General features: G+C 38.3%; 1 protein-coding gene, 1 long non-coding RNA gene and 1 pseudogene across 7 annotated transcripts; 1 reads left to right on the top strand and 2 right to left on the bottom strand.

Annotated features, from left to right (window-relative positions):
* The first annotated feature begins 3,484 nt into the window (after window positions 1-3,484).
* Window positions 3,485-7,295, top strand: LOC143880383 (uncharacterized). Of its 5 annotated transcripts, none has more exons than XR_013251675.1 (6): window positions 3,485-3,617; window positions 4,871-5,246; window positions 5,391-5,668; window positions 5,839-6,047; window positions 6,533-6,652; window positions 6,732-7,295. It is a non-coding gene; the product is annotated as an uncharacterized LOC143880383 (long non-coding RNA). The 5 variants fall into 5 exon arrangements; XR_013251676.1 differs by having other exon boundaries at window positions 3,491-4,245; XR_013251677.1 differs by having other exon boundaries at window positions 3,588-3,617; window positions 5,171-5,246.
* A 612-nt stretch (window positions 7,296-7,907) lies between these two features.
* LOC143880382 (NAC domain-containing protein 100-like) lies at window positions 7,908-10,546 on the bottom strand (annotated as a pseudogene). Its single transcript, XR_013251673.1, has 5 exons — window positions 10,340-10,546; window positions 9,917-10,195; window positions 9,400-9,443; window positions 8,402-8,603; window positions 7,908-8,174 (listed from the first exon to the last, which is right to left on the bottom strand). The product of XR_013251673.1 is annotated as an NAC domain-containing protein 100-like (transcript).
* Window positions 10,547-10,761: 215 nt separating this feature from the next.
* Window positions 10,762-12,425, bottom strand: LOC143879096 (protein FAR1-RELATED SEQUENCE 5-like). The gene is made up of 2 exons (XM_077381286.1): window positions 10,935-12,425; window positions 10,762-10,839 (listed from the first exon to the last, which is right to left on the bottom strand). Exons 1-2 carry the CDS (start codon window positions 12,423-12,425, stop codon window positions 10,762-10,764), a joined length of 1,569 nt encoding a protein of 522 aa, XP_077237401.1.
* Window positions 12,426-60,948: the final 48,523 nt, after the last annotated feature.

The raw sequence follows: 60,948 nt of genomic DNA, 5'->3' as shown, positions 1-60,948 counted from the left end.
AAATACAAAAAGACATGGGATTTTTAGTTCTTCCTTACCCTTCTCCTAGTGCCAAAAAGGCGTCCAACTTCTCGTCTCGAGTAGACTCATGGATCTCCAGCCCCTTAAACACTATTATTCTATCGGACCGATCAATAGCGTTCACATCCCTTTGTAGAATACTCACACGGTTAACTTGGGCTTGCCCCTCTTTAACCACATTTACTTCTCTGGCAAGCTCACTTAGCTTTCGATCGTATTCATGATATTGTGACTTGATTGTCTGTAGCTCTCCTTTCATCGCCAAAGTCTCTGCTTCAACATCTTTCCTTAGCAACCTCTCATGTAACAGCTCTTGACGAAGGTGATACACAATGTCGCCCGCTAGTTCCTGTTGGACGAGAATATCATCAGCTTCATCTGTAATATCGCAGCCTTCATGCGCAATGGAAGCAAGGGTCACAAGATTGTGAAGGACCGGTATAGGCTTCGAATGATCCGCTTGGCCTTGGTTATCTTTAGGAACTCGTACAACAGTTGTCTGTCACAATAACGAATCTTTGTTGAAAATCTCGATGTACCGAAGGATGAAATGTATACAATATCGGTGACGATGATACATTACCGGGTCCATGGAATGCATAAACCTAACCTCATCTCGATTCGATGATAGAACCCTAATGACCTAGACATTGATTGCAAGCAACTGCTGAGAGCAAGTAAACATGCAGATTAAATTTAGTAAGTATTGTAACCCCTCACCTGGGACTCATCCAACTGCATCTCCTTCACCAATTTAAACATTCGTTTACGCTCAGTCCTCTTGCTATGTACAATACCTTTCCATTTAAATTTTGGTGGCATTGCTTGAGCGTAATTTCAACGCCATAGATTAGTGTGCTCAAACAACCATACCTGAGGTAATGCGCATATATGTTTTAAGGTTTTCATGTAAGATCTTACAATTATACTGCTGGATTCGCCAGAATGTAATGGCTTACCTGAAGGACAATCGAGCATCTGGCGAGATGACTTTTGCCAGTTGCACTTTTATTTATAGATTGAAGAAGGTAGTCGTAAACAACATATGCCCATGCAAAATTTGATATGTTTTGAAGATTATTTATAAAAGGGAAAAACGACGCATCTACCTTGTGGTCTGTCTGATTAAAGAGAAATTACTGAACATGAGCAACAATAGAAGTTTAACAACCAAATCAATACAGTCCTCCTTATCGCTGCCTACTAAACGTTTAATTTTATCACATATTTCGTCCGCTTTTACAAATGGTTTGCTAAACATCCACCCAGACACATTTGTACTACGGCTCCGTCTCATAAGTATTCTTTCGCCACTGATATTTAGGCTTAATACTAATGCAATGTCTGATACATCAAACAGAACTAACTGACCACCTAATTTAATCGAATTACTCTCACAATCCCACAAACCTAGTAGCATTGTCAGTATAGATTTATATAATACAAGGCCTTCGAGATTAAATAGATGTCGGAATGGAGTTCTATACAGCACATCATAGTGAACACCCCTAAGCTCTAATCGTAGAGACTTAAGATGCGAGAGAAAATTCCTTGGAGAGCATCTAGTCATCACGTACTTAACTTTTCCTTTTCCCTGCAATATCAAAGTGGTACATGAAAGTGTGGATCAGTATGGTTTTCATAGGATATATATTCCATATACAAAGAGGCAGCAAACCACCTGTACTCTTTCCCTGGTGGTTGCATTGTCTGTCCGATTCTGTTTCACAGCTTCGCTCGATTTTACCAGCAAGATGATCCTCAACTCACCCCACTAGCAAAAAAAGAACAGGGAATGGTATCTCATAGCTTGAAGAATGCAATATTGGCTTTACGAATCCCATGCTTGATAAGGTTTGGAAGATAGAACCCACAAACCTTTAAAACCCTAACGTGGATTTGTGTCTTAAAGGATGACAATTTACATTAGGTACGCCACCGTTTTCACTTAAAACCCTAATGTCAACAATTTGAAATTTACAAAAGGCGGCGCCACCATTACAATAGGTATGACACCGTTACAATAGGTACACTGCCTAAAGTAGACCAGGTGAAAATTTGCCACCGTAATGAATAAGTACGCCACAGGAAATAAATTAACGCTGCCAGAAGTTGACATTTTTTATTTTTAGATTGTGTACGCCACCGAAAGCCGGCGTATCTTAATTAACGCCGCCGGATGTCGGGAAGTTTGAAATTTTAACCTCATACGCCACCAGAATATGTATTTACGCCGCCGGATACAATAGGTACGTCACCAGAACTGTTACTTCTTTAGTTCGTAATTCAATTAACCATCACTGTTATCAAATAGTCGAACCGTCGAGATAGGATTTAGAACCCGACTTCTAAATATTCAAACCCTAATACTCCGCCGAGCCACGAGAAGCCAGAAACCCCAATACTCTACCGACCCTGTTGGAGATCTCTTTGTAGAGACAGAGAAAACTCCCTCTTGAGGTGCTCCTTCATTGTTCAGAAATTTGTAAGACCTGCCTTCCTTTCCTGCTTTCTGTTTTTTGTTTGGTCTGCGGAGCTCCATTCCAGCTGACTGGGCCTCTTTTTCATTGCATTTAGAAGAACTCTGTAAGCGGAGGTTAATGTGAACTTGGATATTTGGTTTCAAGTGTTCCGAAGAAAGAAAAGAAGAATATCATATGCTCAGGGAAGGTGGAAAAGGTCAGCTGAGGTCGATGCATCGGTAGGTCTTCTGTCCGTAAAGTGTAACGACCCAATTTCCACAACGGGTCGCTACGGGGAAAAGACAACAAAAACCACATGATTTTTTTTTAAAAACAGTATATCAATATACGAGACAAAGAATTTAAAAGTAAATAAATGAGTGAGCAATCTTATTCCATTTTAATAAAGTCTATTACATCAATCAATAAATCCCATCACTAAGCATGTCCATAAACTAAGTAAGACAGAAAGTAAAACTCAAATACTATTGGATAAGACAATAATGTCAATCCAAAAACACTACGATTGCTCTCCCATCCTAGAGTGGCTTCAAATTTGTTCGTCAGCAAAGGCACCATTCTCTTCTTTCTCTACATCACCTAGTAGAGGCAACTCAGTCAGAAACTCAACAAGATCCTATAGCTAACTCATATAATAAAAATGAATTAATGAGAATGAATTAAAAAATAACCCTTCAATCATCAAATAAGTAGGCCAAAACAAGTAGATACAAGAAACTCTCAGAAAAATGGCAGGGATAGTGATCTCTGAAAATGACAAGAAAAAGATCTAAGTGTACAAGCGTGGCCAAAGAAGAATAATGTCGAGGGATCCAATGTCCTCAAAATTTCTTCGTATTTCTAGAATACGGTTCAATCAAATTATCCTATGCATATACCTGGGTGAAACATCACCAGTCGTCACTAGCAGTTCAATCAGATATATATATATATATATATATATATATATATATATAGAGAGAGAGAGAGAGAGAGAGAGAGAGAAAACTGTTTGTGCGCTTAAGCGCATGAAAAAACTCGTGCGCTGAAGGGGTTTCAAGTGGGTTTTATTATGTAACGAAACAAGAAATAGAGCCTTCTTCCAAATCGAGGGGTTTTTCTGAGAAAACTTCTGTAAGTCTCTCTCTCTCTAACTCTCTCTCTAACTCTCTCTCTCTCTCTAAGTAACGAAATCTCTGCTGCAAGTGGGTGGGTTTGAAAACCAGAAAACCCCCCCTTCTTCCAAATCGAGGGTTTTTGTTCTCTGCGTTCTGTAAGTCTCTCTCTCTCTCTAACTCTCTCTCTCTAAATCTCTCTCTCTCTCTCTAACGAAATCTCTGCTGCAAGTGGGTGGGTTTGAAAACCAGAAAAACCCTCTTCTTCCAAATCGATTTCGATCTGTAAAAAAAACCCAAATCGATTTCACTTCTAAAAACCCAAATCGCAGAATCGTCTTCTAAAAACCCACATCGCAGAATCCTATCTAACCCACACCATTGTTTTCTAAAAACCCCAAATCAAAAACCCAAATCGCACTCTCCTCTTCATGCGCACCATTCTTTAAAAAAAAACCCAAATCGCAGAGAACAAAAACCCTCTTCTTCGCAGAGAAGAAAAACCCAAATCGAGGTGAGTTTGCCTTTTCAAAATTTATTCTGTAGCAATCACAGCAAGCAGAAATCGGAGATTTTCGTTTTCAAAGATAACCCAAAACGCAGACTCTCTCTCTCCTCCCCCACGGCTACGGAGCATCTCCTTCGAGGTGAGTTTTTTTTTTTTTTTTTATTCTCTAGCAATCACAGCTAGAAGAAATCTGAGATTTTCGTTTTGAGAAAAACCCAAAACGCAGACTCTCTCTCTCTCTCTAACAGTATCTCCTCTCTCTTTTCTGTACCCTTCTTGGTTGGATTTTTTTTTTTTAATTTTCTTTTTTTCTGAAGCTTATAAAACTAGGGGTATGCTGATTTCGTTGTAGGGGAAAAAAATAGGGGTTTTGTGTGTTTGAAAAATAGGAGGTTGCTGTTTTCTGTGGGAAAATAAGAGGTTTACTGATTTAGGGTTCGTTACCCACAGAAAACCCCTAGATAAGGGCTTCTAAATATAGTTTCTGGTTTATTATGTGGGCAGTTTAATTGTTTATGGTCTTTTCCTGTGTGAAAAAAATTGTTTGATGAAATGCCCACAATCTGTTTGATGAAATGCCTAGAAGAAGAGGGAAAAAATCACGGTTTTCTGTCTTGTTTCATTTTCTTCCTTGATTGTGATGCTGATGGTGTTTTTCTGTGTGAAAAAAATAGGGGTTTACTGATTTCTGTGTAGGGGAAAATCCGATTGGTTCTAATACGTTAGTTTATTTTGTGTTTTTTTGTGCTTTTTTCTTGTTTCAGGAAATTTTTGTGTGGAATGCCCACAATCTGTTTGATGAAATGCCTAGAAGAAGAGGGAAAATATAGGGGTTTACTGATTTCTATGTAGGGAAAAGTATGGGTTTTGTGTGTAAAAAATAATAGGAGGTTACTGTTTTTTTCTGGAAAAATCAGAGGTTTACTGATTCTGTGTATGAGAGAAAATAGTTTTACTTAGTTAGGATGATCTTATCTACTCAAGAGCTTATGAACCGAGTAGTTTTACTTAGTTAGGATGATTCTGTGTATGAAGAGCTTATCACTCACTATCTTTCAAAAAAGGTTATTGATATCAGCTTCAATGCAAGAGCAATAGGAGAAGTGGATTTGAATAAGTGTGAGCCTTGGGATTTGCCATGTAAGCCTTCCATAGCTTATTTTTCTCTCTATTAAAATTTATTTGCCCATGTATTGCTTAATGTTTAATTGAATTGTAGTCCTAATTAGTGTTTTTTTTCTTTTCATATCATTTTCTTATGTTCTGTTTTCTATGGTTATGAAGGGAGAGCAAAAATGGGAGAAAAATAGTGGTATTTTTTCTGTGTAAGAGATAGGAAATACCGAACTGCTTTCAGAACAAATAGGGCTACTGAGGCTAGCTATTGGAAAGCAACAGGAAAAGATAAGGAGATCTACAGAGGAAAGACATTGGTTGGGATGAAGAAAACACTTGTTTTTTACAAAGGGAGGGCTCCTAAAGGAGAAAAAACCAATTGGGTTATGCATGAGTATAGATTAGAGGGGAAATTTTCTTCATACAATCTCCCCAAGATGTCAAAGGTAAAATAACCCTATTTTTCTTTTTCCCATTTCTGCTCTCTATAGCTTTTATTTTTAATTTTCATTAATGGCAGATGAATTGGGTTCTACTATTTTGCCTCCATTGACAGATCCTTCAACATCTAACCCTCCTGATATCTCACCCAATGTCATGTTTTTGTTCATAACAGCTCGGAGGACCATCTTATTCAGTCCCAGTGGGGAGGAGAGACGCAAGAAATGCGAACAGGAATGCAGCTAACACTGACCTTGTTGCCCCATCGTAACTCTACTGATTCCATCGTAACCATGTATGGCGACAACCCCAGTGCTTTCTCGACCGATTTCGCTAATGCCATGCTAAAAATGTCCAATTTCAGCCCCCTCACTGGAACCCAAGGTGAGGTTCGAGTTAATTGTAAAAGGATTAATTAGAGTTGATCTCTTATTTTTGTAAGGTTGGGGACTTGGGGTTACTAAATGTTGGTGGTCTCATGTTATGTACTAATGTTGTCCTTTCCTAAGTTTGATATATGGGTCACCAACCCTAGCCTAACCCAAGATAGCACTCGCTCAACCCTCATCTGTATAGAGGTTTCCATAATATGCAGTTTCTTAGTGGGATTGATGGAGAAAGAGAAGCTCTTGCTCTTTTATCTCATCTTTGTTTTGTTGATAGGTAGAGATATGACCTTCTCTTTTTCTTCTAATGCTACTTTTGATTTGTAGGTTGGTTCTCAGTTTAGAAAATTTATGGGTTTTATTTTTGTTCTTTTTTTCTTGCATATCTGTAAACTTATCTGTTTTCCATGCCGTTCTTGCTTCAATTTCTACCTGTGTTTTTTCATATCCATTTGCTGTTTTTTTTTTATAACTTTTACATAGGATTACATGCCTCATGGACCACAAGGTCTGCTTACTCAAGTTGGATTCAGTGACCCGTCCCAAGATGACTCTTCACAGAGCCACTTTGGTGTGGCTGGACCCGGTCCCCTTCAATCACAGGTATGATGTATTAACATCTGCTTTTATTTAGCTTTCTACTTTGGAAACATTTGAGCCTAAGTTTCTTATACTTCTACAGGGCTTGATGAATCCCCTTTACTCCCAGCCCTTCACACAGTATAACACTCAGCCACTGAATATGCATGCTCCTCAGCAACAGGGACAAAGCTCCCAAAACCAGAGACCACACTACAGCAGCTGAGCCAATATGGGCCGTGACCGTGATGGTTTATACTCCTATGCATCCACCAACTTGGTTGTAGTCACACGTGTGCCATTCTGCAATGTCGTGCAGATGAGATCGCCGTTTTGAATTCATGTGCTTCTCGCTATAATGTTAAAGGGTGGCTATTAGATGATTGGAGACGGCATATATCAATGAGTGTTTTCACGGATGGCAACAAGCAGGGTGGAGAAAGGATAATCCCAACTCCGGTTATCTGCATCATGAGGTTTTCTGTTGTTGCTGAGAGAAGCCATTTGGAAAAGGGAGCATTCTGTACATAAATTGAAGGGTCTGGCTCTGTTAGTGGCACACGTAAAAAGACGATTGTTTTGTACATAAACAGATAAGCAAGAACGGGATTGTTTTGTACTCTTCCTCTGTCTCAAAAAATAAAAAAAGTGGTTCATTTTTATTTTATTTTTTTGGCATTTTATGATCTTTCTCTTTTTTTTTCTAAGACTCAAACTAGTGGGTATTTGTTACCTTGGCATGACAAGCGACAATCCATTTGTAAACCTGAACGAGGGGTTACTAAATTGCATATTTGCGACAATCCATTTGTAAACCTGAACAAGGGGTTACTAAATTGCATAGGCCACTATCATTTTTAAATCGACACTTATAAGCCAGATAAATCTCACTACAGAGGGGCTACTAAATTGCTTTTGCGAACTTATCTACGAATTCCCACATTCAGAGAATCTCGAAATGCAGAGTAAGATACTATTATTGATTCATAGATCCAAAATTGCATCAGGGTCACGAGACTACATTTCCTTGCACAAGAATAAGGAGAAACAAAATAATGCATGTGTCAAGGTCCCACGTCTATTTACATTTTCTTAGAATATCCTTTGTAATTGACAGCCATCACAAGTAAAAGAAAAAGCTCTCTCTCTCTCTCTCTCTCTCTCTCTCTCTCTCTCTGGTAAAGTGAATGTAATGAGTTTTTTTTCCTATTAGAAAAGGTTGTTCTAACCACTAGCAAAACCTTAGAAAGAAACTAACATTCTCTAGTAAGAACAGATCTCGAAAAGTAGAAGCAAATTTATTTCCTTGGTTTTCATAGCACAAAGCCTTTTGACAAAACCTAACAGAAGAAAGCCACACCTCTCCCACTACATCATACGACCCAACACACATATGCAATAATTGCATAAAATAAATGTACATGAAGCAAAAAGCAAAACACAAAAAAACGTAGGAAAAAAACACATCAGAGAGACTAGACATCCTTTCATGTCCAAGTCATCCATCCATCAATGCACCTTTCCATGAGAGATAAATCTAAGCAACCTGCATACACAACCACATGTAGTCTCTAATTAGAAAATTCCAAGTATTCACATGTAGAAGGTTTTAAGAAGGGAGCTGATATTTATACCCCCTTATTTTTGTACATTGCACCCTATCTCGTCATTTAAGAAGGGGTGTATGGTACCGATAGAAAGGGGTAAATTCTCTCTTAAAGATAAGAAGATTCAATTATAAGGAACTAAAACAAAGCATAGAGATAAATATACCCACTCAGTGAGCACTGATATGCAGATAGAGAGACCCAGACAAGGCAACTGTCTCCCTAGGACTGAATCCTTTGTTTCTAAATTCTTGGAGGATTGAATCAAGATTCTCAGTTGGGGCAACAAGGTCAGTGTTAGCTGCATTCCTGTTCGCACTTCTTGCGTGTCTCCTCCCCAGTGGGACTGAATAAGATGGTCCTCCGAGCTGTTATGAACAAAAACATGACATTGGGTGAGATATCAGGAGGGTTAGATGTTGAAGGTAAATGGGGGTAAGATTATTTCAAAACTTCTTTAACTAACAAGCAAAAAAAAAAGAGGATGAAAGAACGAGTACCTGAGAAGTGCTCAATTGAGGTTTTCCTCTATTCTAAGTTGAAACCAGTGAATTTTTTTACATATTATAAAAAAAAAACAGATTTTCATGAATAAAGATGTTTAGTTATACACACTGTAAACAAATTGAGGCTGCTCTGCCTAAGCCTAACAATAAAGAAGGTTCAAAATAACAAAAAGGATCAAAACAAGTCCTACAAACGTAGTCAATTCAATAGACTATTATCTAAGACCAGCAATGTATTGTTCTTTTTCAAAATAAATTAAGTACAATGAAATATACCATAAGTTTTTGTTCCCAAAAAAGAACCAAAAAATTAAACAGAAAATCTCTCTCTTCCATATGGGTTTGTTACTATGTAGAATGGCACTTCTGCCTGGAATCTAAAAAGGCCCAAATTGCAATCTGGGTTTGAATCTCAATGCAACTTAGTAAAGATTTTAGGTCCTGTTTGGATTGCAACATATACATTTCTGAAACTTTCCTCAATTTATAGGGAATGACATGATTATGGTTAATTTAAAGCGATATTATCATAAATTGAAGGTCCCTCTAAGTAAAAATTGAATAGGGTCTGTTGAAGTTATCTTTTCTTGTTTGTAACTTTTCCAGAAAATTCCTGCAATCCAAAGTGGGTCTAAAAGGAAATTATCAGAAAACTTACTGAAGGGATTTTGTGAGACAGAACGTGCTGATCTTGCTGAGAATCTGCAGAGAAAAAAGGGCAATAATAAGAATTTTTTTTTTTAAAAGCAATATACATAGGAGAAACAAAATGATAACAAGTAAAATGGGAAATACCGAGTAGCAGATAATGAAAGGGAATCAGAGCTGTGAGAAAGAGAAGAAAAGGCAAAAGCTAATAGTGGAGATTTAAAGGATTAATAATTGCTTTTTGGCTTTTTTGGCCCTCAATCATATTGGATTCATCCGTTTTGATCTTGTTTATATAAGAAGAATCTGTCAATGGAGGCAAAATAGTAGAACCCAATTCATCTCCTAAAGAGCTCATTCTAAGCAGCCCTGAAAAATAAGTTTTCTTCCAGCTTGAACTCTTTTGAAACTCCCTACATATCACCCATTCATTCTAACAGAAAGAAAAATTAAAACCCATTAATGAAAATGAAAAATAAAAGCTATAGAGAGCAGAAATGGGAAAAAGAAAAATAGGGTTATTTTACCTTTGACGTCTTGGGGAGATTGTATGAAGAAAATTTCCGCTCTAATCTATACTCATGCATAACCCAATTGGTTTTTTCTCCTTTAGGAGCCCTCCCTTTGTAAAAAACAAGTGTTTTCTTCATCCCAACCAATGTCTTTCCTCTGTAGATCTCCTTATCTTTTCCTGTTGCTTTCCAATAGCCAGCCTCAGTAGCCCTATTTGTTCTCAAACCAGTTGGGTATTTCCTATCTCTTACACAGAAAAAATACCACTTCTTTTTCTCCCATTTTTGCTCTCCCTTCATAACCATAGAAAACAGAACATAAGAAAATGATATGAAAAGAAAAAAAACACTAATTAGGACTAGAATTCAATTAAACAGTAACCAATACATGGGCAAATAAATTTTAATAGAGAGAAAAATAAGCTATGGAAGGCTTACATGGCAAATCCCAAGGCTCACACTTATTCAAATCCACCTCTCCTATTGCTCTTGCATTGAAGCTGATATCAATAACCTTTTTTGAAAGATAGTGAGTGATAACCTCTTCATCAGTTGGATGAAATCGAAAGCCCGGAGGCAATTCGATACGATCTTCTCTTTCGGTAGGAACATAACCATAATCCATAGCTTGAAATACCATCTTGATCTTTCTGAAACCAAAAGTGAAAACTGTCTAAAATTCAAATTGGCTTTGATCAATAAGAGGCCTAATTTTCACTATTCCACAAAAAAAAAAACCAAAAGAACTACTATTATGACAAATTAGCTGTATTTTTTATTGGAAGTTTATGAACAGAGTAATTACTTATGCTCAGAAAGTAAGAAACTAAAAGTGGTTCAAATATATAAACGTACTCCTCCTATGCCTCTTCCTCTTCCTCTTCCTCTTCCTCTACGTCTACGTCACCTTCCTCTTGCCGCTTTCTTTTAGGCAACTTCTATTAGCATTAACCATAACAGAATCAATATATAAACATTAACAAATATCATTCCATATACACATACAAATGAATAAATAGGGAAGAAAACAAACCTCGCCTTTATTTTTACATGTGGACTTATAATGTCCTTTTTCGCCACATAATTTGCACGTCCGTTTCTTTGGTTGGGTCTCTATGCCAGATTTCAAGCGTGTTGGATTCTTTGGACGGCCCTTGGTCTTCGCAACGGGTGGGTCCCGAATTGTGATTTCGGGTATTTGACTCACGGCAATGTTTGAATATACTTCGCTACCAACGATTGGTAACTCACTACCCTCCAATGTAACTTGCTTTTCTTTCTGCTTTTGTTCTTCTTCAGCGAAAAGAAGATCACAAAATTCAGTCATCCTGTTGAAAATTTTGTCATCTCTTCCTGGTCCATCAACCAGTCGTTGCCATCTTGAGATTAGGCACCACATCTGAAACGGATTCACGCTACTACCTACTTGTGGCCTTGTAGATGTCGTACCCTCTACTTGATACATTGCCTGAATAGACCATCTCCTCAACATGTAATGGTCGGGGACCTTCTTCAATTGTTTCGTATCCATAATACGAAGGATATGTTTGCATAAGATCCCCTCCCTTTCAAACTTAGCACAATCGCATTTTACAGTCACACCATCGGAATCATCATAAAATACCCTAAACCATCTACTCTTGACATCATTTCTAAGACCTACCAAATATTTTTCCACGGCCCCATCCTTGCTCAAGTGGTCGTACCAACAACCAGTACTGTCCCTCAACTCATCCTGAAAAATGTTAAACATATTCCTTGTATAGAATATCCCCGCCTCTTCTTCCAATGGGCTATTCGTTTTCATACTTGCTTTCGAATATTTCGACTTGAAATCTTCTTCGGCTTCCGTTTTACGACGTTGAACCAGTGCCCTATCACATGCATCTAAGAACTCATGCAAGCTAGTTTTGCTATTCACATATCCATCAAAGAATGCATTCATGCTTTCGCTACGTTGACTTGAAGTCATTCCTGCAGTAAATGTGTTTCGCCAATATGCCGGAACCCAATGCTCTCGCTGCTCCCACATCCTAGATAACCAATCACTTTCTCCGATTTCATATTTACAAACCAAATCTTCCCACAACTGCACACAATCCTCCATGTTTTTTGAAAAAAACCACCGATTATAATCGAGGCAGAAATTACTAGTCGAATCCCTCATCTCTGCAACATGCTCAAGCAAATGCCTGTGTATGTTCCATGAACAAAATCTATGATGGGTGTCTGGAAAAACTCTTCCAATTGCATTTTTCATGGCCGGATCCATATAAGTTATTATTGCATCAGGTGCTTTGTCATGCATGCACGTCAACCACTGTTGAAATAAGCAACTGAAGGTTTCCTCTTTCTCATCAGCTAACAGTGCACATCCGAATATGGTCGACTGTCTATGATGGTTCACTCCCGTAAACGGTGCAAATGGCAGAGATAACCTATTGGTTTTGTAAGTGACATCAAACACAATGACATCGCTGAATGTCATATAAGCATCTCTAGCCCTAGCGTCAGCCCAGAACATAGATCAGAAGGTCCCATCCGTATCTAACTCCATCGAGAAAAAGAAATTCGGATCTTCTGATCTCTTGTTTTGGAGATGATTGGCTACTAAGACAGCTTCTTGGCCTATATTGTTCACCCTCTTTTTTCTCAAATGGGAAGCAACTTGATCAGGTGTTACCACACCTGATATTCCATCGTTTGTGGAATTAATGGCCTTTGCAATCCTCGCAGCCGGCATCTGAGTCACATCGAGACAGTCAATCAACGTCTTAACACTTTCACTCTTACTGAATCTATTATGGGAACGGTGCATTTGCCTCTTAAGTGGGGAGGTCAGAATGTGAGAATGAATGTCGTCAAAGGTGGTCACTACCCACTTCCCATCTCTTAGTTTTATGATCATCTTAGCTTTGCAATTCAATCTGACAGCTCGTCGTTCCCCCTTTTCCTTACCATCATCCACTTTCTTTGCCTTATACTTTTTCACCCCCTCTCTATCACACACAAATTTCCTTGAGTTCACATCATTTGTTTTTTTAGAACTATTTGTACTGGATTTCCGTAATCCAAAACCAGTAGCCAGGGCATAAGAATTGTAGAATTCAAACGCAGACATCCAATCATCAAACACTTGGTTCAGAAACGGCTTATTCACACTACTATTCTCACTAGTAGCCTTATTGGGTGTACTACCACCCTCATCTTCGTCATTCATATCAGTATCTGCCCATTCTATATTATCTTCAATCAGATTAACCCCATCATCAACCACAATAAGACCATGGGCGTCAACTTCTTCAATACCTAATTTGGAGGCTTGCGAGAAAGCATCATCAACAAAAGCAGACTGTGCACGGTCATTATCCTCGATACGTAACCCACACGGTTGCGAAGAGGTTGGTTCCATTTTCCTAGTAATTGAAAGAGAAAAATAAGAATGTACTCATATGAAAGAAAAAATAAAGGCAGTGATATTTTCATGTTGAAAGAGAGTTAAAGCTATGTTCTTTCTCATAGTAAACCCTAATTTTTCCAGACATTAACACACCATAAACAATCAAACTGAAACCCTTCATTTTTTTTTCTCTGAAAGTTAAAAATTTTCTTCTTATAGGGGGGTTAGATCAATCAATCACCAAGAAAAAAAGTAAACAAATCAGTCAGAGATAAACTATTCCTGAAAAAAAAATTGTAAGTTGCAGAGAAATGGATTGAAAAATCAAAGATTATTTTCATAAATCAGAAAATCCCATTTTTTTCACAGATCAGAAAACGAAAATGTAAACAAAAAAAATTAACCAAGAAGGGTAGAGAAACCCTCGGTTGGAGATGTTTCAGAGGAAAAAGTATGATTAGAAGAACTCTTTTTATGCCACTCTTTATTTAGTTAAAAATGGACCAACACATTTGTTCAAAAAAAGTATGAAATTTGTACAGAAGCACCCAAATCAGAGGATTGAAAAAAAAAAGAACCGAAAATAGTAGAAACCCACCTCGAACGAGAGATTTCTGTGGAAAACCCGAGGAGATAGAGAGTCTGCGTTTTGGGTTTTTTTCTAAACATCTCCTCGGATTTTTCTTCTTGCTGTGATTAGTAGAGAATAAGAAACAAAATTGAAAACTCACCTCGAACCTCGCTTTCTCTTCAAACCCAACTTTCGCTTTCTCTTCAAACCCAACTTTCTTCTTGCGAGAGAGTATACGCGTTTTTGGGTTTTTTTCAAAACCCAGAGAAGAGATACAGAGAAAGAGAGAGTCTGCGCTGAGCGTTTTGGGTTTCTTTCAAAACCCAGAGAGAGAGAGAGAGTCTCTGCGCTGAAGGTTTTGGGTTATTTTCAAAACCCAAAACCAGGAAAAACAGATACAGAGAGAGAGAGAGAGAGAGAGAGAGAGAGAGAGAGCGAGAGGTTTTGGGTTTTTTTCAAAAAACTGAGAGAGAAGAAAGAGATAGAGAGAGAGAGAGAGAGTGCGGTGAAGGTTTTGGGTTTTCTTCAAAAAATTCGTTCGAGAAGAAAGAGATACAGAGAGAGAGAGAGAGAGAGAGAGAGAGAGAGAGAGAGAGAGAGAGAGTAAGTGCGTTATGGGTTGTGCGTTATGGGATTTTCAAAACCCTCGATTTTCTTAAACGCGTCTCTTAGTGGGTCCCACTTCAAAACGCACTTCAAAACACACCTTCAGCGCACCATTTTCTCAAACGCTTAAGCGCACCTACAGTTATCTCATATATATATATATATATATAAAACATCAGGTACATACATATGGATCTATAACATTAAATATTCTCTTCCATTTATTTTGCATGTTCCAGGCTTAGATAGTAAATATGAAAAGATGATAAAGAGACAAATATAATATCAAAATCATTAATAACACAGTTATTATAGAATTGGGTATCACTTGCCTTTTCGCCTCCGTGTATAAGGCGATTCAAGTAGATCACTACGAGTCAGCTGGAAGGTACCTTGTACAATATATATACCAATAGTGTCAAAATTTTCTTTCTACAAGTCGGTTCGTCTCTTTAAGTTAATTGATTAAATTACGTTGTATTATGGTGTGTAAAACTTTTGGCTTGTTTATTTTAAGTGTGTTCTAGTGATTTAGAGGATTTATCATGATCATATTTTTGATAATTATTTCAACTAATCTGGTCCTAAAATTTTTTTTATAATGTATTTATCACAACCATATTTTGACAATGTAATATAAATAGTCCCAAATTTATTTTCAATGTTATATATATATATGAGGAATAAGATTGTACGCTCGACCGTACCTAAAGTTAGGTACAGTAGAGTGTCAAATCACATGGGTCCCACATTTTTGGTGAGCATCTAAACCATTCATTTGCAAGGCCCCCTCATAGATAGGGTGCATACCAAAAATCAACTCCATAGGATCATCCTAACCCATCCATTTGTGGAGGCCAAAATGGACAGACAGTGTTTGTCCACAAATCTGCCCATTTTGGCCTCCAGTTTTGGAGGGGTTAGGATGATTCAATGGTGCCCATTTTTGGTATGCACCCTATCTATGATGGGGCCTTGCAAATGAATGGTTTAGATGCCCACCAAAAATGGGGGACCCATGTGATTTGGCACTCTACCGTACCTAACTTTAGGTACGGTCGAGCGTACAATCCTTTTCCTCTATATATATAGAGAGGAAAAGGATTGTACGCTCGAGTGTACCTAACCTTAGGTACGCTCGAGTGCCAAATCACATGGGTCCCACATTTTTTTTGGTCATCTAAACCATTCATTTGCAAGGCCCCATCATAGATAGGGTGCATACCAAAAATCAGCTCCATAGGATCATCCTAACCTATCCATTTGTGGAGGTCAAAATGGGCAGACACTGTTTGTCCACAAATCTGCCCATTTTGCCCTCCAGTTTTGGAGGGGTTAGGATGATTCAATGGTGCTGATTTTTGGTACACACCCTATCTATGATGGGGCCTTGCAAATGAATGGTTTAGATGACCAAAAAAAATGTGGGACCCATGTGATTTGGCACTCGAGCGTATCTAAGGTTAGGTACACTCAAGTGTACAATCCTTTTCCTCATATATATATATATATATATATATATATATATATATATATATATATATATATATATATATTCTCTATACATATGAGAAAACGGTTCCTACACATATGTGTAGAGAGTTCTCTACACACTAGCTTAAAATACAGTAGGGGCCCACATTGTTTGGGTGATCCAAGCCATCCATTTTAAAGACCCTCACATAGATAGGGTGTCTACAAAAAATCAGATCCATAGGATCATCCTAACCCTACGATTTGTGGATGTAAAATGGATGTCTTTAAACCTTCACAAATTAGTCCATTTTTTGCCTCCACAGTTCGGATGGTTAGGATGATCCTATGGATCTGATTTTTTGTGGACACCCTATCTATGTGAGGGCCTTAAAAATGAATGGTTTGGATCACCCAAATAATGTGGCTCCCACTGTATTTTAAGCTAGTGGGTAGATAACTTATCTACACATATGTGTAGGAACCGTTCTCTCTCTCTCTCTCTCTCTCTCTCTCTATATATATATATATATATATATATATATATAGATTAAGATTTACTAGGGACCAACACTATAATTTTCATTCGTGGGTTGACAGCTGCATGTGACCGTAGCCACATAGGCTCACTTTATAACAAATTTTGTATTATTCACTTATTTCACCTAAAGTGGCTGCATACTCATGAATTGTCCAGACTTAAATTTTACATCAGTGATGGTCCATAACAATAACCCAAATCCAACCCCCCTTGCTCCTACCCGAGCCACCCCCTGAATAGTAGAAACGAGTAGCCATAAAGACACTAGGAGGGGTGTCCCAAGGGAATTTAAAGGGGGTCAAATATAGCATTCCCCTTTATAATTTTCTGTTTCTTGTCTTTCGATTCATTCATTCTCCCTTCCTAACTAGTTTAAGTTTGTTTTTCTTTTACAGGTTATGCATAGAAAGGTGTTGAAGTAGGTGATTTTTGGAATTGCATGTTGGACTTTTTAACAGCAAGTTGGCCGATCGTATTAGAATAATCTAGGGTTGCAGGTTTCATGGTCTGGAAATTTGAAAGGGTGTGCGTTATCAAATTTTGTAATGGTGCTGAGACCATGAATTTGGGGAATATTTATGTCTGAAATTTAAATTCACTGGTTTTGTATGATTTGGGTTTTGCTATATTTAAAATCAAGTTGAAAATTTTACAGAGGGTATGTAGAACTAGCAAGCTATTCATGTACAGGTTGAGAGATATGGTAGTTATGATCAATTGGTATGAAGAATGAGAGGATCTGAAGATTTAGAGCTGATGCACTTCAACCCAAAAAGTCAACTGATATGTTCTTTATATATATAAAAAATCCTGTGTAGGTGGAATTCACATGAACCTTATAAAATTTGAAGAATTGAAGGGTGTAGTATGTATGAATTTGATGGTTTGTGCCATTGGGGTTTTGTTATTTAGGGCTGTAAATAGGATTTTAATCTTGAAGAATAACTGAAATTATGGGATCCTCTTCCCTTCTTCTTCTTCGACTCAATCTCTCTCTCTCTCTCTCTCTCTTACTCTTCATTTTTTCAATTTGGGGAGGAGGAAGAAAAAAAAAGACGTGAACAGTGGGTTGAGAACCCCACTCGTTCGAGTCTTTTATAAAACCTAGTTTCCCCTTTTTTTTATTTGGTTTCCTAATTGTTTAGGTCTCTCTCTCTTATCCACGCCTAAGCATGGAAGGAAAACCCACGATTTTGGGTTTCTATGAAAACCCCAAATCGTGAGGTGTATTTGAGTATGGATTTCCTATTCTAACCCTACTCTATAATAGAAGTCTTTCTACTTTTAGTATTTGAGAAAGGGTGTCATTACCAAAACACATTAGTTACTCGTAGACTGGCAATGAAAGAACTATCACTAGCCTCACAAGTCTCCAAATCTAGATCTCAAAATTGTTCCAATAACTTCCACTCTTCCATCCATCATCACACATGTTAGTTTAGGATGTTCTTGTTTGCTAAGAGCATCTGCCACTGTATTTGCTTTCCCAGGATGATAACTCAAAGTAAAATCGTAATCCTTAAGAAATTACAGCCATCTCCTCTGGCGCATATTCAATTCCTTTTGATCAAAAAGATATTTGAGGCTCTTATGATCCGTAAAAATCTCAAACTTCACTCCATACAAATAATGTCGCCAGATCCTCAAAGCAAATACTGCCGCCGCCAACTCTAAGTCATGAGTCGGTAATTTACTTCATGCCTCTTTAGCTGTCTCGACCCATACGCAATGACTTTTCTTGATTGCATGAGAACACTACCCAATCCCCTAAAGGAAGCATCGTTGTACACGACAAGATCCCCTTCCGTAGAAGGAAGCACTAACACTGGAGCAGATGTCAACCTCTTCTTTAATTTCTGAAAATTGTTCTCACACTCCTCAGTTCAAACATACATAACATTTTTCCTTGTCAATTTAGTCAACGGTGCAGCTAAAATCGAAAAGCCTTCGACAAATTTTCTATAATATCCTGCCAACCCTAAGAAACTCCTGATCTTTGACACATTTGTTCGCTGCTTCCACAAGGTAACCGCCTCGACTTTAGCGGGATCAACTGCGATTCCTTCCTTAGATACCACATGACCCAAGAATGTCACGCGCTCTAGCCAAAACTCACATTTAGAGAACTTTACATACAACTGATTCTGTCTCAAAGTCTCTAATACAAGCCTCAAATGCTCAGTATGCTCTTCTCTGGATTTCGAATAAATAAGGATATCATCTATGAACACCACCACAAACTGGTCCAGAAAAGGCTTGAACACTCTGTTCATTACATCCATAAATATGGATGGAGCATTCGTCAACCCAAAAGGCATCACCACAAATTCATAATGATCATACCGAGTTCGAAATGCAGTCTTAGAGATATCTTCGTCTCTGACATGCAACTGATGATATCTGGAACTTAAATCAATCTTCGAAAAGTGGGCAGCCCTTGCAATTGATCAAAAAGATCGTCAATCCGAGGAAGTGGATAACGATTCTTGATGGCGATGAACTTGGCCTAATAAATCCCTTCTCAAGCAACTCTGATAATTGATCCTTTAATTCCTTCAACTCTGTCGGGGCCACTATGTAAGGAGCCTTAGAGATAGGTCTGGTCCCTGGCTCAATGTCAATAGTGAAATCAACCTCTCTGTGGGGAGGCAGCTCCCTCAAATCCTCTGGAAAAACATCCAATAACTCGCTCACCATAGGAATGTCTTCTGCAGAAAGCTATCCACTGCCGTCTTCCTTCTTCACATATGCCAAGTAGCATTCACACCCCTTACTTAACAACTTTTGAGCTTTCATTGTTGCTATCAACTTGATCTTCCTAGGACGCTTCACCCCTTCAAAAATAAATTCCTCTTCTCTAGGAATAGCAAATCTCACCACTTTATGAAAATAGTCTACATTGGCATGATAGGAAGCTAACCAATCCATGCCAAGTATGACCTTAAAATCAATCATGTCTAATAATATGAGGTCTCCCAAAAGCTCTCTATCACCTATCTTAATAACACAACCTTTGCAGACAAATTCAGTAACTACAATGTCTCCTACTGGTCTGACAACTTTCAAAGGATGTAATAAAGGCACAGGCATCAAATCCAATTCTAAAAACAAAAGCAGGTGCTATAAAGGATAAAGTGGAACTGGAATCAATAAGATAGAATATGTCCTGAAGAGTTATTAACAAAAAGCTGACCTTCCACCACCGTATCTGATGCCTCGGTGTCCTGCTGATTGAGTGCAAACACATGGTTGACTGGCGCCTGAGGGGCATTTCTCCCTTGATTCTGTGGACGGCCCTGGTTTCCTCTCCATTAATTTTGCTACGCTGGTTGTCTCTGCTGCTGCTGCTGAGGTGGTTGATTATTGAAGTTTTTGTTGCCCTAATTCGTTGTCGGCGGAAAGTTCTGTTGTGATCTTGTTGGGGTTCAGAAAGGCTGATAAATAGGCTTAGGTTGCATGGCATTCTTGGAGGTGCGCTTCCCTCTGTCCTTGGTTTCTTTGAAGGAGGTGCATCTGTAAGCCCAAGGGTCCCATGGGTTTAATCATTCACCTTACCTTCTTGTTTTGATGCTAGCAAACTAAATTGATTAGCATTTATGGACTAATGTGTTGCTTTGAGGTGTTGTGTTGTATACCGGAATTTCATGTCATAATCGCCATTACAAAACTCTTCACAACACATGGGTTGTGGATCAAGGAGCAAAGGAACCAAGAGCTTGCACCTATAGTGAAGGCATCCTCATTTGAAGGCATCCTCATTTGAAGATGTTCAAGTAAAGAAGCTCAACATGAAGATTCCACAAGTTCCTAGCAAGTGTCAAGAGGGAGCTTGAAGTGGGCGACCACGGGATAGCACCCGGAAATCCAGGGCATCCAAAATGTTATCGGGCCGGTCGACATGGATGGGCTGGGCGACCACGGAATATGTTATGTTTAAGACAGAACAATCCGTCATGGTTTGGGTGGGAGACCGCCGTGGGTCGGTCGACCGGGATAGGTTTTTGAGCAAACAGGTTGATCTCGTCGGCCGGTCGCCGGGCCGGTCGACAGCGACGGTAAGATATTTGAAAATATAAAAGGGCGCCTGATAGGGGCGGGCGCCGCGGTGGCTCGGTCGACCGCGACGGTCGGGCAAACTAGCCGTTGGGGCTTGCGCACGTTGACTTTTTCAACACCATTTTTTACAGTTTTACCCCCAAACGGTCATGTTTTCAAATACACTATATATACATGATTAAAACCTATCTAAACAAGCTTTTGAACATTTGGGAAAGATCAAATCCCATTTTCTCTTTGAGCTTCAAGTTTTTAATCAAAAGCTAAAACTCTCTTTGATCTTCCATTTCTACATCTTATCAAGAGGCACTCCATAGGGCTTTACATTTGTATTTTCTTGGAGTAATTGTGAGCTTTCAAAGTTGTAATCCGCCTATCAAGAGGCATGAGAGTTTTTATTTTCTTTGTTCTTCATTGAGGGTCTTCTCTTCGGCCCGTTAAGAATCGTAAAGACAAGGGTCTCCTCTTCGGTCCGTTAATAAAGGTGAAGACGGCATATGAGGGTGTGTTCCTTCACCGAAGGCCTCGTGCAGATGGGCTTCGCTTTGGCTCTTGAGAATGAAAAAGCTTGGTCATGTAATGGCTCATTGATCCGGCATTGAAGGAGGATCGAGATAGTGGAACTCACGCGCGGACGGGAAGAGTGGAGTAGGTCTTGTGATAGACCGAACCACTATAAATCTTGTGTTCATTGTCTCTCTCTCTCTCTTCCTTTCCTCTTCTTGTACGTATGGTGATTGGTAATCTCTAACCCTAACTTGTTTATTGTTTTAATGGAACAAGGGTTAGTAAATGCACTTGAATTAAATGTATAAACCCTAATTGTATTTATATATCTATTTGAACAAGGGTTAGCAAATGTGCAAGATTAGAATGTCTAAACCCTAGCTTTCATTAATATTCCTATTTGAACAAGGGTTAGATTAATTAGTGCTTAATTAGTGGATTAAGTTTTAATCTCCCACCTAATTAAACCTAAAATTTCTAATTGACCAATTCACCCCCCTCTTGGGTTGTCACACATGTATTTCACTCAGTATCAAAGCTTAGGCTCTTAAAGAGGTTTTTGATTAAAAAACCTACAAGAGAAAAGATCCGTGACAATCCAAATGGATTTTGAGAAAGGCCGATCCACCATAATTCCTCCATTCTTTGATTGAACGAATTATAGGGTTTGGAAAGTTCAAACTTTAGAAAGTTCAAACTTTAGCCTATCTCAAATTCAGAAATTATGACAATGTAAATGTCACTAAAGAGGGGATTTCTTTTTCAAGGAAATGTACTTAATGTGATTTAAAATTATTTTCCTTGAACTCAAAGGCAATGATTTTATTGTATTTTGGTTTAACTCAAATCATTTTTTTAATTTTCATATTGCATCCATGCAAAAGATATTTGGACTTCATTAGAAAATATTTTTGAGAAAAATATTTGTCTCTTTTTAAAATGATAAATTTTTAGTCAAAAAGAGACTTCTCAAAAATCTTTTGCAAAAGAAAGTTCTTTCAAACATTCAATATCCAATTTTGAAATTCAAATTGAAAATTTGAAGTTGGAAATAAATGAAAGTTTGAAAAGAAACAAAAAATTAAGTCAATTAAGCAAATTTTTGATAAATAAAAATGTTGACTCATTTTAATGATGCAATGCATTTGAGAAAATAAATTAAAAGCCTTGCAAACACAAACATTGAACGTATTGAAAAATATAAATATGTTTGTGAAAATGAAGAAGAAATAAATGAAAAACTCTCCATAAGGAATCAAAGACTATAAGAATAAAAAGATGAGCATATTTGCTCAATTTAAGATTTTATGTTTAAATACACTTTCAAAAGGTTTTCACACTTAACTTTTTACATCTTTGAAAACCATCAACACACCCAAAAATGTGTTTGAAAACCTAGGACTTAAGCCTAAGACCATGGCCTAAAAGCCCCTGCATTTTAAAGTTAAAAATGGAATTTACTCGGGGTCGGTCGACCAGGCTAGGCCGGGCGACCGCTGGATGAAACTTGAAAATCTAGGACATCTCGAATTTTATCGGGCCGGTCAACCACGGATTGATTTTCTCGAAATCCAGAAAACATCCAGGTTGGGCTTGGCGGATGACCGCAATGGGGCAGTTGACCACGGATAGGGTTTTGAGCCGAAATTTTGAGCTAACAAGTTAGCCTCGCCGGACGACCATCATGGGGCCGGTCGACCTTGACGGTAAGAAATTTGAAAATATAAAACGACGCCCGATAGGGGCGGGTGACCGTGGTGGCTCGATCGACCGCGACGGTCTGGCAAACTAGCCGTCGGGGCATTTTCTGCTTGACTTTTTCAAGCCAGTTATTTACAGTTTTACCCCAAACGGTCATATTTTCAAATACACTATATATACATGATTAAAACCTATCTCTACAAGCTTTTGAACATTTGAGAAACAAAAAACCCCATTTCTCTTTGAGCTTCAACTTTCCATTCAAAAGCTAAAACCTCTTTGAACTTGTATTTACACATTCTTTCAAGAGGCACTCCATATGGCTTTATATTTGTATTTTTTTGGAGTGATTGTGAGCTTATAAAGTTGTAATCCGCCTATCAAGAGGCATGAGAGTTTTTATTTTATTTGTTCTTCATTGAGGATCTCTGATTCGGCCCGTTAAGAATAGTGAATCCGGCATATGAGGGTGTGTCTCCTCGCCGAAGGCTTCGTGCAGAAGGGCTTCGGTTTGGCCCTTGAGAATGGAAAAGCTTGGTCATGTAATGGCTCATTGATCCAGCCTTGAAGGAGGATTGAGATAGTGGAACTCACGCGTGGACGTGAAGAATGGAGTAGGTCTTGCGATAGACTGAACCACTATAAATCTTGTGTTCATTGTCTCTCTCTTCCTTTCCTTCTCATGCACGGGTGGTAATTGGTAAAGTTTAAACCTAACTTGCATTTATACTTTTAATTGAACAAGAGTTAGTAAGTGCACTTGATTGAAATGTTTAAACCCTAATTGCATTATAATACCTATTTATACAAGGGTTAGCAAATGTGCATGATTAGAATGTCTAAACCCTAGACTTCACGAATATGATTATTTGAACAAGGGTTATATTAATTAGTGCTTAATTAAAGGATTAATTTTTAGTCTTCCCTTAATTAAGCCTAAAATTTCTAATTGACCAATTCACCCCCCTCTTGGGTTGTCACATCTGTATTTAACCGTTGATGAAGCCGGTCCACGAGCTCCTCCTCAGGAACGTCAAGGTTTGACTGAGGAGGTCTTCTTGCAGCAAATGACGACGCTCCGTAATACCATGGCCACTCAGAACGATGTGGTGGTTAGGCACATGAGACAACAGGACGAAGCTATCGCCGACGTGAAGACAAGACTCGAAGATTTTATACCGTAGTATAACGAGCCTGACGAGGAGGATGAGGAGTAGATGGGACATCTTCAGTTCTTTTTTGGATCTATGGGGTTTAGATGTTATCATTCGTATGTTTTTTTTATGTAACAGGTGTTATTGTTCAGTTTTTTGATGCTTCGGTTTTTGGGATATACTATGTGTTTAAAACATCTCGTTATGTCTTTTGATACTTGTTGGAATGCAAATCATAGATGTTCTCTGTTGAAAATGCTTTCTCCAATTTAATACTATCAGTCTACACTGAGATAGTATTTCCCATTTTTTTGTGAGGTTCCCAATTTGCTACATAAATCAAAGTACCTGCTATAAAATTGGGTAACTACCATACCTAGCAAAAGAATGGTGCTGTGAAGGACACATCGGACCTACAAAAAAGGTTACATCGAACAATTAACTAATGGATGTATTATGGAAATTCATTACAGATTAATAATTCAACACATATAAACCTCAAACATGTCCTGCGTAGGTGCGATAGGCCCGATGGGAGTCAAATTCGCTACACGATTTACGAGGGGCGGATTTTTGCATGTTCTTTTATTATGTCTTGGTTGCCCACATATTTTACAATTGCGATGTCCTCCAAATTGCAGCCCTTACTCTATTCGTACCTTTTTTGGTCGTCCTGGCTGTTTTCTTACATGTGGTGGCAGTACTAATGACAGAGGTTGGGAAGGCTCCGACCATTGTGATCTATCTAATGTAGGATGAACCACCTCCTCATGTAGACCGATACTTAGAAGCCAAAAACCAATCCTGACCGTACTTATATGGATCTAACCGGTTCATTCCCATGGCTGCTATGGCATGCCCGCATGGTAATCCCAACGTTTGGAACAGACCATAGGTACACGTTTTCTTCTTTAGGTCCACCATATCAACATTAGTTAATGACCTCACTTCATATTCATTAAAACTACACGCGAACGGTGTATACTTACTGTCATACCTACATGATTTTGCTAACTACTTCTCTGCGTTGGCAATCAAACTTGTTTGCCATTTATCCCGTTCTTTCCGATGAAACTGAAAGAAGTCTTGTACTTTCCATCTAGTGTGATCCACGAGAGAAGCAATCGGCAATTCCCTTGCGCCCTTTAATACGTTGTCGAAGCTCTCTGCTGCATTAGTTGTTAACACATTCCACCTTGGCCCTTTAAAATAAACACTGGCCCAATTTTCTTTCGGAATCTCAGATATCCATTTCTGTGCCTCAGGATTTTTTATTTTAATAAGTTCCATCGTTTCCTTAAAAACACTCTCCCTTAGTGAATATGCAGCTTTCGAAAAAAGTTTACAAAGTATCATGCTCTTAAATGTTGACAAAAATTTGGCATTGAGGTGACGAATACAGTAGCTATGATATGAACAGGGTAATGCTTCAGCTACTGCTCTAGGCAAACCCTTAATCCGATCGGAGCAAATCGTAAATTCGTTGTTGTTTTTTTCTACTTGCATTACCCTCTGGCGGACTAAAAGCAAACACCACAGCCAACTTTCATATGACTCGTTCTCAACCACTGCATATGCTAACGTAAATAATCCACCATCACCATCTAGTGCGGTTGCAGCCATTAAAATTCCTTTATACTTGCCTTGCAAATGTGTCCCATCAATTAGTATCAGGGGTCTAATCGTTCAACTGAACGCACGTATGTTAGGGTCAAATGACCAAAATAAACACCCAAATTTGTTGTCTCCATTATTCCATAGCTCTCGGGTTCGGTAAACACGCATAATTGTGCCAGGATGACATCTTTCCATCTCTTGTGCATATGCATGAAAGATGCGATAAGACGCCTCGGCATTTCCACACGTAATTTCGTGTATAATAACCTTTGCATTGAAAGTTTTCCAATAGCTTATGGTTACACACCCCTCTTTCTTGATGTATTCTCTTATCAAACTAGGCTTCACGTCTTCAGGACAGAGAGATAAGGCTAGGCAGGTTTCAGCTACCCAAGCTGCTGTCACAAGGGGATGATCATTACCGTTCAAAGCAGTTGAGCATGTATGCTCTGGCACAAACCTTTTTACCTTAACAAAATCCATGTAATTTGTCTCTGTGATTCTAAACGGGCAACTTCGATCATTGCATTTAATAGCATACTTTTTGGGTTTTGACTCCATTGGGACATATGCAAACCTCCGTAGAATCGCATACTCTCCAACTTTTTTCTTAAAAACTTTCATATTCCGGAAGATTGGCCTAACCTTCAACTCCTCATGTCCCATATTACCCTCATTTAATTCACCAATAAGCATTTCATCCAACTCGATCGGCTACCTTGTATACATATTACCTAACAGATCACCCACATTGTTATGAACATCGTCCTGTTCTACACCAAAGTCCTCATCGTCCTCTCTACGGTTATGTAGACACCCCATTTTGCTCTGCTTTGATTAAAAAAGAAATTAGGGTTTCGCTGTCAATTTTTCAATGTTTTCTATTCCGGTGTTCGTCCCTTACGCTTTCTCAAATCTTTCTGGTCATTTCTGCATTGTTCTGATTTTTTCCGCTAAAGTGCGGAGAAGGGTTATTCGTGAGAATCCGAGCAAGGGAGAATTTGTACCCGTTTGGTGGGCCCGCATTGAACATTTGTTTAAAATTGAATCAACCGGGGGCCCACATTGTGGGGCCCACGTTGTGGGGCCCGCGTTGTGGGGCCCGCGTTGTGGGGCCCGCGTTGTGGGGCCCGCGTTGTGGGGCCTCAATGGGGCCTCTTGTGAGGCCTCTTATGAAGAGCAATGATGGTAGCTCTCCACTAAGACAACATGATGGGCCCTCTACTAAGAACAATAATGATGGATTCTCCACTAAGAAACATGATGGGCCCTCCACTAAGAACAATAATGATGGATTCTCCACTAAGAAACATGATGGGCCCTCCACTAAGAACAATAATGATGGATTCTCCACTAAGAAACATGATGGGCCCTCCACTAAGAACAATAATGATGGATTCTCCACTAAGAGGGACAACATGATGAGCTCTCCACCAACATATCTCTCTCTCTCTCTTTCTCTCCCTATATATATCTTCCTTCCCATCCATAAAAAAAAAAGAAGAGAAATTTATCTTCCATTATCTCTTTCTCTTCCATTATCTCTTCTAATCACTCCCTCCAATCCCTTTCCTCAATATATTCTTCCATCCCTCTCCCTAATATTCTTCTTCCATTATCTCTTCACTCCCTCAATCACTCCCTCTAAACACTCCAGAGAAAGCGAAAGACGGCGGAGCGGATCGGCGGCGGCAGGATTTTTTATATTTTTTTGGATTGGGCGAAGATCTTCACCACAGGTAGGTGCATTGTTCTCAAAATATTTCTGTATTTTTCCGAATTTTTCTGATTTTTTCCGCAAATTGTGTTTTAAAAATGGAAAACTCTTCAAAAAACATCTTTTGACGAAGAAAAATTAAATTATATACCAAACAGATTCTAAAATTAATGAAATTTCGTGGGAAAATAATATGTTACTGATTCATTTTACCATGAATTTATAAAGATTTTTGGAGTTTATTTGGTATATTATTTAATATTTTCTTTGAAACTTATCAGATTTTAGGAGAATTTTTACTAACATCAGATCATCATTAAAATTCATAAACTTTTTACAGTAGTCTTATCTTCCATATTACTTGTTACTGTAAAATTGTCGTGTTATTTGGATCTGTTTTAATATGGGATGTAGTGTTAATTTATAATCTGGTCTGGAAATTGTAAAATCCGAAATTGGTAGTAAATAATTTCTAAAATTCATGAAAATATCACTGCATGCTATTTTGATTCATATAGTATTTCTGTAGAAATTTCATAGAATTTAGAGTTGTATTTCTACTAGTTTATGTGTTAATTGTGCAATCTGGACATTTAATGGATTAATCAAGATTAAATGTGAATTTAATGTAAAAATATGCAAAACTCATCCTGTAAGCTACATACATTTTCATCTTGCTGCTGTAGAAATTTCGAATCATTTCGAATTTATTTGCAACAATTTCACTTGTAAAACCGCTCATATGCTTAAAATTGATAAAATCCATGGAAAATTCGAAATTAATTGAAAATCATATAAAAATTCCTAAAGAACTTTAAAATTCTGTCACATGTTCACTCCTTAATCCATTAAAACAGAAATTTTAGGATCTTTAGATTTTCCTGGAAAAATGGCCAGTGCATCCATAATCGTATCCCAATTGCAACTTGATCTTTGACAATTTGAATATTTAAGTTATAGCATGTTGTTGGCTCCGAGGTTATTGTCCACGGAAATCCTGAGATTCTGCCAGGCAATAAGATGCTATAACCTAAGTATTAAATTGCACAAGGAAAGAGCGCACGATTCCCTCCTTTGGATGCCATTCAAGGCCGAAATTGGTGAACCCTAGAACCATTGGTAATCCTTAAATGTCTAGAAACTGAAAATCTTCGAAATCTGAAACTCATTAACCTCGAGAACTTAAATCGATTTATCTTGTGTCTTTCGGAACCATTGGATTATGGTTTCCAATCTAAGAACCATTAGAGCCCAATTTAGGAACACTGGTGTCGTGCCGTGTCCTAGGTTTTAGGGAGTCCTAGAGTTAGGAGTCCAGCCTCATCACGGACGCTTGCTATGAATAGCAACCGTACCATAGGTCTAGTTACACTAGTCACCCAATCTTTCCTTAAGACAAGCCTAGTAAACTAGGATGTAGGCAAACCTGCATTAGTCTAAGGAACAACTTGCATTTAGATAAGAATCATACAGCATCTTAGATGAAATCCTAAGATAATAAAATCCTCAACTTGAATTAAATAACTACTTTTAAAACTGTTGAAACAGTCAAATCCGTTTAAGTCGATGTCCTAGTTGAGTTAGGCATAAGTAGCTTAGCTTAGGTGCACCGAACTACGTTGACTCTGATCCCAGTGAGGCTTGGGTACGTAGGCAGCTTGGATGTCAGATGGCATACCAACCGCGAGTCGGCACCACAACAAATTGTGGTGTTTTGTATTTTAATTTTATTGTAAATTTTTAATTAAATCACTTAGGATCTTCTATGAGATTAGAATCTTAGGAGAACTTGCACTTAGATTGAATCCAGACAAATCAAGAAATCAAAATACACATTTAGGATTCACATTGAAATTAAATCATAGGATGCATGTCCCGTAGATAACATATTAACATAGAGTTGAATGAGCCATTTAAAATAAATTTAAAAGAGTTAGCTTTTGGAATCGAAGACCGATTATCGGGCAGGAATGGTGCATGTGGTGGATAAATCCCCATACCTTCCATTCTTGTTACCAGGTAGCGAGTCTAGATTTCTGGTTAATTACGGGTCCTAGATCCCATATCTAGGTGGCGACTCTGTCAGTCTCTTTTATGTGGAATTCGGATTGCCTTAGTGATCCCAAGTTCACATAAAAGACGAATCTAAATCAACACTAAGAAGCACACGCCAATCGCGTGGGTATTAGAGACCAAGAGAGTGCATGGCGGCTCGCGCCCCACCCCTCTCGCGGGATCGTGTCCCACAGTCTGGCGACTCTGCTGGGGACCACCTAACTTCATTACAATTCCAAAGGATAACTCATTTGAATCTATTTTAACTGGCTCATGAAAACTCTATCTCTTTTATGCTTGTTAGATTAGTTTGTATGCTTTATTTTCTCATCACATATACTCAAACTTAATCTAACAAAACCTGAAGGCATCATAGATTGCGCGAACTTATTGCACACACTTACATCACTTTCATCTAAACCCCTGCATCTCACATGCACACACGTCCTATTTTAGGAACCCGGAGTGTTATCTAGCATGGTTGACTGGGATTTCATCACCTGGTGCCTCTGTGCTAGAGAAGCATTCCACCCTTAGCCTAGTACCTTTATGGTACGTAAACGGATCTCTTGTTCACGTACTGATACGCCGGACACTGGTACAGTATATCGAACAGGGATTCGCGCTAAGGGAACTCTTGGCCTTACCCCTAGATTAACCCACACATGCATGTAGTATACGAACACATGTGCATCACGTGTGTGAGCCTAGTTTAGGATATCCTACCTATTTGTGTCTAGATTAGGCCGTAGACCATCTTCTAATGGCTACGATCGGTCCTAGGTACACAAACAAAGTCATGAGTCGAGATCCTCTCTCCACTCCGCTAGATTAGGATTAGGGTTGATGCCTTCAGGTAACACTGATAAAATGTGCAAAGATTAAAAAACTTTCCCTTTGGGGTTAGGATTTAAATCCCATTCATTTCCAAAGATCTCATAGGATTAGTCATTCATGATCCATCCGTTGAAAGCAATCTTATGCTATCTCATCTCATCTCGATCGTACGATTTTTAATCTTATATTATCTGATTCGATCGAGTATCCATACTTCCTTTATATTGGTAGGAACTCATCCTAATCTCATGTTCATGTAATCCTGATTATCCCTGTATCCTTTCTCCTGGCTTACAGACACCATGTCTACTCGTACAATTCTTGATTGGATCCGTGGTACATTAAGAGAATCCCATATCTATGCCATAAGTGAGCAAGAGAAAAATCTCTTCGGTTACGTGGCCACCATCAAGCTCGATTGGGGATTACTCTATGCTGCATCAGAGTGTTGGGATCCCGATCATCATGTCTTCCGTTTTGGCAACCAAGAAATGTGTCCCACCTTTGAAGAATGGTGTGCCTTATTGGAATATCCTGTAGATGGCCCTCTGGTGAAGCCATCTTACGTGTCGGATTATCGTCCTTTGTTCCTTCGCTTGATGAATAATCCAGATGAATCCATGAACTCTTTCATCAAAGACCAGGAAGTGTCCATGCAACAACTGATTGACATTTACCCTCCTGTTGGGCATATTGGTGCTGTTGATATTCAAAAAGCCCGAGGTCGCGCTCTGAGATTCTGCTCCTTTGCTAGGTTCCTCACTGTCCAGCCTTCTCGCTGTGCGTCAGCTGTTCTCTTGGACCTCGTTGATCAGATGGATCGTGGCGCCAATCCAATTCCTACTATGCTTGCAGAAACCTTCAATGGATTGGATGAGATGGCTCGTCTTCGTGCCAGCTCAGGTCCAGGCTCTTATGTTCGATCTTTTGTTGGGTCCTTCTCAGGATGTCCTGCATTACTTCACGTGTGGTTATGCCACAAGCTAAAAATTGCAGCTCCTGTGCATTTTGATCATACGTTATACACCTTCAGTGAATGGCGTCATGATGTTTCTTTCAATCATAAAGGCGATTGGGCTGAGTGGTTGAGTTCTCGCCATGAAGATCAGATTTATTGGCAAATCCCTGGAATCCAAGAAGCTGTCTTCAATACTGGAGAAGCTAACTACGTTCGCCTTCTTGGCCTCAAAAAGACTTCCTTTTATATTCCTGCCAGGATTCAGCGTCAGTATGGAAGGGAGCAATCCATTGTGCCTCCCCTTCGTCATTTCTATCCGCCTGAGGATCTCAAGCCCAAGATTGTCAAAGCCGTTTCATCTGCTTGGGATGTTCGAGTCATCAAATCTTTCAAGGAGTCAGTTGAGGAAGATAGTCGTCCAAAGAAGAAGTCTAGAAAGAGTGCTTAATGTCATGTTTTCTCTTATCAGTCTATCTTTGAAAGATCGAACCATGTACTCAAGCTTTAATGATCTATCAATAAAAGTTCACCTTTTTCTTTCAGTATCTTCGTCTATGCATACATCAGTGTCTACTTCTTTCTGATTTTAAATATGTCTTTCAAATATTACAGGGCCGTAGATACCATAGCTAACCCTAATACTCCTTGGGTTCGGGTCTCTTCTCGATTACAGAGGAAATCTGTATCCCCGCCACCTTCTCTGAGAACCCCAGCATCTCATTCTTTCCCGTCCTCATCCTCACCAATGGCAGAAAACCAGGACAGTCCTCCACTCGCTGCTATCACCGATACTCTTACCTTGATTCTCCGGCAGCTTCAAGAACTCAAGGAAGAGAACCAAGTTATCAAGGCTCAACTTTCTGAGAAGTTCGGACAATCGTTGTCCAAGGATAAAGGGCCTGTGCACCAAGCAGCTACTTCAGCAGCACCTGTCCAGCCAGTGTTCATCAATATCCATGATAAAACCGAAGAAGATTTGGAAAAAGAGCAGTATAGCGAGAATCGCAGTAGACCTTCTCAGTCCATGGTTGATAAGTCTGTTATGGAGAAATTAGAGACTCTTACCAGAAAAGTTCAAGACATTCAGTTTCAAGACCAGGGTAGTTTCAATCCCAGTGATCTTACTCTATTTCCCGAAATCCGCCTTCCTGCTAATTTTCAAATGCCCGATTTCGACAAATATGATGGTGTGGGTTGTCCAATCACACATTTACAAATGTTCACCATCATGTGTCAGCCTCAAGGCTTATCTCCTGAGCAAATGGCTCAATTGTTCCCAGTTTCCCTAACCAAGGTTGCTAGGAGATGGTTCATGGTCTTGGACAAGACTCGTTACAGGACATGGAAGGATATCGGCGAGCAATTCATCAGGCAGTTCAAATATGATGATGGGACAGAAATCACCAGAAAGGATTTAGAGAGAACAAAACAAGACTCGAGAGAATCCTTTCTGATTTTTGTGAAAAGATGGAGGAGAATAGCAGCTCAGATGATGGAGCGCCCGTCTGAGGAGGAGCAAGTCCAGATAATCATGAAAAATATTTCCCCCCAGCTCCAGTATCACATGTCATTGCAATACTATCCAGACTTCAAACACTTCATTGTGGCTGGCACCCAGATAGAGGAGGCTATGGCTCAAGGTGTATTCAACCGTAGCAACCCAAATCCTAGAGATTTCAAAAAATCCCCACCAGCCCAAGTCAGTAGTATCTCCCATTCCAATGCTCAATCCTCTAAATCCCAGGAACCTCTAGTAATGGACTATGCTCAACCTGCGACCGCACCTCGGCAACAAGCCCGGGTAGAATTTACTCCTCTTCCCATTCCATCTTCGGAGGTGCTTAAGCAGTGTCTGGCTTCAGGTCGCATAACCCTACCTGCCACCCGGCCTCCCCCCAATCCTTTACCTGCCAATTGGCGAGCCGACCTACACTGTGAGTATCACAGGGGTCCTGGTCATCTTACAGACAATTGCATCGCCTTGAAATTCAGAATCCAGAAACTTATTGATGAGAAAGTCATTGCATTCCAACCAAGACCCAATGTTACCCAAAACCCGCTACCTGGTCATGCTAATCCTCCCGCTGCCGTTAATGCCATAACCATAGGAGATCCTGAGTTTGACCCTCTCACCCTCATATGTGCTTTAGAACCCATTTCTGAACCCGAAATCATCTTCTGTGATGAATCATACCTGAGGGAGTCTGTACCTCCCTTGGTAATCACCTATGAGCCACAAGTCCCTCAAATTATCACCTATGGTGAGCCAGAATTGGATGAAGTCAGACATGTGACAAGGGGTGGAAGAATTTTCAAACCTGCTGAATTAAGAGTCGAAAATCCAGGGGCATTGGCTCGAGGAGAGGAGCCGCAATACGTGAAGGACCCAGATGATGAAGTTGTTCAGCAGTTGAAGAAAACTCAGGCTGTCATATCTGTTTGGGGGTTGTTGATAGCATCGAAGAAACACAGAGAGGCTGTGTTGAAAGAACTGAATACCACACAGGTGTCCTCAGAAATATCTCCAGAGCAACTAGCTGAAGTTGTCGCTCTGACACACGCCACCAGGGCCATTAGTTTCTCAGACCAGGAGCTGCCTCCTCAAGGTCGGAATCATGCTAGAGCTCTTCATGTCACTGTTGTTTGCGAAGGCAAGAAAGTACCGTCTGTGCTGGTAGATAATGGATCCGCGTTGAATGTATGTCCATTAAGAACTGCCATTACCTTGGGTTTCGGTCCCACTGATTTTACCGAATCAACCCTTGGTATCCTCGCATATGACAATACCCGCAGAAATGTGGTCGGAGTCCTTACCACCAGGATCGTTATAGGCGGTCAAGAATTTGAGGTGGAATTTCAAGTTATTGATATCAAGGCCTCGTTCAATATACTTCTGGGACGACCCTGGTTGCATAAGGAAGGTGTTGTTGCCTCAACCCTTCATCAAAAACTGAAGTTCATTAAAGAAGGAAAATTGATCACTGTCAGAGGCGACGAAGAGCCAGAAATAGGGCAGATAACAGGAGAAACTCGGATTCTTCCAGTTACAAAAGCAGATGATTACAACTTGAATGGTTTCGCATTCGATGTTACTGCTATTTCCTATGAAGATGCCTCTCGGGAGGAGTTGTATTTGCCTTTTGCCATCAGTCCTGTGGTTGCCAAGATGATGAGAAAAATGAACTACTTTCCGGGTATGAATTTAGGCCGTGATCCAAGCAAAGCGTCTCACTGGCGCCCAATCAAAGCAAACTCTGGAGCTTTCGGTCTTGGGTATATACCTACTGAGGAGGAGGAGGAATCCATGAAAGAATTGTTGAAATTGAAGGAAGAAATCCGCCGCACTGGAAGGATACTCCCGATGACTCCATATTCCTTATCAATGAATGGTCACTTTATCAAAGAAGGTGAGACTTCTCCATACTATGGGTTTTCTGAACCATGGTATGACTCAGTAACAGGGATCATGATACCAGGTTTTGAAATATTCAGTGGCCTTGCTCTCCCAGAAACAGAACCGCCGGTATATTGTGTTGAAAAAACTGTTGAGGATTGGATAGTCTGCCTTGAGCCAGATATGTTGGGGTCTTTGTTCGAAGAAGATGTGCCTGATGTTGTTTGTCAGGAGTTGCCCGTTTTAGATCATTCTAAAAAGCAAGAAGAGACTGACTGTGAAGATGTGCTGGTGGTAGTTATTCAGAGTAATGATACCTTTACTGAACCTCAGAGTCAGATTGCACCTGCAACAGAAAATCTTTCAAACTGGAGTTCTGATGTTTTTCCACCTTATTATATTGCTAAGTCAAGTCTAGTCAAGTCGAGTGAATCGGTGTCAGTGCCTAGTCCAGGCGAGTCATTTTCTGAGTTTATTTACTATGTGAATCCTGAGCCTGTTCAGGATGAGTCCAATGATAATGATGTAACTTCTTTCAATTCAATGAAATCTGATTCTCAGTATGTCTCTGTGTTTGCTTCTGACTTTAATAATAATGATAACACTCCCTCCTCAGACGAGGAAGAGGGGATCGACGAAACTCCCTTTGAATTACAGCATATGCTCAAACAAGAGGAGGAGCGCCGAGCCCAGCCTCTTAAAGATGAAATCGAAATTATAAACATCGGAACAGAAGATTTAATACAGGAAATACGAATTGGAAATACTCTATCATCTGAAGAGCGCGATGAATTAATAAACCTACTTAAGGAATATAAAGAAGTTTTTGCCTGGTCCTACAAAGATATGCCCGGGTTGAGCGAAGACATTGTTCAACACAAGCTACCTTTGTTGCCTGGGATTAAACCTAAAAAGCAGAAGCTAAGGAGAATGAAGCCTGAGTGGGTCCTGAAAGTAGAAGAAGAGGTTACTAAGCAGTTGAATGCTGGATTTCTGCAAGTGGTGGAATATCCAGAATGGCTCGCAAATATAGTACCTGTACCAAAGAAAGATGGAAAGGTGAGAATGTGTGTAGATTTTAGGGATTTGAACAAGGCAAGTCCAAAAGATGATTTCCCTCTACCACATATCGATATCTTGGTGGACAATACGGCCGGGCATGAATTACTATCTTTCATGGATGGTTTCTCGGGCTACAATCAAATTAAGATGGCACCCGAGGACATGGCTAAGACCTCGTTCATTACACAATGGGGGACATATTGCTATCGGGTAATGCCATTTGGTCTTAAGAATGCTGGTGCGACGTATCAAAGAGCAGCTACAGCCTTACTCCATGACATGATACATAGAGAAGTCGAAGTTTATGTCGATGATATGATTGTAAAAGCTAGGGAAAGGAGGGATCACATCCCGAACCTCAAGAAGTTCTTTGAAAGAATACTCAAATACCAGCTTCGCCTGAATCCTAGCAAGTGTGTATTCGGGGTTACCTCTGGTAAGTTGTTAGGATTCATGGTGAGTCAAAGGGGTATAGAGGTGGATCCTCAGAAGATTAAGGCTATCCAGGAGATGCCGCCGCCTAGAACCGAGAAGGAAATTCGGGGATTCCTAGGAAGGATACAGTTCCTAAGGCGATTCATCGCTCATCTGACATCAACTTGTGAACCTATCTTTAAGCTCTTAAAGAAGAACTCTTCCAAAGAATGGACAGAGGAATGTCAGCAGGCCTTTGAAAAGATAAAGCAGAGTTTGTCTGAACCACCGATAGTAGCACCAGTGATACCGGGACATCCATTGCTGCTTTATTTGTCAGTAACAGAAACCACAATGGGTTGTATGTTAGCGCAGCAAGATCCAGAAACCAAGCATGAAAAGGCTGTGTATTATCTTAGCAAGAAGATGTTGGAGTATGAACAGAAGTATACTGTCCTAGAAAAAACCTGCTTAGCCTTGGTTTGGGCTACTCAGCGACTCAGGCATTACATTTTATCACATAAGGTCTTGCTCCTGTCAAGGATGGATCCTCTGAAATATCTCTTTGAAAAACCAGCCTTGACAGGCAGGACTGCCAGATGGTTATTGTTGTTGTCTGAGTTTGACATCACCCATGTAACCCAAAAATCAGTAAAGGGCCGAGTCATTGCTGAACAATTGGCAGAAGCACCCCGAGAAGAAAATCAGCCTTTCAAGACGATGTTCCCAGATGAAGAGATCATGATGGTAGAAGATGAATATCCAGAAACTGGTTGGACCCTCTATTTTGATGGAGCAGCAAACCAAACAGGGCAAGGAGTAGGGGCATTGCTTGTGTCACCCCGAAATGAGCATGTTCCCCTTGCAGTTAAGTTACAATTCAATTGCACCAACAATATGGCAGAGTATGAAGCATGCATTGTTGGGCTTGAGGCAGCATTGGCCTTAGGCATAGAGAATCTTGACGTATATGGAGATTCAATGTTAATCATTTGCCAAACCCAAGGAGAATGGAGAACCAAAGAAGAAAAGTTGCTGCCATATCATGAATACTTGGATATTCTCGCTAAGCAATTCCAGCACATCACTTTCAGTTATTTGCCAAGGTTGAAGAATAGATTCGCCGATGCCTTAGCGACGTTAGCTTCTATGATTGACATACCTCACAATATGAAAATGAGGCCCATCACGGTTCAAGAGCAATGGGCTCCTGCATATGTTGATGCTATAGAGATAGCTGCAAGATGTCCCGATGGTAAACCATGGTATACGGACATAAAGAACTACATCTCGGGCCAGGGGCATCCCAATGAGGCGTCGAATAAGGAGATAAGGACTTTGCAGAGATTGGCGGCTAACTTTGTCATTTGTGGAGGAGAGCTGTATCGACGGTCCTTCGACGGAATTCAACTCTTATGTGTCACTGAAGATCAGGCAGAAGAAATTCTCGCAGATGTTCATGAAGGGGTGTGTGGACCTCATATGAATGGGAAGATGTTGTCAAAGAAGATCCTACGTCTGGGGTACTATTGGCCAACATTGGAAGCAGATTGTCACACATTTGTGAAGAAATGCTATAAATGTCAGATACATGCGAATCTCATCCATGTACCACCTACCGAATTGCATTCTCTTACTTCTCCTTGGCCGTTTTCGGTTTGGGGAATTGACATTATTGGCAAAATTTCCCCTAAGTCATCTAGTGGTCACGAGTACATACTCGTTGCAATTGACTACTTCACTAAGTGGGTTGAGGCCGCTTCTTATGCAAAGCTTACATCCGCATCAGTTGCTAAATTCATACGAACCAACATCATATGCAGATATGGAATTCCCCATGAACTTATCTCAGATAACGGATCTCATTTCAAGAAAGAAGTTATCACTCTTTGCGAAGAGTTCAAGATTAAGCATCATAAATCTTCACCTTATCGGCCGCAGACAAATGGAGCGGTGGAAGCTGCAAACAAAAATGTCAAGACTATCATTAGCAAGATGTCAGAAACTTATAAGGATTGGTCGAATAAGTTGCCGTACGCATTGTGGGCTTACAGAACATCAATTAGAGCTTCAACTGGGGCAACCCCTTACTCTCTTGTTTATGGTATGGAAGCAGTGCTACCTGTGGAGATCCGTGTACCTTCGCTCCGAGTATTGACTGAAGTCAAGTTGCCAGAAAATGAATGGGCAGACGCCAGATATAAAGAGCTGAACATGCTAGATGAAAAGAGGTTAAAAGCACTTTACCATGTGCAGGGTTATCAGCGCAGAATAGCCCGGGCTTTTAATAAAAAGGTTAAAATCAGAGATCTCGAAGAAGGCAATCTTGTTCTAAAAGAAAATCGAGCACCAGTGCTTGACCCAAGAGGCAAATTCAAGCCTAATTGGTCAGGGCCATACATCGTGGACCAAATCTTACCCGGAAAAGCCGTCAAGCTCCGTAATTTAAATGGAGAAATATTGCCGGAACCAACAAATCTTGATCAACTCAAGAGGTTCTATGCTTGAACACCAGAAGGCCGTCTTTTGGCCGAATAAAACCCAAATTCATAACCCAAAATCAAAAAATATATAACCTTTTGCAAACCCTTTCGAGCCTACATAAAATTTTCCTTCAAAACTCAGTGTACTAGGGGCATTCCCCTGAACTACGCATGACCTGATTCCTACACTGGGATACGTAGGCAACCTGTTCACAGGTTCGGTCGAAACTCTTGCAAAACCTTAAGCCATTCTTTGAAAAGCTCTACCTCACCTGTAAAGTCCTTTTGGTGTTCAAAAAAAAAAAAAAAAAAAAAAAAAAAAAAATGGAGCTTGAAAATCCGCTAGATTGAAAACCTGAAAAGGCGATCTAGGCAAAATTCAGGATCATTCCTCTGCTAAGTTGAAAACCTGAAAAGGCAGCTTAGGCAAAAGTTAAGGGGGTAGCCTGCTGAGTTGAAAACCTAAAAGGCGATTCAGGCAAAAGTTAAGGTTGAACGGTCCGCCAAGTTGAAAATCTAAAAAGGAATACTTGGTCGTGGTAAGATGGGGTTCACGCCAGAAGAATTACATCGACCTCTGAACTCTCAGTAGGTCAGGCAAAAATAACAATGATTCCCGAAACTAAGGGCATTAATTTCAAAACAATCCGAAAGTTGATAGAAGGATATATGAAGTATCACTGTCTTAAAAAATAAGTGAAGATGTTTATCAGTGGAGAAACATTCTTTAAAAGAGGCTAACCTAACCCAAAAGAAAATACTGATAAGTCAGAAGCATCACGAGATCACTTGAGTAATCTTTCTTATTACCAATGTCTGTGGTTCTATTTTTAGAAAAATTTACAAATGCTATTTTAAAGAATTGTTGTAGGGTGCAATCACTCTGAAGGCAGGTTCATTAACGGATTCCGAGAAACTTGGAAAAGGTGCGACTGTCACGAATGGTGAAAAATCGTTGCAAGAATGATCTCTGGTCAATGAATAGAAGAAGGTTAGAAGGCCTTAAACTGGGGCAGGTTGCTAATAAAGTGGCATCTCATATTCAAGCCTTGAAAGACCTTTGCTGCATGGTGGTATTGAATCATTTGTTCCCCCTTTCCTGATAATCTCTGTTATCATATACTCTCTGAGTCCATTTGAAAGTGGTCTTCTTTCTTTGAACATCATACAAATATGATATCTCATTTCCTTGGAACTCCGTAAAAATACGGTATTCCATTTTCTTCTAAGTCCATTCAAAAATGTTCTCTTATTCTCTTTGAGCATCATACAAATATGATACCTCATTTCCTTGGAATTCCGTAATTCATCAAATCCAATTCTACGTTAAATTCAAATTCCCAAAATTCATCAAGTCCAATTCTACGTCAAAATTCAAAATCCCAAAATTCATCAACTCCAATCCTACGTCAAATTCAAATTCCCCAAATTCATCAAATCCAATTCTACGTCAAAATTCAAAATCCCAAAATTCATCAACTCCAATCCTACGTCAAATTCAAATTCCCCAAATTCATCAAATCCAATTCTACGTCAAATTCAAATTCATAAAAAAACCTCCAAATTCATTAATCTCAACCGAAGATTGAAGCCGTAAAAATACGGTATTTCATTCTGAGTCCATTAAAAAATGTTCTCTTATTCCCTTTGAGCATCATACAAATATGATACCTCATTTCCTTGGAACTCCGTAAAAATACGGTATTCCATTCTCTTCTAAATCCATTCAAAAATGTTCTCTTATTCTCTTTGAGCATCATACAAATATGATACCTCATTTCCTTGGAACTCCGTAAAAAATACGGTATTCCATTCTCTTCTGAGTCCATTCAAAAATGTTCTCTTATTCTCTTTGAGCATCATACAAATATGATACCTCATTTCCTTGGAACTCCGTAAAAAATACGGTATTCCATTCTCTTCTGAGTCCATTCAAAAATGTTCTCTTATTCTCTTTGAGCATCATACAAATATGATACCTCATTTCTTTGGAACTCCGTAAAAATACGGTATTCCATTCTCTTCTGAGTCCATTCAAAAATGTTCTCTTATTCTCTTTGAGCATCATACAAATATGATACCTCATTTCCTTGGAACTCCGTAAAAAATACGGTGTTCCATTCTCTTCGAGTCCATACAACTACGTTCTCTTATTCTCTTTGAGCATCATACAAATATGATACCTCATTTCTTTGGAACTCCGTAAAAATACGGTATTCCATTCTCTTCAGGTCCATACAACTATGGTCTCTTACTCTCTTTGAGCATCATACAAATGTGATGTCTCATTTCCTTGGAAGCCGTAAAAATATGGTATTTCATTCTGAGTCCATTCAAAAATGGTCTTTTCTCTTTGAACATCATATAAATGTGATGTCGAGCGGCACCGCAGCGGGATTTTTTTACTACATTCCAATTCTAGGACTTCGTTTTGGGTTTTACATTAGGTAGTAAATGCTTGCGTCTAGGTTCCGTAGAGTCTTTTGTCGATTAAAGCTACGCAAAATGGTTCTGTCATTTTGACTTTGGTATTCGATGACTACGTCATCTCTACCAAAGAGGGGCATCTGTAGACACCCCATTTTGCTCTGCTTTGATTAAAAAAGAAATTAGGGTTTCGCTGTCAATTTTTCAATGTTTTCTATTCCGGTGTTCGTCCCTTACGCTTTCTCAAATCTTTCTGGTCATTTCTGCATTGTTCTGATTTTTTCCGCTAAAGTGCGGAGAAGGGTTATTCGTGAGAATCCGAGCAAGGGAGAATTTGTACCCGTTTGGTGGGCCCGCATTGAACATTTGTTTAAAATTGAATCAACCGGGGGCCCACATTGTGGGGCCCACGTTGTGGGGCCCGCGTTGTGGGGCCCGCGTTGTGGGGCCCGCGTTGTGGGGCCCGCGTTGTGGGGCCCGCGTTGTGGGGCCTCAATGGGGCCTCTTGTGAGGCCTCTTATGAAGAGCAATGATGGTAGCTCTCCACTAAGACAACATGATGGGCCCTCTACTAAGAACAATAATGATGGATTCTCCACTAAGAAACATGATGGGCCCTCCACTAAGAACAATAATGATGGATTCTCCACTAAGAAACATGATGGGCCCTCCACTAAGAACAATAATGATGGATTCTCCACTAAGAAACATGATGGGCCCTCCACTAAGAACAATAATGATGGATTCTCCACTAAGAGGGACAACATGATGAGCTCTCCACCAACATATCTCTCTCTCTCTCTTTCTCTCCCTATATATATCTTCCTTCCCATCCATAAAAAAAAAAGAAGAGAAATTTATCTTCCATTATCTCTTTCTCTTCCATTATCTCTTCTAATCACTCCCTCCAATCCCTTTCCTCAATATATTCTTCCATCCCTCTCCCTAATATTCTTCTTCCATTATCTCTTCACTCCCTCAATCACTCCCTCTAAACACTCCAGAGAAAGCGAAAGACGGCGGAGCGGATCGGCGGCGGCAGGATTTTTTATATTTTTTTGGATTGGGCGAAGATCTTCACCACAGGTAGGTGCATTGTTCTCAAAATATTTCTGTATTTTTCCGAATTTTTCTGATTTTTTCCGCAAATTGTGTTTTAAAAATGGAAAACTCTTCAAAAAACATCTTTTGACGAAGAAAAATTAAATTATATACCAAACAGATTCTAAAATTAATGAAATTTCGTGGGAAAATAATATGTTACTGATTCATTTTACCATGAATTTATAAAGATTTTTGGAGTTTATTTGGTATATTATTTAATATTTTCTTTGAAACTTATCAGATTTTAGGAGAATTTTTACTAACATCAGATCATCATTAAAATTCATAAACTTTTTACAGTAGTCTTATCTTCCATATTAATTGTTACTGTAAAATTGTCGTGTTATTTGGATCTGTTTTAATATGGGATGTAGTGTTAATTTATAATCTGGTCTGGAAATTGTAAAATCCGAAATTGGTAGTAAATAATTTCTAAAATTCATGAAAATATCACTGCATGCTATTTTGATTCATATAGTATTTCTGTAGAAATTTCATAGAATTTAGAGTTGTATTTCTACTAGTTTATGTGTTAATTGTGCAATCTGGACATTTAATGGATTAATCAAGATTAAATGTGAATTTAATGTAAAAATATGCAAAACTCATCCTGTAAGCTACATACATTTTCATCTTGCTGCTGTAGAAATTTCGAATCATTTCGAATTTATTTGCAACAATTTCACTTGTAAAACCGCTCATATGCTTAAAATTGATAAAATCCATGGAAAATTCGAAATTAATTGAAAATCATATAAAAATTCCTAAAGAACTTTAAAATTCTGTCACATGTTCACTCCTTAATCCATTAAAACAGAAATTTTAGGATCTTTAGATTTTCCTGGAAAAATGGCCAGTGCATCCATAATCGTATCCCAATTGCAACTTGATCTTTGACAATTTGAATATTTAAGTTATAGCATGTTGTTGGCTCCGAGGTTATTGTCCACGGAAATCCTGAGATTCTGCCAGGCAATAAGATGCTATAACCTAAGTATTAAATTGCACAAGGAAAGAGCGCACGATTCCCTCCTTTGGATGCCATTCAAGGCCGAAATTGGTGAACCCTAGAACCATTGGTAATCCTTAAATGTCTAGAAACTGAAAATCTTCGAAATCTGAAACTCATTAACCTCGAGAACTTAAATCGATTTATCTTGTGTCTTTCGGAACCATTGGATTATGGTTTCCAATCTAAGAACCATTAGAGCCCAATTTAGGAACACTGGTGTCGTGCCGTGTCCTAGGTTTTAGGGAGTCCTAGAGTTAGGAGTCCAGCCTCATCACGGACGCTTGCTATGAATAGCAACCGTACCATAGGTCTAGTTACACTAGTCACCCAATCTTTCCTTAAGACAAGCCTAGTAAACTAGGATGTAGGCAAACCTGCATTAGTCTAAGGAACAACTTGCATTTAGATAAGAATCATACAGCATCTTAGATGAAATCCTAAGATAATAAAATCCTCAACTTGAATTAAATAACTACTTTTAAAACTGTTGAAACAGTCAAATCCGTTTAAGTCGATGTCCTAGTTGAGTTAGGCATAAGTAGCTTAGCTTAGGTGCACCGAACTACGTTGACTCTGATCCCAGTGAGGCTTGGGTACGTAGGCAGCTTGGATGTCAGATGGCATACCAACCGCGAGTCGGCACCACAACAAATTGTGGTGTTTTGTATTTTAATTTTATTGTAAATTTTTAATTAAATCACTTAGGATCTTCTATGAGATTAGAATCTTAGGAGAACTTGCACTTAGATTGAATCCAGACAAATCAAGAAATCAAAATACACATTTAGGATTCACATTGAAATTAAATCATAGGATGCATGTCCCGTAGATAACATATTAACATAGAGTTGAATGAGCCATTTAAAATAAATTTAAAAGAGTTAGCTTTTGGAATCGAAGACCGATTATCGGGCAGGAATGGTGCATGTGGTGGATAAATCCCCATACCTTCCATTCTTGTTACCAGGTAGCGAGTCTAGATTTCTGGTTAATTACGGGTCCTAGATCCCATATCTAGGTGGCGACTCTGTCAGTCTCTTTTATGTGGAATTCGGATTGCCTTAGTGATCCCAAGTTCACATAAAAGACGAATCTAAATCAACACTAAGAAGCACACGCCAATCGCGTGGGTATTAGAGACCAAGAGAGTGCATGGCGGCTCGCGCCCCACCCCTCTCGCGGGATCGTGTCCCACAGGTTACCATCGTCGCATTCATTCACATCATCACCAAGGTCCACAGCATCATCGAAGTCCTCCACATCATCGAAGTACTCATCATCAGTGTCTTCTACATTATAACCATCGTTGTGTTCAAAACCTAAATTAACATGCATATCGCTTTAGAAGTCCCTACTTGACTCTGGGTTGACTCTGCAATGGTTGGGACTCAAACTTAGGCAAGTGAATAATTCACATGCCAGCTCACATATATAAATTTTCATTAAAATAAGGGCAGTGATAAATCGACTCCCAAATATCTTAAATCGACTCCCCATGTGTCTTTCTCTCTCCTCTGGGTTAGAGAGAGAAAGTGGAGAGGAGAGAGAAAGACACATAGGGAGTCGATTTAAGATATTTGGGAGTCGATTTATCACTCCGCTAAAATAAATGAATACATTACGTGGCAGTGGTCATATGCTGGGATGTGTCGTTTTCAACGTAAAAAATTTAGGATCTTCGTACTCTTCATTCAACTCCGTTTCATATATGCGCACAGGTTGACAAATTTTAGATAGAATAATGGATTGACAATATCATAATAGGAGGATAAGAAATCCTCCTACCAATTCCTCTACAAAAATACCTATGTCTTTTTCGTTCTTTGGGAACAACAACAAATGGAATAGGCAATGCATAGTGCGCCGAGACAGAATTATTGGAGCGCAAAGCCACTGCAGGTTCACTGGAATACAGCACACTTTTGCTTCGGAAAACATTTGGAACTTCATTCAAGTCCACTTCAAATCTGGGTGGTGATGAATAAGAATAATGGGTGCTAAGTCCATCGCCATGTCTTCCCTCATTGAGAGGAGCTTTGGATGGAACCGGTAAATTCGGAGGCAGTGTAGAGATAGAATTGACCAGGGGGCCCAAAGCCAGTGCAATCGGCGTCCAATAAGGACGGACACTGAGATTTTTACAGGACACACATAATTACTTCCTCCATCTCTATACTCTTTATTTATATAGAGGCCCAGAGAATTAATCACATTATTGTCAAAAAGCATCATCACCAGCTCAAGGTCATCATCATTTCCAATATCATGTAGAATGATTTGAAACGGGTTTAGGATATACCGACATTTTATAGACAATGCAACTTCAGTTCCTATAGTCCCAATTTTGTTGTGAATTAGGGTCTAAAATTCCAAGAATTTAATTTTTCTATTCACTATTAGAGGGATCTTTTTTCCGCCAATGTATTCGAAGGATATTGCATCCTTCAAGTATCCATCAACATTTAGGATAAAGGAAGCCCTTTGCTCTACCATATTTACAAACCCTGCAAGGATAAGATAGGTATGTGTAGACACCCCATTTTGACCGTGCCCTAAACCTCCCGTTTTGTGAAAAACCCCATCAAATCAATGAGGTAAAACCCCAAACTCCACCCTAGGATAGCTTAGGGTCTCACCAAGGTCCTTGTAAAATTTCGTCGAATTCCGGACGCATTTGCCTAGCGAACGAGATGGGAGAGTGTCCGTAGTGTAAACCAAAAGGGGGGTGAATTTATCCTGAGCAGTGTTGATCGTGGTCTGAATGGGACACGATTCCACGGCGCGCCTCATCAAAATTTGGCAACAGCGCGCCCATCAATTCTAGTTGTGCCGATATCATCATCCCAGCTTTGCCTATAAATAGCAGCCTAACTCTTTGTTAAAAAAAAAAAGAGATTTTCAAAGAGAGAGAGAGAGAGAGAGAGAGAGAGAGAGAGAAAGCTGGAGAGAGAAAAACAGATCTCGTTTTTTTTCCCTAACCCTATTTTTTTCCCGATCGTCTTCTCCGGCCTTTCTTCTATGAAATCCCGGCCGGATTTCTGCCATTTTACAATCGGCTAGCTTCTCTCTATCTCCTCTTCATTCTTCTAAGCTCTAACTCATACGTTTTAGCCTTGGATCTACATTTTCTTAAACTCCAAACCCTAGATCCCTCACTAAGACCTAAATCCCTCATCAAAATCTCAGATTTGATCTTCTTCTATATCAGATCTATCTTTCACATCCTCCGACTACTTAGATCTCCATTATTTCCGGCGGATCTTATCGGAATCCGGCAAGAAATCATCAATTTCTATCGCTTATTTTTCTTTATCTCAACTATTCCCGCTACTCTTCTTATTTTGGAGGTCCGGATCTCAATTCCAGTGAGATTTTTTTTGGATTATTTCAAAAGCTTATCATACTCAGGGTGGAGTAAGTTCCAAGGTTTCAAACAAGGGAAAGATAAAAGAAGAAAGGAGATTTTTCACATCAGATTCAAGCAGAAAAAGAGTTTATAGTGAAAGAAGAAGAATCAGAACAGAAGTAAATACCTTCTCATATATTTTCTTTGTTTTAAGGTTTTCAGAACGCAATATATTTTCATCATAGATACGTACTTTGTGAGTCATGTTTTTAATAAGATCTCAAGTGTTATTAATGCTCTGTTTTAGGATCTTTTGATTTTAAATTGAATCTCTTATCCAATAGTGTTAAATTTTTTTTAGACAAAATCAATTTGCAAGGTTTTGGAATTCATTTGAGACATTAGAAAATCTGATTAGATTAATCAGTTGGATTTATAATTAGATCTTCAAAATTTAGATTCAAAATAATAAGTTAAGATAGAAAACTTGTTATTTAATTATCCAATTCCTATACTTATGATGTTCGATTGTTGTTAGATAAATAGATTTAGAGAGATATAATTATCAAGTACAAATTTGATGGAATAAATGTCATAAATTTATTTTCTTTATACTGTAAAAAGTATTATTATGATTTTCAGTTGCACATTATTCTCATTTCAAGTTAAAGATAAAATATTTATTAGACTTATGATTTTTATATTATGTCTGCAATCTGTTTTTTTATAGAATGAGCATATACGCATATGTATATTGCTATTTATAATATCGTTGAAGTCAAAATAATTTAAATATATATATATATATATATATATATATATATATATATATATATATATAATATGAGAAAAGGGTTCCTAAGGGTGCCCTCATATAGCTTATATGAGGTGGCTCTTTCAAAACATAAGGGCCCCACATTGTTAGGATGATCCGAAGCATTCATTTGAAAGGCCACATCATAGATATGGTGTGTACAAAAAATCAGCTCCATTGGATCATCCTAACACCTCCAAAAGTAGGGGCAAAAATGGATAGACACATTTTGTCCACAAATCTGCCCATTTTTGCCCCCACTTTTGGAGGGGTTAGGATGATCCAATGGAGCTGATTTTTTGTACACACCCTATCTATGATGTGGCCTTTCAAATGAATGCTTCAGATCATCCTAACAATGTGGGCCCCCTATGTTTTGAAAGAGCCACCGCAGGTAAGCTTATATGAGGGCACCCGCAGGAACTGTATTCTCTCTCTCTCTCTCTCTCTCTCTATATATATATATATATATATATATAGGACTCTAGAGCTAAAATTCCAAATATAGGGCTCAATTCTCACTTCAGATTCCATGTCAAAGATAATTTGAGTATAATATTGCTAATCAAGTGGTTAAAATTTTCATCATCTCTGTTTGATGTTTTGACCTGATCATTATTCTTCATATTTTCTTGATCAATTCTTTTCAGTTCAGCAGAACATAGAACTCCAAATGAAGAAATTGTAATGTAAATTCTCAGATTGAGTGGATACATCTTTAAGGGTATGATTTGGATGATAGTATCATTGAAGTTGAAGTATTTGCATCTTCATTATAATGTCTCAAAAATAACTTTTGTTTTTTTTTTTTATTTTCATTGGTCAGTTCATGAGGTTGTAAAACTAGTATAATCTGTGACTTGTCTTGTTTGTGTATGAAATGGAATGGGCTTTGTGTTTTAATAAGTTTGAAGAAAATTATTTTACATAATCTTTTGAGCATACTGTGTGGTGATAGTGATAGTGCTTATTTGCCCTATATTTGAGACCTTTTTCTTAAATGCTCTAGTCATTTAGCCTTTTGTAAAGAGATTATCCTTTAAACTTCATTGATCGCTAGGTTGAGTGGATTTCCATTTATATTATTCCGGTTGGCTGAAGATATGACTCTATGGAACTCCTATGGATAAGGCCATTTTAAAACTTCTGGAAGCTTGATGCTTAACCTCTGTAGCCTTAGCCTGTGTGGTTGTATATCTTTCTCTTGTTGTACTGAAAATTGTTGCAAGTTCCAGCCCCAATTTCTTCTATATTGTCTTTAGTTTTGGATCCACCCCAAATCCCTTTTAATTGGATATCATAGCCATCACAGGTCTCTTGATCTATCATTTTTTTTTATGTTGATAGGTTTACAGGCCTGTACTTTTTAAAGAAAAACATGATATCTGTATAATTTGTTGTATAACCTATTAATTGAAATGAATCCTTTGCCATTAATATAATCTGCTATTTCTCTCGTTTGCTTTGGATAGGTTGTATATGGTGCTTGTGACTTTAATAATTTTTCATAATTATTTTGGGCAGTTAACATGGCCATTTTTCTTTAAGTAGGAATATTGAATCAAATGGTAGGGAGAAGTTTAATTGATTTATAGGGCATTATAAGTTTTTATTACCTTGGTAAAATAGATTCTTTAACTTCTTAACATTTTATTTTTATTATTAAGTTGGGTTTAAATTTAAATAAGATTATCATATTTACTCGTTGGCCCCAGACATTTATAGCTAATTTTGCTTATCATGAAAAAAATGAACTCAAGCGGTTTCACACTGTAGTAAAAATTCTGTTTTATTAATAGATTAGGATATTCATGATTTTTTTTATGTGCAATAAAAGTAATCTCATTTCTTTAGATTCAAGCCTTTAACGATTCAGATGTAGTTATAAATCTATTGGTCAATAGTCATTCTTGTTACCTTGAGGACCTGGATATCTTTTGAGGTCAATTTTGAGCATACTTTTGTTTGGGTGTTCATAAAATCAACACTTCTATATGTACAGTTCAGCTATGTATCTATCAACAAGTACAGGGTTCAAACCATTCTTATATTGTTTTATAGCCCACACATTTTACTGTGTTGATTCCTTTTGTACTCTCTATTAGAATCATCCTTATAATCCCATACCATTAAATCTCACCTTTGTTGAACTGATCACAAATTGGATGGTGAAGATCATCTTATAGAAAAGATCTTCTAGGATCTATTAACTGTTTAAACTTGGTTGATTTTGGGAAACTAGCTTTTGACATCTTTCACATTATTTTGAAATGTACGGCTCTATGACTCTCTTTGGTATTTACAATCCATATGCATATATTTTATATCAGCCCCCTAATTTTTTTTATAATGGCAGCCTCTACTTCTTTAATAATGTTCTATGAGGGCTTTAGATTTTATTGTTGACAAGAGCATGTTTCTACCTTTGTAATAGTACAAAATTAGCTTACATATTTTGTAGTCCAGCTCCTGTTTTATTGGGTACACCATCAGCAGGTTTATTTTGTAGTTCAGCTCATGTCTTATCTGGAACAAAATCAGCTTATCCATTCTATAGTTCAATCCACGTTTTATTTGTTATAAAATCAGCTTATTCATTCCATATTTCAGCTCAGTTATATCTTTGCATGTGCTCAATTCAGAGCATGTGTCAACTCAAGTGTGTCTTTGAAGTCACACGTGTATACTTGTTCAGTTTATGTTTATATATCGACACTATACATTATAGAAGGTACTAGTCCAGATTTCTTATATATTATTATCATTATAAGTGTGATAGTTGCATTCATTCATTTTTTTTATGATTATTAACATTATATGGTTTGATAGCTACACTAGTTCTTAATCTTCATGATATCACATATAGTATGTTTGGGCATATGGACCCAAAATGCTCACCTGTTTTATAGCGCTTTTTATTCAATGAATGGTTCAATTCTTGTATAGTTATATACTCTTTTATTCTAGTTTCTATTTGTTTCGATATAATTGTTGAAACTTTCCCCAATTAGTTGTGAATAAAGTACAGTCATCATATTAAAATGACCATGTTTGACTCCTTGCATTTTTTAATTTCCTGGTTATTCGAACTACCCACTTGTTCTCATATACTGAGTGGTCCTTTGTTAGTATCCATTTGAATTCTTATCACTTTCAAAATGTTTAAATTCTCAACAGCCATATACTTTTGTTTTCTCCTCAATTGTTCAAATGTCTGTTACATAAATTGGGTTTGCTATTTCAGTTGAGTCAATTAGAGAGATAGACAGTATTATATCAATATCCTCCTACTTAAGCTATTAGTTTTCGCATTATTAGATTTTATAATTAATGTGATATATATCTAACCCTATCCCTTTAGAACTTATACATTTCTATCAATGATTCAGATGTGTGTATCATTTTTTCTATTCTTATTTATGATAATCTTAGGAGTTATGTGGTTTATGTTAATCTACTTGTCTTGCACATAATTGATGACTTTCTTTGAGTTTATTTTGGCTTGTAGTAGTAAATGACTGCTTGTGAGTATTACATTATCAAATTCCATGGTCATTCGCTTCTAATATGTAAGTGTATAGTTATGAATAATAATGGATCATTTCTATACTATGGCTGTAAACTGAATTCATTGATTATGTTTATTATTTCTTGTATTTGAGGTGTCTTGGTAAATCATAGTCGCTTGCTAATTTCTATATTTAGATAGGTGTGAGGGCGATGGAGGCGCTAGCCCAAGCCCATCATTAGGGGACTTGCTCAGTCCAAGTAGCATTCCCCTCCTTACTTAAAAGACTTGTCCAGGCTTTTAAGTGTGTATCCCTTGTATATTAGAAACCCATTCATTGCACGGGCAATGATAAGGATACTTGGAGCCCATCCTTGTGCTTAGGAGACTTGCCCAGTCTTGCTAACATTTTTCTCTATCCTACCTCCGTGTCTAAGAGACTTACCCAGTCTTATTCTCTTGCTAAACCTCTTCTTTGTGCGTCGTTTAGTTTTGGGAGAACACCTTACTCGGCTTAGCAACATACCCCTACCCTTATGGGTATTGGGTTGCACATTTGTTGCACCCTAGGGCTAGGTAGCTGTCCGGCCCGGCTGGGTGTTTTTCCTTTGCCAAATATGCACAGGGTCTTTTTTTTTTCCTTATTACTTGTGAGCTTTATTTTGGTTTGATAATCCAGTAGCATAGGAATCCGTCCTTAGTCTAGAGAGTCAGTCCTCTTGTTCAGGAATCAAATTCTATCATCATGGGGGTTAGGATTTTATCCAACCTCTCATCAAATCATGTGATTTTTATCCGCTCCTGCAAGATATAGGATGCTGTCCAACCCTTGCAGAGTTGTTATTCTGTCATTTTCCCCCGCAAAGCATAGGATGCTGTCCAACCTTTGCGGGATATTCAGGAGTTTGTCCTACCCTTATGATGATAGGGATTTGTCCTCTTGTGTCAAAAACTCAAAAACATTCAAAAATTTCAGAAACACTTGAAAATTCAAAAACATCTAAAAACCAAAAATCCTCAAAAATCTGAGTCTTTTAAGAGTAGTTAGGAAATTCTATTCCGAACTACGTTGGCTTGATCCTCTTCCACGAGGTACGTAGTGCAGCTTGGGATTCATATCCCAAGTCCAGCCAAACCTTTAAAAAATAAACATTTCAAACATTCAAAAAAATACAAAAATATTCAAACCTTTTTCAAAAAGATCTTCCCTTAAAGTTAGGAGTCTGTCCTAGTTTGATTGGGGTGTTTTAGAGTTAGGAGTCTATCCTGATTTGTTGATATGGTGTGTCCTGTCGTGTGAGTGTCCCTAGAGTTAGGAGGCCTCGAGTCGATCGGTTAGACATTTAGTCGAACCGATGGCTAGACTAGGAAGCATATAGTCAGCCTATGGTTTTCTTTAGGATGCACAGCCTAGTTACACATAGGATGTATGGCCCACCTGCATTAGCTTAAGGCTAATCAACTTGCATTAGTTAGGGCATATAGAGAGTCCTAAAAATTACAATTCATCTGAATTTAAGCAATCGTGCAAAAAAGCTTTAAAAATCAGTCGAGTCTAGTGGATCGAGTCTAGGATAGCGGTTCTAGATGGTTAGGCATAGTAGTTTAGAATAGGGCATCGAACTACGTTGACTCCGATTCTTCCCGAGGCCGGGATACGTAGAGCAGCTGGGATGGACGGCCATCTTGGTCTGAGTCAGGTCACATTAGAGTTAGGACTCATTTTGTCCAGTCAGGTATAGAGTTGATTTGTGTTGTATGTTTTTGCTGTGTTTTCTTACTTTCATGTACAGATCCTATACATTTAGCTGTAACATGCATGCGTTTGCACATCAGAACTTAGACACCCATTAGGCATGTCACTTATAACCTAGTTTTGCTTAGGCGACATTTCTTTCATTTCTTTTATGTGTGCTTATTATTCATCTCCGAGACATGCATGATTAGATAGACGTCTTCTCGGAGATATTGATTCCCATTTCATATGACTTTTGCCCAAAACTCTTCAAAATCACTAAGTAAATGGCATAAGAGACCAGGTACTTGCACTTGGGCGGACGAGGTGCTCTTTGGACCTTCCGAATTCGTAACCAGGCACGAACCTTCTTTTATATCTCTGGTTATCCGTTGCAACAGAGCATAGTATGGGATCCTTGGCCCACTTCCTTGGATGGAGACTCTTCTTTGTTTAAGGTACGCCTCGAATCTGGGCTAGTCCCCGAATCGAGAGGTATCTCACCCTTTGTATCGCCACTCATGCTGTGAGGGGCACTTCTTTCGAGAGTTCCTTAGTAGAGCTCTCCATTCACGTGGATGATCTATAGAGACTATAGTTCGCGTGGGGGCACGCCCCCGCCGACTCTCTCGGATCGGGGTCCACAGTATGCCTCTATTTCAACACTAATAACCACCATTCAGTTATTTAGAACCACTATTTAACAATCCCAAGCATTGTTTTAACACTAAAAATCATTATTTAGCACTCCAAACTACTATTTAAATACTAAGAACCACTATTTAACACTCGAAAGCACTGTTTTAACACTAAAGAACCCCTATTTATCACTCCAAGCATCTATTTAAACACCAAGCACCACAATTTAGCACTGAAAAACCATTATTTTAACACTAGGAACCACTATTTAGTTAATTAGAACCACTATGTAGCACTCCTAAGCATTGTTTTAACCCTAACTACCATTGTTTTAACACTAAGAACCATTATTTAGCACTACAAACTACTATTTAAACACTAAGAACCACTATTTAACACTCAAAACCACTGTTTTAACACTAAAGAACCCCTATTTATCACTCCAAACCTCTTAAACACCAAGAACCACTATTTAGCACTCAAAACCACTATTTTAACACTAAGAACCACTATTTAGTTAATGAGAACCACTATGTAGCACTCAAAACCAATATTTTAGCACTAAGAACCCCTATTTATCACTCCTAACCATTATTTAAACACTTGGAACCACTATTTACCACTCCGAACCACTATGTAAACACTAAGAAGCACTATTTACTTAAATAAAATCGCTATTTAACACTCTGAACCACTGTTTTAAAACTACAGAACCACTATTTAACACTAAGAAGCACTATTAAGCACTATGAACCACTATCTGTATAGTAAGAAGCACTATTTATCACTCCAAACCACTGTATCAACACTAAAGAACCCGTATTTATTACTCCAAATAACTTTTTAAACACTACGAATTGGGTATTAAGTACTAAAAACCACTATTTTAACTGTTTGAACCACTATTTAATTAATTAGAAGCACTATTAAACACTAAAGAGACCCTATTTATCACTCATAACCACTATTTAAACAATAAGAACCACTATTTACCACTCCAAACCACTATTTAAACACTAAGAACCACTATTTGGTTAAATAATTAAAACCACTATTTACCACTCTGAACCACTATTTTAAAACTACAGAACCACTATTTATCACTAAGAACCACTATTTAGCCCTCTGAACCACTATTTAACACTCGAAACTACTATTTTGACACTAATAACCACTATTTCACACTCGCAGCCACTAGTTCAGATCTATAGAGCCACTATTTAACACTAAAAACCACTATTTAGGCCTCCGAACCACTATTTAAACACTAAGAACCACTATTTATCACTCCAAACCACTATTTTAACACTAAAGAACTATCACTCCAAACCACTGTTTTAACACTAAAGAACCCATGTTTATCACTCCAAACCACTATTTAAAGACTAAGAACCACTATTTACCACTCCACTATTTAAACACTAAGAACCACTATTTACCACTCCGAACCACTATTTAAACACGAAGAACCACTATTTAGTTAAATAAAACCATTATTTAACACTAAAGAACCCCTATGTATATCTCCAAACCACTATCTGCACACTAAGAACAACTATTTAGCACTCCGAACCACTATTTAAACACTAAGAACAACTATTTAGTTGATCGGAACCACTGTTCGCCACTCCGGATCACTGTTTTAAAAGTACAGAACCACTATTTAACACTACGAACAACTATTTAGCACTCCGAACCACTATTGCAACAATTTTTTTTTGAAATGGTAATATATTAAAATAAAAGGGAACCGAGATGGTCCACAGAAAGAATACAAAGAAAGAAAGAAAGGAAAAAAAGAAAATTACAGAACTTAGGGTGGCATATAATCAAACCACTCCAAACTTGCTCTATTGGTACCCGATTTAGCCAGAATGTCAGCCTCTCTGTTTGCCGATCTTCTGACATGAGCAAAAGAAGCTGAAGATCCCATCAGCCAATCTCAGATCTCCTCAATCATACCTAGGAATCTCCATGGCGGAGGGGCTGACCTCGATATCCATTTCATCACATTGAATGAGTCTCCTTCGATAACCACTTTATCCAAGATATTCGACTCCAGGTGTAGAATACCAGAGAAAGCAGCTTTTACTTCCGCCTCATTTAAGTCACATAACCCACACGGCCCGAATAGGCCCAAATCACCAAACCATTATTTCAACAATAAGAACCACTATTTTTGTAACGCCCCTGATTGTTTTTGAAATACCAACTCGGTGCGTAGAAGAATATTACATCATCTTTCTCAAAAACTTTCATTATTCCCAAGATCTCAAATACAACAACTACGTTTAGAGGGTTTACAGAAATTAGGTCTAACTTATTACATCTTAATTCAAGACATAGTTGATACATATTTAAAACATATTTGTCCTTTAGAACAGTTCTGCATTCAACTCTAGCATTCCTCATCTCTCATCTATACTTCACCTGAGGGTTGGAACAATAAAACAAGGAAAAAGGGGTGAGCTCAAATAGCCCAGTAGGGTATAAACAACAAGTTATGTAGAATTGTCAAGCTCATAAGAACATGATATTTTGCAGATAGGACATCTCACATTATAAACATGGAAAGAAAGAATAAGCACAACATACTTTCCAAACGTATAGAGAAAACTTACAGAACTTGATATCAAGAATTATATATAGAATTATATATATAAACTTCATTAAGCATAGATGCTTTCATTCATAGCCATATCTCGGCCCATTCATAGCCATACCTCGGCTCATAATCCTCTAGATTTATCACTCTCTAGAGTCGTCTTTACCCACGTGCACATGGAGGACTATAACGCGTCCACCCGTCATCATATCATAACTTAGTCCATATCCAGAATTAGGGTATCACAAGATAAACCCTAAACATAAACATATCTCACGGAAACAAGTTTCGAGGATACAAAATAGAATTATAGCTTTATCAGTAAAATCATTTATCTGAAAGGAATGGGGTCTGAAAGAAAGGATCCCTCTTGGATTCTCATCAGTTGTGGATCTTAGAATGATAGAAACTCTTATAGCAATTGCGTATAAAGAGAATCAAAGAATATGAAATATTCACATCAAGTATATCAAAAGAGAATCAATGGAGAAAACTCTTACATATAGCAAAAGAGAATCAATGGAAGAAAACCCTTACATATAGCAAAAGAGAATCAATGGAAGAAAACCCTTACATATAGCAAAAGAGAAAAACCCTTACATATAGCAAAAGAGAATCAATGGAAGAAAACCCTTACATATAGCTTTCCGATCACAGGTTTGTTTGAGCTTACACCTTTGAGTGGATAACCTGTAAATATATTCTAATTTTATCAAATTCATGTTTTAAGGCAGTGTCCTTTCTGTCCAGGTAATGTCCAGCTTTGTCCAAAATAATGTTCCCTGTGTTCAGTGTTCTTTCTATTAAAATTTTAAAATCATGGGGCCCAGCATGCACTATTCATATGGACCCCACATGTTACTATTCATGTGGACCCCACATGTTACTATTCATGTAGACCCCACATGTTATTATGCTCAGCAGTTCACCATTCTTTGATTTAGTTTATTTCTTGGCTACTATGCTCAGCAGTTCGCCTTTCTTTGATTAAAGTTTACTTTACGGTTACTATGCTAGCATTTCACCGTTCAAATAAGATGGGCTACTATGCTCAGCAGTTCGCCTTTCTTTGATTAAAGTTTACTTTACGGTTACTATGCTAGCATTTCACCGTTCAAATAAGATGATAAAACTTGCATAATCTATAGCGAGTTATCGCCTCTTATGCATGCTTCATCCTAATATTTACATAGGTGGTAGAACCAACCATATTACCCATAATAAATACTTTAACTATCTATATGAAAGACTTACCTTGGTAGTGATGAAGTGGATTTCCTTTTCCTTCTCCTTTCTCTCTTTTTCACTCTCTCTCTTGCTCTTTCTTCTCTCTCGTTCTCTTTTCTCTCTCTCTTTTTTTTTTCTTCTTCTTCTCTTCCTCTATTTATAGGTATTTTTTTTCAACTACAGTCTTAAATTCACAACTACTCTCTTAAATGCTTTCACAAAAATATAGGAATAGTAAAGGTATAAATAAATGAATAGTAAAGGATGCTTGAATAGTAACAGGATGATTAATATTATTTAATTATTATTTTCGTCGGTGAAGCGCAACTACTCATTAATGATAGTGGTTGTGGAGTGACCCGCTTAACCTATGAGTTAATGAAAGTGGTTGCGGTGTGTCCTTCTGGTAGTGGTTCCCACTAGTGATGGGTCCCGCTGGTATTGGGTCCCGCTATTTGTGGGTCCTGCTTGTTGTGGGTCCCACTGGTGGTAGGACCCGCTTGTGTGGGGCCCGCTGATGTGGGACCCGCTTGTGTGGGGCCCGCTGATGTGGGACCCGCTTGTGTGGGGCCCGCTGATGTGGGACCCACTGTTGGTGGGACCCGCTTGTGAATAGTACTCGGTGGGTCCTACTGTGAATAGTAATTTTGAATAGTTTATCTCAATAGTGAACTTGCATAGTATTTCTGCATAGTAATCTTACGCAGTATTTCTGCATAGTGACTATTGTGAATAGTAATTATGAATAGTGACTATTGGTAATTTTTAATATGTGTAAGTATCTACTCATTTTTAGTTGACATCTGGGACGGTGGTTTAGTGGTAGGAAGCCGTTCAATCCTCGCTCAGCATTGGGTTCGAATCGCGTACGCCCCATTATGCCAGATGTCCTCATGCCCGATTAACTCGGGGAAAAATGAGTAATGGCCGATGATTACCCACCTATGAGGCCATTTTTATTTATTTGTATATATATATATATATATATATTTTACCGATTATTACAATTTTTCACTGTGAACCTCTATTTTCAAAAAACAAAGTTAAGATGGGGGAGTACCTTAAGAAGAGATTGAACCCAGGTTTTTAAATACAAGGTTTGGCTTTGAGAAGAGAATAGATTGAAGAAGAGGTTTTTAAACTATTGGTTTGAGAAGATAAGAGATTGAAAAAGGTAATATAGAAGAATGGAAATTTTTTATGGGACTATTAGAAGTGGACCAATGGAAGCTTTTTCATCCGTTTGAGAAGTGCAGAGGTTGAAGAAGAAGGTTTCGTTGCGTAGTAATCATGAAAAAAGGTGAAATGGTGCCTTTGGAAAACGTGAAAAATGAATGATTGGATGGGTTAACTTCAACAGCTAAGTAAGGGTATTGTGGTCCAACAATGGGCTAAGTTTTCTCCCTCCAACCTTCTTTGAGAATTTATAAAACAGCCCCCTTTTCTGACAATTTCAGGTAATTAAAAGTACATTTTTCTGATCATTTTCCCTTTTTATAAAATTATTACCTTTATTACTCTTTTATTTCCCCTATGTAGTGTAACATCCCCATTAAACTGCCTAGTATGATTCCCCCATCCCTTTCACGTTTCCCTTTCCTATTCTAGGTATTTTTCCTAATTTATTACACTTTTCACCCTTTATTTCCTATTCCATGAGTTTTTGCTAATTTGTTTCGGAAATTTTCTACGTCTTGCGAAAATGGAAAATGGAAAATGGAAAATGGCAGCCTCGCTTCCACCATTTGACGTCGTCTCTACTAAACATTTCCTGTTGACGTCTTTTTTAATGGTACTCTCTCTCTCTCTCTCTCTCTCTCTCTCTCTCTCACACACACACACACACACACACACACTCTAATAAATTCTACGGTCCTGTTTGTTTTAGGAAAAATTGCCGATGGGGGACACCAAAATACAAGAATTGTGAACGGGGGACACACTTTTGAAAAATTGTTAGAGAGGGACGAAATGAGGCTTATCAAGTCTCTAAAAGGGGGTTATCAACCCTCTAAATGGGGTTATCAAACTCTCAAAAGGGAATTATCAGCCCTCTTTAACAATTTTTCAAAATTGTGTCCCCCATTCACAATTCTTGTATTTTTGTGTCCCCCATTGGCAATTTTTCTTTGAATTATAATAACCAATGGTGAGTCCAAAACTGCTTCCTGCACTCAAATTTAAATGTGATTATGAGTACAGTAATGAGTTCTGCACTCATGATCTGTCCTTGAAATCCAAAATAAACAGGGACTAAATATGATTCTCTCATTTATTGGATATTTTTGACACAGATTTTTTTTCATTGCCAGGCAAATTTAGGAGGGAGTTTTGAGAATTTGACAGCTTTTGATTTTAGAGGATTTGGGTTAGAGATGGTTCGTTGTTGCTAAATTCATTAACTTCATGGTATTCTTTTTTTCCAGATGAGAAGATACAAATTTTATGCATGTCGCAGAAAAAACTGGAGCCGCTCATCATCTTTCCAGAAAAGCTTTTCCTATGGTGAAATCTCCGACGACCATCAAGATCACAGTGAATTGGATGATATTTTTGTCTTCTCTTTTCCTTCAAGTTTTTTTCACTCCTTTTCTTCCTCTAAAAGTGGGGTTCTCTTACGTTTTATACTGTTATTACTGTTTTTTTCTCCTTTGGTCTTTGGTCTGGTGATTGTTTTTGTGTACTTTTCTTATACATTTTCTTCTGAAGGGAATAATAATTCATAAAAATGGGTTAGTAAGGCAAAACAAAATTGGGATAATACAATGAAGAGTATTTCATTCCGTCTCTTGCATGTATTGTTTGGGAGATCAGACAGTTTTCCATTGTCAGATCATTATAAAGACAACATACTGAAAAATAATATAAATGGTAATTTTTATTTTTATTTTTTAAGTTATATACAACAAATCCCAATCTCTCTTTTTCCACCATGTATCTTTTATAAATGCATTTCTTTCTTCTTTTTTAAGGTAAGGCTTCATACGTCTTTTTATCCAGCGTCTACCTTTTAATTCTTTTGATTCAGATCAACGACCCATACAGCAATGATTGAGAGCAGTGTTTTTTATAGAAGGGAATGCTATGATATGCACAAAGACAACATATATCATTGAACTCCCCTTTGTTGTTTAAGATTATTGAAACACTGGTAATACAATTTGGTGGCTTTTGAATTTCTGGCATTGCATTAAGTCTCTAATCCAATTTTTTCCAAATGGGTTCTCCAATTCTATAAATAATAAGTTGTATACAAACTGCACATCTACAAATCGAATCGCTAAATGAGACACTTTGTGAGTTTATCTGCATTGTCATATTGATGGTAAGTGATCTTTGGAATCAGAAAAGCTTAAGATACATGTCTCCGATAATCGCCCATCCTCTGTCCCTTGATTCGAGGAAGATGTTTGCCGTAATTTTTTGCACTGGATAAATGAAAACAGATTCCATTAGAAATTACAAGGTGCTGATATTATTTCTTTTTTCCTTTTTTTTTCTTGATGGACGTTTGGTCCCACTAGTATATAATAAGGAGGAAGGGTTGTTTACTCTTCACGGCTGACGTGTCAGCCGTCCTCTTCCTCCGTTGAATCTACATGGCATGAAAATTTCCTACATGTCATGTGAAAAATTAAAGGAAAAAAAAGGAATTTTAGGCCATTTATTCCAAACGCCGTTATGCATTACCTAAAAATTAACAATCTCTCTCTCTCTCTCTCTCTCTCTCTCTCTCTCTCTCTCTCTCTCCAATCCTACTTAAATCATTTCCAATATACCGTTTCTTTCCAGCCTTTCACCTTCACAAACCTTCAAAGTTCCCCATCAGTCCACCAACAAGTGTGTAAATACCCAAAATTACCCCTTTGAAAAATTCGTCCCCTTTTATTAAAGAGGGGCGTTTTTGTCAGTAAGAGTTAAAGTTAGATTACGGCTTCTTTAAGAAAGCATATAAATACACGTCGTAGGAGAATTTTACAGCCATTAAGAAATCCTAAACCGTTTTCTACAGCCCTAAGAGAAGATTTTCGTGTGGGAAAAGAAGAGAACAAAGCTTTCGAATCGGAGAGTGGAAATCAAGATA

The sequence above is a fragment of the Tasmannia lanceolata genome, unplaced genomic scaffold, assembly GCF_043159265.1.
Source record: "Tasmannia lanceolata isolate RefF3 unplaced genomic scaffold, GAP_Taslan_0.1 ptg000006l, whole genome shotgun sequence".
Classification (NCBI taxonomy): Eukaryota; Viridiplantae; Streptophyta; class Magnoliopsida; order Canellales; family Winteraceae; genus Tasmannia; species Tasmannia lanceolata.
Note: the sequence above shows the minus strand (reverse complement) of the source record. Positions and strands in the feature narration are given on the sequence as shown.

Excerpts from the sequence above, each read along its gene's own strand:
- LOC143879096 (XM_077381286.1), bottom strand. The coding sequence starts at position 12,425 with ATGTTCTGGGCTGACGCTAGGGCTAGAGATGCTTATATGACATTCAGC. Across the intron at positions 10,840-10,934 it reads CATGTAAAAATAAAGGCGAG|AAGTTGCCTAAAAGAAAGCG; the intron begins GTTTGTTTTCTT and ends TAATGCTAATAG.